Genomic DNA, 72,089 nt, shown 5'->3' with positions numbered 1-72,089 from the left:
GGGGGATAAATAGTGAGGCTAGTGGCTGGGAGGGACGGCAACATAGCATGACAGGAATAGAGGTGAGAGAAAGGGCAAGACTACAGGCTGGGGGGAGAGAGAAACAGTGAGGTAAAGAGGTGTGGGGGAGAGTAATAGCTAGTAACAGAGGTTGGGAGTGGAGAGAAACAGCAAGATTAAGGGGCGAGTGGGAGAGAAAGAGCAAGGCCAGGGGCTAAGAAGGGAGAGAAAGAAGGAGGCTGGGGACAGGGAAGTGAAAGAAATAGAGAGGAAAGAGACGGGGAGAGAGAAATAGCAGGGCTAGAGGCTGGGAGAGCGAGAGAGAGAGAGAGCAAAGGGGAAAAGTCTGTGTGGAAAGAAGAAGATTGCGTGGGGCCAGGGAGCAACTTTTTCCTTCTCTTCCTGCCCAATGAACAGCTGTTCAGCAGCAGGTTCAGGAATAGGAAGGAGAAACTGGCGCCCTAATGTTTTTCAAGTTTGTTATTAAAAATACATTTTGAAGGGGGCAGAGAGTGGAGAACTTTGTGGGCACCATTGGAGGTGCCTGTGGGCGCCATGGCACCTTCAGGCACCATGCTGGGAACCCCTGCATTAGGTTTTTCAGAGTTCTCTTTAAAAAACTCAAAGTGTTGTTGTTTTTCCCAAGCAGTCTCCAGGAAAGATCAAGAAAAGCCAAAGGGATTGAGTTGACACAAGTTGAGTTTGCCCATCACTTGTGACGGACTTGCTAGTATGTATATCTGTAACACAAGCTATGTAGAATAGCTGGGTTCACAATGATGATGGGAAAGGATTTATTTTCTCTATTTGTCACTTTGGTTCCACTAAGAACAGAGTTAGCAGCAGCAATCAGGTCTGATTACAGTCTGCAGGTCCGGCTCTACCATTAAGCAAAGTGAGGCAGTTGCCTCAGGCAGCAAATGCTGGGAGGCAGCAGCAAGGTGTTGGAGGAGAGAATTGTGTGCCATGTGGCCTGCCCTGTACCTTCAGGTGGGGTGGAGGAAGCTGTCCCATTGTCAATGTTGAAGAAAGATTCACCTGCCAGTCCATCTCATTTTTATACATGGAACAGGAGGGGGTGCCATCTTGTTCTTCGCCTCAGGCAGCAAAATGTCTTGGGCCAGCCCTGGCAGTCTGTCTGCATAAGTTCTGTTATCGAGCCCTTTTAAAATTCCTACCAGACAACATGTCCCATAACCCTGGGAACTAAGGACAGCAGTTCTAAATGTTGGTGAAATGAGCTTCTTAACAGCACATGGATTAATTAATAATAGGTGGAGAAGATGCTCTTCATTCCTGCACTTCAAATCCCATGGGCTGCTCACAATTAGGTTTCTTTTTCTTGCTGTGTGTCAGGGTTAGGATTGCCAAGAAGATTATAGGAGTTGTAGTCCAACACATCTGGAGGGTGGCAGGTTGGGGAAGTCTGCCATAAAATATTTGTCACTCAAGAATGTAATCAAGTACATCCTAGTTTTGTCTTCCCAGTTCTTTCTTCATGCTTCATAAACACCTTTCTCATGAGAGAGAGACTCATCCCCCTTCAAGGGCTTTCCTTTAACAATATGTTATGTGACTAGCAACAGGCAGATAAGATATGAGGGTAGGTTGAATCTCCTAATGTGACACTGGCCTTCTAGGTGTGAATGAGGTGCTGGATTTGGGGGAAGAGAAATAATCAGCAGTGGACTATAGCATAGTGGCAAATCCAGAAGTGCAGGGTCCCTTCGTGACAGTTACAACCATGCCCCTCACAGCCACGCCCCCTTCTAAGACTGTACAACCTTGTAAGATATACAGCCTTCAACTGGGATCCAAAAACAGTGCAGCTGAGAGTGAGGCAGGGGTATTTCCATTGGACATCTGAGAAAAAATGCAGGGTTGTTAAAATCTTTTTCACCCACTCAAACACAAACATTGTAGGATTTCAAAATATGATACTCTATGGAAGCTTCACCCTCTCAACTCAGCCCTCATGGACAGATTCCTTTGCATTTAAACAGCCCCCTGGCACACTCTCTTAGTGCCCCAACACTAAGCTTTCAGCTTCTTCTCCTTCTCTCATTAGCCTTCCCTAAGCTCCTTCGTTATATCTCTCCCATCCCGCAACAGAAACGTCCACACACCCAGCTGGATTGAACCACACACACACACACACACACACACACCTATCTGCTTTCTCCTCTCCCCCCAACTGATTTTTTCTTCCCTTCCCTCCAGCAGGGTTTGTTTGCCCAGATACATGCCAACCTTATACCAAAAAATGTAGCTGACAGAGCAGGTTGCATTTGGCAATTGATGTTCAAGAATTAACAGTGCAATCCAATGAGTGTTTATTTCAAATTAAATGTACAGAGATCTTGGGAAGGCAGCCAAGGCTGCAGTCCTACGCACACTTACCTGAGAGAAAGCCCAATTGGTAATTGAACATAGTGGGACTGACTTCTGAGTAAACATGCTTTGATTAGACGGACCTTTTGTCCGTCTACGATTGTGTGATAAATCCTAAAAACTGGCACAAACCAGCCACCTGCCCAGCCCCAGAAGTAAATAATGGTGGCAGCACCCCCACCCCACTCTCCTGCTCCTGCAGCAGCAGCCTTGAACATGTGGCTGGAGTTGCAGGAGACGAGGGCAGTGCCAGCGCACAGGCACAGAGCAGGCATGGGCACAGAAGCCAAGAGCTGAGGAGGAGAATGGGGGGGGGGAGGCAGAGGAGGCTGCAGAGCTCCCTCATTATGACCATTATATCTACTATAAAGACCTACAACACCTTCTAGAACTAACACCAAAAAAATATGTCCTTTTCATCATAGGGGATTGGAATGCCAAAGTAGGAAGTCAAGAAATAACTGGGATAACAGGCAAGCATGGCCTTGGTGTACAAAATGAAGCAGGACAAAGGCTAATAGAGTTTTGCCAAGAGAACATGCTGATCATAGCAAATGCTCTTTTCCAACAGCACAAGAGGCGACTCTACACATGAACATCACCAGATGGTCAATATCGAAATCAGATTGAATATGTACTTTGCAGCCAAAGATGGAGAAGCTTTATACAGTCAGTAAAAACAAGACCTGGAGCTGACTGTTGTTCAGATCATGAGCTGCTTGTTGCAAGATTTCAGCTTAAATTGAAGAACATAGGGAAAACCACTAAACCATTCAGGTATGACCTAAATCATATCCCTGATGAATATACAGTGGAGGTGAGGAATAGATTTCAGGGTTTAGACCTGATAGACAGAGTGCCTGAGGAACTATGGACGGAGGTCCCTAACATTGTTCAGGAGGCAGCAACTCAATCGATCCCAAAGAAAAAGAAATGCAAGAAAGCAAAGTGGCTGTCTGATGAGGCTTTACAAGTAGCTGAGGAAAGAAGGGAAGCGAAAAGCAAGGGAGAAAAGGGAAGATATACCCAACTGAATACATAGTTCCAAAGAATAGCAAGGAGAGACAAGAAGGCCTTCTTAAATGAATAATGCAAAGAAATCGAGGAAAACAATAGAATGGGAAAGACTAGAGATCTCTTCAAGAAAAACGGAGATCTCAAGGGAACGTTTTGTGCAAAGACGGGCATGATAAAGGACAAAGAAGGCAGGGACCTAACAGAAGCAGATGAGATTAAGAAGAGGTGGAAAGAATACACAGAAGAACTATACAGGAAATATCTGAATGTCCCTGATAGCCATGAGAGTGCGGTCAATGAATTCGAGCTGGACATCCTAGAGGGAAGTCAAGTGGGCCTTAGGAAGCATTACTAACAACAAAGCAGGTGGAGATGACAGTATTCCAACTGAGCTATTTAAAATCCTAAAAGATGATGCTGTTAAAGTGCTGCACTCAATATGCCAACAAATTTGGAACACTCAACAGTGGCCACAAGACTGGAAAAGGTCAGTTTACATTCCAATTCCAAAGAAGGGCAACGCCAAAGAGTGTTCAAACTACCGTACAATTGTGCTCATTTCACATGCCAGCAAGGTTATGCTCAAAATCCTACAAGCTAGGCTTCAGCAGCATGTGAACCGAGAACTACCGGAAGTACAAGCTGGGTTTCGAAGAGGCAGAGGAACTAGAGATGAAATCGCCAACATTTGCTGGATCATGGAGAAAGCAAGAGAATTCCAGAAAAACGTCTATTTCTGCTTCATTGACTACGCTAAAGCCTTTGATTGTGTGGATCACAACAAACTGTGGCAAATTTTTAAAGAGATGGGAGTACCAGACCACCTTACCTGTCTCCTGAGAAACCTGTACGAGGGTCAAGAAGCAACAGTAAGAACCAGACATGGAACAACCAATTGGTTCAAAACTGGGAAAGGAGTACGACAAGGCTGCATATTGTTGCCCTGCTTATTTAACTTATATGCAGAGTACATCATGAGAAACGCTGGGTTGGAAGAATCACAGGTCGGAATTAAGATTGCTGGGGGAATTATCAACAACCTCAGATGCGCAGATGACCTTAATGGCAGAAAGCGAAGAGGATCTAAAGAGCCTCTTGTTGAGGGTGAAAGAGGAGAGTGCAAAAGCTGGTTTGAAACTCAACATTGAAAAAACTAAGATGGTGGCATCTGGCCCCATCACTTCCTGGCATATAGAAGGGGAAGAAATGGAAGCAGTGACAGATTTTATTTTCTTGGGCTCCAAGATCACCGCAGATGGTGACTGTAGCCATGAAATTAAAAGATGCTTGCTCCTTGGGAGGAAAGCTATGGCAAACCTAGACAGCATAGTAAGAAGCAGAGACATCACCTTGCCGACAAAGGTTTGTATAATCAAAGCTATGGTTTTCCCAGTAGTAATGTATGGCTGTGAGAGCTGGACTATAAGGAAGGCTGAGCACTGAAGAACGATGCTTTCGAACTGTGGTGCTGGAGAAGACTCTTACGAGTCCCCTGGACTGCAAGGAGGTCAAATCAGTCCATCCTAAAGAAAATCAATCCTGAGTGCTCATTGGAAGGACAGATACTGAAGCTGAAGCTCAAATATTTTGGCCACCTAATGCGAAGAGAAAACTCACTGGAAAAGACCCTGATGCTGGGAAAGATTGAAGGCAAAAGGAGACGGGATGAGATGGCTAGATAGCATCACCGATGCAATGAATATGAACTTGAGCACGCTCCGGGAGAGAGCGGAGGACAGGAAGGCCTGGCGTGCTATGGTCCATTGGGTCACGAAGAGTTGGACACGACTTAACGACTGAACAACAACACTGCCTAGCTCAGAATGCAGCTGTAAACCTTTGGTAGCCAGCATCAGCATAAATTGGGTAGCCAGCATCAGGGTCTTGTCTTCATCACTGCAGAGAAAAATATGGCTCTGTTTGCTCCATAACCGTGATGCCCTTTCCTGTTAGGCGATGTCAGTTTTGTAATTCATGAAGCCTGACCTCTCATGTGAAGGTGTCAGTTTGTATGATAAAATCGAATTCCAGTCCCTGGACCACTGTTTGTTGGGGAGATAAGGCCTCCCCGAGAATACATGATGCGAACAGCACATCCAATTCCTGCCGTCCAGCAGGGTCAATTTCAGTCCTCTCCAGTCCTACACGAATCTATGCAGTCGATGGAGATTAGTGCAGCAGCTTTGTAACCCACACAGTTCGCCTCCTGTAGGGTGCAGAGTGCCTAGGGAATGTGAGTGGCTTTTCCAGAAGCTGTTCCCACACTCCTAGTTGTATTCTACAGAGCCTCTCTATCACACACGCACACACACCCTTTTGCAGCAGCATAAGCCAGAAATGTCTAGGTGAAATTATGTTGGGGGCGGGGAGAGAGAGAGAGAGAGAGATGGGGAGGGAGGGAGAGAAAGAGATTGGATTTTCAAGTTATCAGATTCTCTTTACTAATTTAATAAGGGTGTGTTTCTAAGGACACCCCCCCCCCAAGTGGTATTGAGCTGCTATGGACAGTGAACCTTTGTACAGCTCCATGGCCATTTCTCTGCATATTTATTGCATATGCATGCACACACACCAGTGTTTCGTGTGTCTTATTCTTCCTCCATTTCAAGTCACAGCAGACAAAAACCCAACCCCAAATCAGGCAAATATCTGAACACATACTCAGAATTTATTCTAATTTTGGAATTTGAGTTTTATGCTCATGGAACATGGGAATGAAATAATTTGTTAGTCTAAGGCTGATGGTATCTCAAAATGGGTGGTAAGAATTTTCCAGAGTACTGTCTTCTATCACTGTCTTGCAGTAATGGATTGAATCTGATTTTTGTATGTTGTGTTAATTTTAGACACCTAAAAGGGACAAACAGCCTAACTCATCTGGTGTATGGTTATCATCAGTATCCTGGATCAGTGGTAGATAATGTGGTGCCCCCAAATATCTATCTTGGTGCCCCCTCAAGGTGCCCTGTTCTCCCACTATCTATATCTATATCTGTATCTGTATCTATCTACACACACACACACACACACACACAAAGCTTATTACTGGCAGCTGGGATTGCTTCAAAGCAAAGTGAGAACCTCCAGCTGCTGCCATCTTCATTTCCCATGAATGCCTCTGGGTCATACATGGGGCTCAGATACATTTTGAGGAAATGAAGATAGCGGGTGGTTGCAGGCCTATGGTTACCTCTGCAACTTGCCAACCCACCAGGAAATAGAAGGGAGGAAAGATAAAGAGGCCCTGTCAGTGCTGTCTGGTAAACTGAGGGGCGGAGGCTAAAGAGAGGTGTGGGGGGAGAGCAGGGAGGCTAGGTAGGGAAGCTTGCAGGAAGCCAGCAGGGAGGGGAGAAGGAGAAGAAGCTGAAAGCTAGTGTGGTGTGTGGAAGCTGGTTGTGTGTGTGTGTGCACGTGCATGTATGTATGCATGTAAGTATATGCATGCATTTGTGTGTGAGTGAGTGTGTGTGTGAGAGAGAGAGAGGATGGATGGATGGATAATGGATTTTAGAATAGCCAGAAACAGAGACAGAATTTGCCTTCTGTGAAATTAGTTTCTATTGGTGCTGAAAACTGTGGCTTCAAAGGAGTTGTTTATTGTACTGAGGCTAAGACCTCACCTCTGCCTTGTACTCAATCTTTTCGGCAGGTTACTTGTCCTTTGCAACTAGCCGTGCCTCCCATGGAGGCCATTTTGAGGTGGTGCACAGGACAGTTCCTCAAATTGCCAAATGTGCCTACAGCCCCCAAACATTGCCTATTCCGACCTAGATTATTGCCCTACCACAGGGGTAGCTCTGTGCAACTTGTGGCCCTTTGTGTGTTTGTGTGTGTGTGTGTTTTGCCTACAACTCCCATGATCCCTTATCATTGGCTATGCTGGCTAGGACTGATGGGAGTTGTAGGCCAAAATGACTGGAGAGACATAAGTTGCCTACCTGTGCCCTAGCAGCTGATCTTATAAACATATTAGGAGCAACAGTACCAGAATCTAGCTCCTTATCCAAGCATTTTATCTGACCAACTGCAGAGGGAGTGACAAAACTGCAGTGCTCAGGTAACAAGTAAAATGTGACTAGTCCTCCTAGTTGCAAAGCTGAATTTGGCAATAAGCAAGCAGTGTCTAATGTTCACAAGGTGCAGCTTTGCGTTCTGCCCGCCTCCACTCAAGGGAATATGACAGCTGAAATACACATTCCATGCACTCCTCATCCTCGACCACCACTGTTTGTTTTTGTTTGTTTGTTTAAATTTAACACAACCAATTGAAGCTGCAATTAGGAACAATTAGAGAAAAGGCAGGTGGAAAGGGAGTGCTTAACTCTCTTCCCTTGAGTCTCTTTCCTCTCAAATAGTCCCCCTTTTAAGGTGCTTTTTTTTCTGATGGGGAAACATACAGGAACCTTTTCCTCCCTGCAGGAGGGAAAAAGCAGCTGGAGGAGAGTCAAAGTGAAAAACATTTTTAAAAATATGTGTCTGTAAGTATGTCATAGAATAAACAATAAATATTGAACAAATACTAGATAGATCAATTTATGTTCCTCCAGGCTACATCAGATGTAATAGTGTGTCCATGAAGAGCTAACAGAATAGTTGCCTCAAATATCAGGTAAGTATATCATTCCAAAAAGACGTGTGATACTGGGGGATGTTTTTGAGATATTCCTTAATCGATATATGCGAATAATGGAAATCATGTTTCCAGAAAGCGGCTTTGCTTGGTCAGTCTGTGCAGATATGATAATTGTTTTTCGTCTTCTGATGTTATATGCCTCCCTTAACAAGATGCTGTTATATCCAACAGGTGGCAGTGTATCTTTGACAATTTAATGTAACCTATTGAATTGCTTGGGTATCCTACAGTAAAGAATGAATGTATGAAAAAGTGAAGTTGATTTCCACATTTGCTAGATACTTCTGCTGAGTTTCCAACCACAGCCTTCAACAGTCAGTCTTTAGATCCACGTTTTGAAATGCATATACTATTTGTTCAGTGCTTTAGAGTGTTCAGAGCCCATAAATACAAACATCTCATAACAGTCCTGTAAGTTAGTTCGATATTATGAACCCTATGTTATAGCTGGGGATCTGAAGGCCAAGCCAGACAAGACATATGGAACTATGTTTGCTCACCTGTCTCCCTTCATGTCAAAAATGGGGGGGTCTGCCTTTAATATCCAGAAAGGCATACAGGTGAGGGGAGGGGAGCCCTCCTCCTTCTTACATCCCCGTGATCAAAATCGCCAATCAAAGCTAGCCAGGGAGAAAAGTGCCTGGAGTAACAGACTGTTAACTACTCGAAAAGTCAGAACCAGGCTGACACTTGGGTGTCAGTGGTTTGGACTTTTGCACACCTACTTTCCCCAGCCTCAAATTCTGTTGGCAACTCTGCCCGTAATCAACATGTGCTCGGTCTTGGATGCTCTATCTACAAATGTGGAGAAGCACACAAAGATTTGGCCAGAGCTTCCCACATCTGAGAGCCCATAGGGATAACCAAATCACCCCAGGTTGAGATGGCTGACCCTGGGGTATGGCATCCTGCTAAGTGCTGGGGCGGATTTCATGACACATTGGGTGCAGATGTGTGTCAGGATGTGTGATAAAATGATAATCTGTGTGCACCCGGTTCTTATTCACACCACTTGTTTGGGAACAGGGAAGTCGCTGATGATGACTTCCCTCATGTGCATCTAAACTAAGCAGCCTTCCCCAGCCTGGTGCCCTCCAGATGTGTTGGACTACAACTCCCATGCTGCCTGGGGATGATGAGGGTTTTATTCCAACACATCTGGAAGGCACCAGGTTGGGGATGGCTGCTCTAAAGTGTAATCTGGGGTCATGGGTGAGAAAAAAAACAAGCAGACATTGCATGGATTAAGAACGTTGTGACCCGGGAGTTGTTGGGGGGGCGGAATGAAGATGAATGTATGAACAAGCCTTGCATTTTTGGATAAACATGTTTACTTTTCTCTCTCTCTCTTCTTCCCAGTACTGGAAAAATTTTAAATCTTCTCTTGCGCATTTCATTTATGAAAATAGTCAATTCTAATCTTAGGCAACCATGTTTTACAAATGCTGCAGTCAATTTGTCTAGACTGTCTAATACCGTGGGCTGAGATGGCCTCATATTATGTTTTAATACTGACAATTTGTTCTAGAAATTGCTTTCTTCGCATGCACTGACAATGTTCCTTTTTCATAGGGTTGGTTTTTTTTTTGTATATGTGTGATGGAAAAGAGAGTTTGTTCCCCTACCAGAATAATTGCTCTATAAACCAATTTCTCTGTTCTTTTTAGTCCAAAGCAAGGAAAACACATAGGAAGCTAATAGAATGCAGCGGCCCTGTTTGTGGACAGTAGCATCAAGAGGTGGGGGAATGTCTAGAAATGTACTTAATATTTAGATGTTGGTTCCCCACACAGATAGTTCTCACTCAAACACTGTAGGCCTCTACAGATCCTCAAAGCTAATATGGGAACCTACCATGTATTTCTGCAATGTAAAAATCCCATAATTTGTGAGAAGAAAACGCACTACTTTGGATTGTGTGCATGCACATGTGTGTCATTACTTTTATTTATTTAAAATATTTATATCCCGCCTCTTAACCACAGGGCTTCATGACACAGCTCATGGGTCATAGTTATTTGCTTTAGCTGCATACAGTGTGTACATGAGTCATAAAACAGGAGCTGTTGTTCCATCTCATACATTACAGGGGTATATCATGTGTAGGTGGTGAACCCATGAACTTTACAATGTATAAAGCAGCCATTCCCTCAGTTTATACATTCCCAAATATTACATGATTACTTTATCTAGGGGATGCCTGTGCAAATGACTGTTCACACTGTGGGCATCACTACACCAGCCTAAAATCCTGCATTTAAAACAGGGCTTTCTACTTCTGTTTTAAATGCAGGATCACAATGACTCTCTTTTTCACCCATTTCCTTTCCCCCCTCCCCTTCCCCCCTCCTTCTCCCCATATCTGAATCTTCCATTATCTTTCATTGATCTCACTCCTCTTCTTGCCGCTTTCCCTCTTTTCATGGAGGAAACTCAAGTGGAACACAACGGCGTAATTTGATAGCTCATTATCTGCAATCTATTTAAAAATGGAACAAAGGGCACTTAGTGCAGGAGACGCCTTGGAGGTTCACGGCATCATGTAAAGAGCCCGCAAACGTCTAAGAGAGAGCCATCTCAATCGCAGGATAAAAGCTCCGTGTGAAGAAGCCCTGTGTCTTTCTTGATCCATGTATTCTTAGTGTGAAATGCCACTGTGCCTACATTTTTAATGCATCCCTGAATCAGTAAACATATCCTTTTGACATAAGCAAAATGAAACGGGACACTAGGATACAAAATAATGGTGTGTCAATATTAAAACCCTGATTATTTTCTATTCCATGTCTATTAATGTGAGGATTAGGTGTAAGAAGAAATGGCAATGAGCAATACAAAATAATGGTGTGGTCATATTTTTTCATTTTAATAAACATGTTCTGAAAGAATACTGCACTACCAGAGAAAGAGAAACAAGTCAGATGTCCTCCCATGTCAGCTACTAAGACGTATCATAGTGTCCTTAACCCCACTTACCCCATAATATATTCCCTCCCCTCCTATGTCCGTCCGTCCTTCCTTCCTTCCTTCCTTCCTTCCTTCAGTACAGTTGGCTTGAATTCTGCAAGTTTAATAAATCAGTAGGGATGTACGAAAGTCACTTACCTTTTCAAAGGGTGACATTCACGGGGGGGGAGGTGCTCTGTACCTCCCCCCGAAATCCTACCCTGGCCGGCTCCGCTCTGCGGCGACTCCGCAGAGCCGCCGGCCGGGTGCATCCACACAGCAGGTCTGCGGACACAAATGGCAGCCGGTGTAGTGGCCGCCATTTGCATCCCTTCGCCGAGCCGTGATAGGCTATGTAAATATGTACGTAGCCTATCACAGCAAAAGCGGGGATGCAAATGTCGGCTGTTACGTCATTTGCGTCCCTGCTCTGAGCCGTGATAGGCTACATAGATACTTACGTAGCCTATCACGGCTTGCCAGGGATGCAAATGGTGGCCGACGTAGCGGCCGCAGCCCAGCAGTAGCTGGAGTCACTGCTGCCGCCAGAGCCACTGCCGGAGCTGCTGCCGGAGCTGCCAGGTAGGCTCTGTTTTGCGGGGCTTTCACGGGGTGGTGGGGTGGGTTGCTCCATTCCTCCACGGATTCCGGGGGGCCGAATTCACTGGATCTGTGAATTTGCCTCCCTGGGATCCGTGGCGGAATTCTCTATCACTAAATAAATGTCCCTGGCTATGACTGGAAATCCCTTTCCCTCACCCAGGGCCCCAGTCCAAGCCAGCTCAGTTATGTGAAAGGCCAATGAAAACCCAACCCGGCGCCACCCATTTGTTTTGGTCTACAGCTCCCATCATATCTGACTATCAGCCATGCTGGCTGGGTCTCATGGGAGTTGTAGTGCAAAGCATCAGGTTGGGGAACACTGGTGTAAAGTGTTAGCCTTTGTTCTGAGGTGAACACATTATAAGATTTCTACTGTGTAGCTAATGTTAAAATACCGTAACCATTTGGGGCACAGTTCAAGTCCCTGATTTCAGTATTCCAGTAATCAGGATGCTTTTCTGTATCTAAATTTCATAGTTCTAACTCATGAGAGTTTGCTCACAAAGGTTACAGTTTGGATGCCTCTTAAGTGAATCAGCGAGTCAATTTGTCTGTCCGTCAGCACCAGTTGTCTTACTTGTGTGTTTATGTCTGGTTGCTCTGAGGGCTGGGATCCTATGCTGATAATGGTGAGCATGATTATAAGAATCCAGGGCTTTCTGCCACTGCACCACAATATACCGAGGAATAGAGAGGGAGCTACACAGGGCCAGCCCTATGCTTAGGCAGAATGAGGAAGCCACCACTCCAGGCGGTATTTGCTGCGGATGGTAGCAGGGGCAGCAAGGTGTTGGAGGACAAAGCTGTGTAAGCTACCTGGCCTGCTCTGAGCCCTGTAAGCTGATCTTCTGCCCTTGGTAGAGTGGAGGACGCTGTCCTGTCACTGCTGTTGGACGTAATATTTAACTACCTGTCTGGTCAGATACTGTATATGGAATTGGGGGTAGGGTGGGGGGATGTTTCACCATCCCATCCTTCACCTGAGACAGCAAAATGTCTTGGGTTGGCCCTGGAGCTACACAAGCATATGCCTCCCACCACCCAGGTGTGGGGATGTCGTCTCTCTCTCTCTCTCTCCATCCATACTCCTTTTTCCAGGAAAGAGTTCACCTCCACAGGTTTATGTCTTATCCTGAGATAAGCAACCTGCATTACAAGATTGTGTTTAAAACAGCCACTAAAACACACCAGAAAGGAGGGGAGGGGGGACTTCTGCAGTCTATGAGACCTCTGATGGAATAAAAGCTTAAGTAATAAATTTCCAGTTGCATATTTTAAATTGTAAATCCATGATGCATTTCAAGTAAGTATACCCTTTTTCAAGGGTAGGCAATGGCAAAAAATAAAACATAATGGCACCATACCAAAAGAGTACATAATTTCAACTCTAAGAAAGCCTAGCTCATTCCAAGTGATGAAAATGTGTGTGAGTACAAATGCAGATGACATTGGTGAATAACAGCTTGAATTCTGTCCAGGTAGATATGTTCCTGGCTGCCAGTGCAAACCCCCCACCCCTTTCCCAATCTGAGGATTATTAAACCATGTCCCATGCATGTGCAGCTTGCCTGATTTCCTGGCTGCCACTGCAAATTTCTCCCCAACCCTAAGGAGATAGTGGTTTGGATCCCACGTAGTCCGGTATTGCAACTGATCTGTGTATTGAATGGATCTGTGATCTGTTGTCAGTCTGCTCCAGGGATGTTTGCAAAGAGGGACCATGCAGGTCACCATGTTATGGAGCCCCTTCCAACACTAGTGTTGCTCTCCCAGTGATGCTGGCATAGAAACAAAATCATTTACCCAACCAAACGATCTCTCTGCTTCTCTTTCTATCATGTCATGTATCCTATCCATCCACCAAGGTACTCAGGGTGAGGTTATCCCACTTTATCCTCAGAACAACCCTGAAAGGTAGGTTAGGTGGAAAGAATGTGACTGTCCCAAGGCCATCCAGTTTGCTTCATGGTTGGCAGCAGTTTGAACCCAGGCCTTCCTGGTCTACGTCCAATACTTTAACCACTGCCCAACTTTGCTGTCATGTATGAATTTTGACTGTGTGATACCTGCCACCCCTCCCCTTTTCACAAATCAGTTTAATGTTCCCTTCACACAGGCGGCATGAACTTGCAGAAACCCACAAGCAAGGGAACATAGTTGAGACAATTGCCTGCAGCAGTAGCCTGTGCTGAGTTGCATCAGTGTATGTCCCCTTCTCTATGCACACTGTCTAGGTGTAGTTCCCATTCATCTCAGTGGAGCTTGCAGAGAACTTCCTGATCCATTTATTCATTCATTCATTCATTCGTTCATTCATTCATTTATTACATTTATATCCCGCCTTTTTTCCTCCTTAAGGAACTCAAGGCGGTGTACATAGTCCCCCTCCTCCTCCATTTTATCCTCACAACAACAACCCTGTGAGGTGGGTTGGGCTGAGAGTCTGTGACTGGCCCAAGTCCCCCAGTGAGCTTCCATGGCTGAGTGGGGACTAGAACCCAGATCTCCTGGCTCCCAGTCCAACACTCTAGCCACTACGCCACACTGGCACAATTATGCCCTATGGATCAGATTGGCTAGCCTGCCCACCCTCCTGTCTTGAAAGGCATTCCAGTGGAAGCTGTTGCCTCATCCTGACTTCATAAGCGAGCCACTTGCTGGTTTAGAGGAAAATGCAAGGCAAGGCAATTCTAGCTGAACTGATGTGTACGGCTCTGGTGGGGCTGTGAGTCCCAGTCTTTGGAACAGGGGTGCGAATGAGCTGCTGTCCCTTCTGTCACTCCACAACTGGGAGACGTTTGCAAGCTCTGGTCCCCCTTTCCTTGTGCTCCTTTTGCCATGTCTAGTGACAATGCCATGTCTAGATAATGCAGCAGGTGAAGGAAGAGGGTAGGTTACTGTATAGCCCTTCTTTGGTGCCATGGAACCTAGATCTGCCAAATTTCCCCTGCCGCACAATTGTTAAAGGAAGAGGCCGAGATCCGGCAACCAGATACTGGGAGCAGGCATGTAGTACTTCCTCTCTTCAGGTACTGTATGCCAGATCTCATTATGAAGAGTGGATAGACTACATATAAAACAAACCAAAATAAGAAATCATAGAAATATATCAAAGGAGGTTGGAAAGATTATTCTCTTTCCTATAACTGCTGGAATCTTACGTAATAAAATCCCGTAACTGCCCCGACCTCTCTGTTTGGCCATCTGCCTTCTTGTCCTGAACCACTTTGCCACCAGTCTGGGTAAGCGAGAGATTGGTGGAAACCTGAGAGGGAGAGGCAGGTAGCTTCAGTGTAGAGAGGAGCTACATAAATGCCCCTTCCCCCTTATTATAGATGTCCCTGCATTAGGGAATATAAATGCTTTAAGGAATCTTTAGTATCTTAGTGGTGACAGTAGCCATAATACTAGTCCTTATCCTCATCTCAGACCTATTTGCATGCCTAGCAACCAAGGGGCAAAGACAGCCATGCTTAACAGGCTTGGAAGCACAGGGTAAAAAATGAATGTGAGCATACAGAGCTGAACAATAACTAGCAGGCATCCACCCTTATCTTTACACCTTTAGATACAACCTTAAAGATAAGAGACCTTATGTAACACGGTCACATGTATAATGGAGGCAGAAGCCTGAAGGGAAATATAGATATGCCAACTTACCAGTGTGGGTGGAATTGCCTTCCAGAAGATACAGAAAAGTTATATCAATAGAAGAACAAAGAATCCTTCTTTAACACTGGCTGAGAGAGAAATCATCAAGCTAATCCATGCATTTATGGATTCAATACATTTCTAATTCATTTTTCTACTGTTTGCTACTGTTTGGTGGATAAATATTTAGCTTGCATATTTCAGTTTGAAGCATCTTTTGTTGTAGGAATTAACTCAAATGCAAGCCTCTTTGCTTGTGTTGTTTAATATCTCTATTTACCCCTGAATATAACTGAATTTAAAATTATGCTGCTAGTCGACATGCAATGTTTATGTCTTGTCCATCATTGTAGCATTTCAGTATATTAAGATTATGGATGCTACGTATACTTTCACTTTCAAAAAGTCCATTACACCTTGCTTGTTGCTTTATGCTATACCTGGCAATTGTAGCAATTGTGTTACACTTGTGTTACATTTGTGTTTCATAGTTAAAATGTGAAGGGCGGATACACAGTCCTTCTCCTGAACACTCAAAAACACAGGCCTAGAAGCCCTGATTGATAAAAGAGGCTTGATTCATCACTGGTATATTCACAAAAAGAAGAAAAGTCAGTGGTTAAATTCTGACCAAGCTTTCCTGGAAACTATGCCTACTGACCCAGAACATTTGATCTCTAATCATAGTGATGGGGGAAGTCACTTTGGTCGCTCGGTAGGGACAGCACTCTGTACATTCTCAAAGGCACTGTATTTATTGGGCTGAATCCAGACTTAGTCATTCTTAGAATATTGAAATCAATGAGGCGTAGTCATGACTAACTTAAGTCCCATTAATTTCAATGGATCTACTCTTAAGTATGACTAAGTTTGGATCCAAATCATTGTTTCTTAACCTATAACATCCTGAATATGGAATTAAACATCCCTTCTGAAGAAAATCATGCTCGCATTTTTCATCCTATTTAGTGTTTTGTTTCTTATTGGACTTGATTTAATATAATTTAATTAAAATTTACTCCACTTCTCATCTGTAGTTACCAAGGCAATTTTGTTGTGTTGATGAATGAGGCTGCAATCCTATATCCACTTAACTGGGAGTGAGCCTCATTAAAATCAGTGGGACTTCTGAGTACACACATATAGGATTCCACTGTGAGCCATTAATCCTAGAAATAGTAGTAGCCCCACAGGAGTACAGAGGGATTACCTATATGAACCTGTAGTGCCTTTATAAGGCATGTGTTTGCTTATTTGAGCTTTGGCTTGTATTTCTGTGTCTAAAACCAGGACTTCAGTATAACCAGACATGTATCAAATATGTCAATATAACGAGACAAATTGATTATCTTCTACAGGTTAAATCTGACAAGTGTGTATTTTTTTTAAAGCCCTCTTATTTGCAAAAGAAAAACTGAAAATATTCTGTTCATTTCTGGAACCAGAGAAGGGAAGTACATTAGAAAGGTTCAAGCCCCCGCCCCACACACACACACACCGCCTTTAAGCTCATGCTGCATATAAGATCATGCAGCACCATTTTAGACCTTTATTAAACATTTCTGTCTCTAAATCAGCAGTGCAGCTAGGTAATTGGACACACTGGACTTAATGATCTTACAGGGACCTCTCTTTATATGGCCATATGTATTACTTCGGTAGCAAAGCACACAGCTAACATTTTCTCTTCTCTCCTGCCGCGCCGACCGCCCTGTCGTTCCACACTGTATAACTGCTGCAATATCCCTGATATGTTAGAGCAAGCAAACAAGCAAGAAGCTGTTTGCCAACCTTGATTTAAGAAGGAATACTGTTCCACATTTTAAATTCAGCTAAATCATGACATCATCATGACTATAATAATAAAATGCATGACTACTGGAATGAAAAGGAGTTTGCTTCTGCTGCCCTGATCCTGATCATATTTATTTGGAAATGAGCACCACGATGCCAGGCCTGTCTGCTGCTGACCCCATCACCTGTGGCACTCCCGGGGGGGGGGGAATGACGCATTTGGGCAGTTGCTGGGCTGGGGAGCCCTGGATTGCTCTAAATTGAGGCCCACTTCAAAGAGCCCCCCTGAGGCCTGACGTAACCCTTTTGCCTGGTGATATCAATACTCTATAATATAGAAACAGAACTAAAATACTTTTTCTGTGTAAATCCTGTAAATGTGCTTTAGTGAACGGAGCTAGATTATTTTACTCTGCGGGGGGGGGGGGGGGTTTGATGTCTTTGTCTTCTCCCAACATTTGCTTTAATTGTCTTCTCTTTCCTCAGATCTTTTGCTGCTTTTGATAACTTCTAAGAAGTCAAAGTTTATCCATGCAGCATCTTAAATCATTCATTTTCTCATTTGCTGAGTGCTGACTAGAGATTTCCCCTGTGCAGTCAGTCAGAGTGTTATGTGTTCGTAATGTCGCTGTTTTCTACTAAGCAAATATAAGGACTTCAAAATAAAATCATTTCTTCTGTTCTCTGGATAGAACAGTTAGCAGCATACCGAAAACTTTTACTCTCTTAAATGAGCTCCAATCAAATGTATATTCTGAGATGTGATCAGAATCTGATGAGAAACAGAACAGATAGAAAATAATAAGAACTCCATATGTTGGATCAGACCAAAGGTCCGTGTAGGCCAGCATTTTCTCTCCAGCCATGGCCAGTCAGGTGCCACTGGGAAGTTGACAGTGAGAGGCAGATGGAAATAGCCATCCCCTCTTTCTTTTCCCTAGCATTTGGTAATCAGCTGAATATGGAGGTTTGTTCCTTTAGCTATTATGTCTAATAACTGCTGATGGATCTGTTCTGTCCTTCAGGAATTTGTCTTCATCTAAACAGTGTTTAAAACCATCTAAAGCTGTGTAGACTTTTATTCTGCAAACAAATGAATATGCAGAGGGGAGATCTCCCAAAGCCCATGCATTCAAGGTCCTGTTTGCCCAGGGCCCTGTTTGCCTACATTCATCTACCCCAATGCACATTGGTTCTGGTTACATGATTGGTACCCTGCAAAAATGGAGTGTATGGAGTGCACATTATTCACATGTACAGTAGGTAGAAACATGTACGTAGGACCTTTTGCAAACGCATGGAGGTCAGAAGCAGAGACAGCAGGCACAATCCAAATCTCCCCCCACCCCATACATTTTTTTGGATGTGGAATGGCAATCTGTGTAAGATGGAAGCCTACCATGACTCCTTGTGTTAGTTTTAATTTTGAATATTTACTATGCCTTTACTGCCATCAAAAGTCATCATCATATAGAAGATGATGTCATTTATCAGGCCAGACTGACCATGGAACTACCAATGCAGTCAACATCCAGATGCAAAACACATTGCGTAAACACAATCAAACAATAATCTATTAAGAGTAAAGGTGCTTCTAGGCGAGGATTTTATTGTGCAATTGCCCTGCCTCATTCACAAAATTCAAAAGTGGTGCAAATGATGTTGTCTTTCATTTGTATCCCACACACCCCAATGTTATCTTACCACTTCTTCCATCTTTTGTCATACCAGGAAAAAAACTGCTAATAGCTGCACAATACCTTTTGATTGTTGGCTCATGACAAAGACTTGTACCCAAAGAAAGCATGGGGTTGGATGAGATTAATTCAATGCCATTTCATGAAGGATGCTCTCCAGGATGTGTGGGTGTAGGATACGGTGTGGCTCAAAGTTTATTGTGGGGTGCACACCCCCAGTTCCTTCCTTTTTTCTACATATTTTGGCTATTATTGGCAGGATACATGCACTTGACAGTGCCTACCACCCAAAGGAAGGGTTTGGTCATACACAGTTCAATGCCACCTCAAAGAGCACACTCCTGGAGGTGTATCATTTGGATGGCTAAAATGTATGGTGGGGGTCATATCCCGAGCTATTTACTTGTCATCTGGGATCATCACACATTGATCAGTTTTGTGCAAAGTGGACAGTTTTGACTGGAGATCTTGATGGGGATGGTACCCTAGTCATGGAGATATAAGATACAGGGTAGCCCAAAGCTTATTTTGGGGTGCAAAGGCATATAAATGTAGCTCTTGATTAAGTTTACTGATCAAGCTCTGTTTCAAACTTTCATGCAAATAAGGAACTGGGAGCTAGTAACCAACTTCAGCAGCATCCAATGACAGGTGGCAGGAGGTCAGGGTATAGATCCTTTGGGATGGGGAGGTTGCCTTTTCAGCATTTTCAAATGTTGGTCTGAAATGCTTCCATGTAACCTATTTAGGATTAGGGTTAAATGAGCTTTCAAGTCACCAATTTGTATTCACCATGAAGTAGTGAGAGCAAAATGGAAAGCTACTTAAAAAAAAAAAAAAGTAACGAAGCAAGGATGAACTGTTTAACTGGCTTGGCTAGTTAGCACTTCAAAAACATTGGAAAACAAAGGAAGTTCATTTGTTGAGACATTTAGATGCTAATGTAATTAGAAACAATGTTCTACTCTTGCCTTTGTTCTGGAATATCATGTTGTTACATTAGATGCTTCTCTCATTACTGTTTGTATCTGAACTACACACAGTCTATGTCTATAATCTCATCTTCTCAGTCAACCAGCTTCCTTTATTTCTCTCTTGTGTTTTTTTTCTTGTATTAATAAACAGCCTGATTCATAAACTGATCCAGGTATTTGGACTGTGGTTAACGTAGCACCAATGAAGTAAATATGAACAGTTAGGATTCAGTCCAGGTACTTTGGTTCAACTGGCTCACATATGAATCAGATTGTAAAATGCCCAATTTAGCACTGCCCATTTTTATATTTATTTTTGACCAGTTCAGTCCAAAGTATCACGGTAGGACATGCAAAACGTGTCATTCTTGTTGTTGAGAAATTGGCCAATATCCAAAGAGCTACTTCAGAAACATCCAAGGCCTTGGAGGTTCACAATGGCATTGTTGATAACCTGTTCCCATTGAATAGAAGGTGCCCCAAGGCCATATCAAAAACTATATATGAAGTTTCACTCTGTTTTGACAGAGGTTTGCCATTTGGAATGGGAAGCTGCTGTTCTGGAAGCACCGTACCAAACTTCCCTTGGGCTGGTGGAACTCATCAAGTTTGGATCTAGGTCCTAGTATTTCTACTTGTTTCATCCTTCTCTTTCTAGCACCTAAATAATGCTCCATTGATTCTGTTTTTTGAGATAAATGTACTGTAAGGGAGTGAAATGATCAAACGATGTATCTTTTTTTTATTTAGTTATTTCCATTCATTTTTAAGGATCACCTCAGGAATCACTGGTGAGGTCTTACAAATATGCCATCCACAATGTAAGTTAGTGAATCCAGCCTTTGTTTTCATTTTACCCTTTTTGTATCTTTGTAGACTGTCATTGCCTACATTTTAAATGTTACTATTGCATTTTTATGAGCTGACTTGTTTTAATACTTTGTTAATACTTTGAGAACTAAAATATTTGAAAAACAAGCTGTGCATTTAAAAACAGATAATAGCACAATGAAAGTTTGTTCAGAAGCAGTGATGGTTGGTGACTCCGTCACTGCCCCTCCGGAGGGGCAGTGATTCCATTCAGGGTTTTAGTTACTGCCAACCAAAATTCTAAAGGTGCTATCCAAGGGGCTGAATCCATTTTGGAGATAAGGTTCAGCACCTTAGATAGCACCTTTAGAGTTTGGGCTGGTGGCAACTAAAACCCAGAATGGAATCATTACCCCTCCAGAACTGGAGTCAACAGCCGCCACTGCTCAGAAGTGTCTTCAACAGGGCTTACTCCCAAGTATGTGTGCATAGACTGAAGCCTAACAGCACAATCCTATACATGTCTGCTCAGAAGTAAGTTCCACTGAGTTTAGTGGGATTACTTCCAAATAAATAGGTATAGGATTGCAACTGAAATGTTTTTTAAAATTGTCATCACCACAATGCTCTAATAATTCATTTGGTATAGCAGCTTGATTGATAACTGGCAAACAGAGTGAGAAAACGTGGAGGCAGTGACAGACTTTATATTTCTAGGCACAAAGATTACTGCAGACGCTGACTGCAGCCAGGAAATCAGAAGACATTTACTTCTTGGGAGGACAGCAATGAGAAATCTTGATAAAATAGTTAAGAGCAGAGACATCACACTGACTATTTATTTATTTATTTCATTTCTATACTGCCCAATAGCCGAAGCTCTCTGGGCTGTTCACAAAAATTAAAACCAAACAGCACACAATAAAACAATTTAAAATATATAGAACATTAAAACCACAATATAACAATACAACCACAATAAAACCTAGCAGCAGTGCAGGAGTTTAAAATACAGATTTAAAACAACAAAGCTAAAAGTTTAGAAAGCTAAAATGCTAAAATGCCTGGAAAAATTAAAAGGTCTTCACCTGGTGCCAAAAGGAATACAATGTAGGTCCGCATAGTTAAAGCAATGGTATTCTCTGTAGTAACCTATGGCTGCGAGAGCTGGACCATAAGGAAGGCTGAGTGAAGGAAGATAGATGCTTTTGAACTGTGGTGTTGGAGGAAAATTCTGAGAGTGTCTTGGACTGCAAGAAGATCACACCAGTTCATACTCCAGGAAATAAAGTCAGACTGCTCACTTGAGGGAATGATGTTAAAGGCAAAACTGAAGTACTCTGGCCACATAATGAGAAGACAGGATACCCTGGAGAAGATGCTGATACTAGGGAAAGTGGAAGGCAAAAGGAAGAGGGGCCGACCAAGGGCAAGGTGGATGGATGATATTCTGGAAGTGATGGACTCGACCTTGGGGGAGCTGGGGGTGGCGACGGCCGACAGGAAGCTCTGGCGTGGGCTGGTCCATGAAGTCACAAAGAGTCGGAAGCGACTGACCGAATAAACAACAAATATATCATATGCGTGCCATTTATAGTGGACTTGTTTTTGCTTTGCATTCCCTTGAACTTCCACTAGTACAGCATTATCTTTTGCAACCTTCTCCTTATATAAGGTCCTGGGTAGGTAAGGCTGTAACAGCCTTACAAACTGTTACCTCCAGTAGCTTAGTGGCAAATCCAGAAGTGCAGGGTCCCTTCATGACAGCCACAGCCACCACCCCCTCATAACCACGCCCCTTCTAAGATTGTACAGCCTTGTAAGATATACAGCTTTCAACTGGGAACCAGAAACAGGGCAGCTGAGAGTAAGGCAGGGGTATTTCAATTGGATGTTGGAGAAAAAATACAGGGGTGTTAATCTTTTCCACTCACTCCCTCCCTCCCTCCCTCCCTCACACACACACAAACATTTTAGGTTTTCAAAATATGATACTCTGTGGAAGCTTCACCCTCAACTCAGCCCTCATGGACAGATCCCTTCTCATTTAAACAGCCCCCTTGCACACTCCCTTAGCACCCCAATGTTACCCATTAGCCTACCCTAAGCTCCTTCATCTCCCCCCTCCCTCTCTAACAGAAACGTCCACACACCCAGCTCACACACACACACACACACACACAGAGTGGTGTAGTGGTAAATTTGGAAATGCAGGAGCTCACTGTGACAGTCTCCAAGGGGAGTCCAAAAATTTCAGGCAGCTGTGTCAATCCATATTATCAAACCAGTACCAGGAGTTTTTAGCTCCATCAGGAGCAAGTCTTTGGTAAAACGAATAGATCAGTCCCTGGGAAAATTTTGGAGCAGATTATAAAGTAATCCATCTGTAAGCACCTTGAAAACAATGCAGTGATTACTCGAAGCCAACATGGATTTGTCAAGAACAAATCCTTCCAGATGAAGCTGATCTCATTTTTTGATCAGGTAACCTCCCTTGTGGACTGTGGGAATGCTGTGGAACATAATATACCTTGACTTCAGGAAAGCTTTCGACAAAGTGTCCCATGATATCCTGATGAGCAAACTAGCTCAAAGTGGGCTAGATGAAACAACTATCAGGTGGAGCCACAGTTGGCTACAGAATCGGACACAAAGAGTGCTTACCAGTGGGATTTTCTCAAACTGGGGAGAGGTAACAAGCGGGGTACCACAGGGCTCAGTCCTGGGCCCAGTGCTCTTCGACATTTTTATTAATGACTTGGAGGAGGAGGAGGTGCAGGGAATGCTGATCAGATTTGCAGATGACACAAAATTTGGAGGGATAGCTAATACCCTGGAAGACAGAAACAGAATTCAAAGGGATCTTCATAGACTGGAGCGCTGGGCAGAAAACAACAGAATGACATTTAATAGGGATAAATGCCAAGTTCTGCACCTAGGATAAAGAAACCAAATGCACAGTTACAAGATGGGGGATATGTGGCTCAACAACACTACAAGTGAGAAGGATCTTGGAATTGTTGTAGATCACAAACTGAACATGAGCTAACAATGCGATGTGGCTGCAAAAAAGGCAAATGCTGTTTGGGGCTACATTAACAGAAGTATAGCTTCCAAATCCTGGGAAGTACTAGTTCCCCTCTACTCAGCAGTGCTTAGGTCTCATCTGGAGTACTGTGTCCAATTCTGGGCACTGCACTTTAAGAAGGATGCAGACAAGCTGGACAGTGTTCAGAGGAGGGCAACAGAAATGATCAGGGGAATGGAAACAAAGCCCTATGCGGAGAGACTGAAAGAACTGGGCATGTTTAGCCTTGAGAAGAGAAGACTGAGGGGAGATATGATAGCGCTCTTCAAGTACTTGAAAGGTTGTCAGAGAGAGGAAGGCCAGGATCTCTTCTTGATCATCCCAGAATGCAGAACACAGAATAATGGGCTCAAGTTACAGGAAGCCAGATTCCAGCTGAACATGAGAAACTTCCTGACTGTTAGAGCAATGTGACAATGGAACCAATTACCTAGGGAGGTGGTGGGCTCTCCCATGCTGGAGGCATTCAAGATGAGGCTGGACAGCCATCTGTTGGGAATGCTCTGACTTGGATTCCTGCATTGAGTAGTGGGGTGGACTTGATGGTCTTGTAGGCCCCTTCCAACCCTACTATTCTATGATTCTATGACCTTAATTGCCCATTCCAGACCAAGTAATCCCAAATACATTGCATTCCAACATGGAACAATATATTGTTGCTTGGAAAATTAATTCCCTCCACAGCTACAGTGAGGATCACAGCTAAGCTCAGAGGGAACAGGGAATTCTGAGGAGGGTGGTAGGTGACATTAGAGTCCCTGCTAATGAAAAAGTGCTGGTGCTGTGTCCCTGCGAGCCCTGTCTCCACTACACCACTGGTTACTACACAACATCCTTGTTCACACCTGTTCCAGTGGTGCGGCGCACACTCAGCAGACTATGCACTGCACTTCAATAGAGTGGGGAAATCACTGTGTGAAGTGATCAAATTAGCTTGAGAACAAGTGCTCAGCATACAGCTCTCTATTCAGTGCTCTGTCTACGCTGGCATGTATCTGTAGTTCCATGGGGGCAACTCCTTTTCTTTGAATCAGTGGCACACATAATGGCCCTCTCATTCCTGGCAGGCTCCAAGCTTCTCACTCTTGCTGCCTTTTCCAGAACGAAATGCATCCTTTCCTGGCATCATCATCATGCCAGGCTGATGTTGCCAATAGAGTATCAAACAGACAAACCACACCTGTACAAAAAGCTACAATAGCTGAATTTCTCTGTAACAAAGCTCCCTCACCGTTGCTGTGCACACCAACACAAACGGTAATTCTGCTGTTTTCTTTAGGATCTGCTCACGTCATAAAAATGATCCTGTGTCTGAAAAAGTAAGAATCAGATGTGACATTCAGATCATTTGTATTCCCTTTTGCCTATTCCCTTTAGAGCAAAAGACAAGAACCATATGCGGATGGCCACAATGAATAGCACTGGTGTGTGGGACAAGACTGGGCCTGTTGGACCCATCCCCTCACCATGCCTGATCTCCACACATATCTACTCAAAGTACATACGTAGGCTCTGAATCCACAGTCCATGCTCTGGCAATGGGGAGGGTGCAGATCGTGGATCCAGAGCCCACAGACATTAGGATCTATCATGCGCGTAGGTCCATATGCAGACAGGACCTTGAATGTGCAGCAGTCAGGCATGGTGAGGGGGTGAGCCGATGGACATGATCCCAAACCTCATCACCACGATGAGTACAGGCTACACACTTGGATCATCTACACTGAGATAATGTGCAAGCTACTGCCAAGGGCCCTCTATGCTGGCCAGCCTGTTTTTTTTACCCTTTGTTGGGTTTTCCCCTCCCTCTCACCACTGCCATGCTTTTCTTCTTCTTTGTAGTGGCAGGGGTGTTCTCCGTTCTCCGTGGCAGGCTGCGAAGACTGCTGGAGCATGCAAATGGCAGATTTTGAAGCTGCAGCCACACAACCTCCAGCAAAGGAGATCGTTACCTTGTCGTGGTGCTGGAGCTTGAGCGCCTCAATGATGCCATGAACTAAACCATGAAGGGACACCCAAGACGGGAAGGTCATGGCAGAGAGGTCAGACAAAATACGATCCCTAGGGAAGGAAACGGCAGCCCACCCCAGTATTCTTGCCATGAAGGATCAGTAGAACCAGAGATATGTCAGTATACCATCAGAAGATGGGACTCCCGGGTCGGAAGATGGTCAAAATGCTACTGGGGAGGAACAGACGATAAGTTCAACTAGCCCCAGATGTGATGACGCAGCTAGCTCAAACCTGAAAGGACGGCTAGAGGCCGACGGTGCGGGTGGTGAACGACAAATCCGCTGTTCTAAAGATCAACACACCATAGGAACCTGGAATGTAAGATCTATGAGCCAGGGCAAATTGGATGTGGTTACTGGGGAGATGTCAAGATTAAAGATAGACATTTTGGGTGTCAGTGAACTGAAATGGACTGGAATGAGCCACTTCACATCAGATGACCACCAGATCTACTACTGTGGACAAGAGGACCACAGAAGAAATGGAGTAGCCCTCATAATCAATAATAAAGTAGCTAAAGCAGTGCTTGGATACAATCCAAAAAATGATAGAATGATCTCAATTCAAATTCAGGGTAAGCCATCTGCAGCACCTACTGGATAATACGCCAAAAAGAGACATTATTTTCATTACAGGAGACTGGAATGCTAAGGTGGGTAGTCAAACGACACCTGGAATTACAGGCAAGCATGGTCTGGGACCCCTTCACGGATCACTGCCTTGTTGTGGTGAAGGGGCTTGCGTAACTCAATGAAGCCATAAGCTATGCCGTGCAGAGCCACCCAAGACGGACAGGTCATGGCAGAGAGTTCTGACAAAATGTGGTCCACTGGAGAAGGAAATGGCAACCCACTCCAGTATTCTCGCCAAGAAAACCCCATGGAACGTATGACAAGGCTAAAAGAGATGATGCCGGAAGATGAGCCCCTCAGGTCGGAAGGTGTGCAATATACTACTGGGGAAGAGCAGAGGGTATTTCCAAGTAGCGCCAGAAAGAGTGAAGCGGCTGGGCCAAAGCCGAAAGGACACTCAGCTGCGGAGTGGTGGTGAAAAGAAAATCTGATGCTGTAAAGAACAATATTGTTTAGGAACCTGGAATGTCAGATCAATGAATCAAGGTAAGCTGGAGGTGGTCAAACAGGAGATGGCAAGATTGAACATCGACATCTTGGGAATGAGCGAACTAAAATGGATAGGCATGGGCGAATTTAATTCAGGTGACCATGATATCTACTATTGTGGGCAAGAATCCCTTAGAAGAAATGGAGTAGCACTCATAGTCAACAAAAGGTTGGGAAAAGCAGTACTGGGGTACAATCTTAAAAAAGATAGAATGATCTCAGTACGAATCCAAGGCAAACCATTCAACATCATAGTAATTCAAGTCTATGCCCCAACCACTGAGGCCGAAGAAGCTGAGGTTGATGGGTTCTATGAAGACCTACAACACCTTCTAGAACTAACACCAAAAAAAGATGTCCTCTTCATCATAGGGGATTGGAATGCCAAAGTAGGAAGTCAAGAAATCACCGGGATAACAGGCAGGCATGGCCTTGGTGTACAAAATGAAGCAGGACAAAAGCTAATAGAGTTTTGCCAAGAGAACACGCTGATCATAGCAAACACTCTTTTCCAACAGCACAAGAGGCGACTCTACACATGGACATCACCAGATGGTCAATATCGAAATCAGATTGATTATGTACTTTGCAGCTAAAGATGGAGAAGCTCCATACAGTCAGTAAAAACAAGACCTGGAGCAGACTGTGGCTCAGATCATGAGCTGCTTCTTGCAAAATTTCGGCTTAAATTGAAGAACGTAAGGAAAACCACTAAACCATTCAGGTATGACCTAAATCATATCCCTTATGAATATACAGTGGAGGTGAGGAATAGATTTCAGGGATTAGACCTGATAGACAGAGTGCCTGAGGAACTATGGACGGAGGTCCGTAACATTGTTCAGGAGGCAGCAATGAAATCCCTCCCAAAGAAAAAGAAATGCAAGAAAGCCAAGTGGCTGTCTGATGAGGCTTTACAAGTAGCTGAGGAAAGAAGGGAGGTGAAAAGCAAGGCAGAAAGGGGAAGATATATCCAATTGAATGCAGAGTTCCAGAGAACAGCAAGGAGAGAGAAGAAGGCCTTCTTAAATGAACAATGCAAAGAAATCGAGGAAAACAACAGAATGGGAAAGACTAGAGATCTCTTCAAGAAAATTGGAGATCTCAAGGGAACGTTTTGTGCAAAGACGGGCATGATAAAGGACAAAGAAGGCAGGGACCTAACAGAAGCAGATGAGATTAAGAAGAGGTGGAAAGAATACACAGAAGAACTATACAGGAAAGATCTGAATGTCCCTGATAGCCATGAGAGTGCGGTCACTGAACTAGAGCCGGACATCCTCGAGAGTGAAGTCAAGTGGGCCTTAGGAAGCATTAGTAACAACAAAGCTAGCGAAGATGACAGTATTCCAGCTGAGCGATTTAAAATCCTAAAAGATGATGCTGTTAAAGTGCTGCATTCAATATGCCAACAAATTTGGAACACTCAGTCCGCAAGACTGGAAAAGGTCAGTTTACATTCCAATTCCAAAGAAGGGCAACACCAAAGAGTATTCAAATTAGCACAATTGCGCTCATTTCACATGCCAGCAAGGTGATGCTCAAAATCCTACAAGCTAGGCTTCAGCACTATGTGAACCGAGAACTACCGGAAGTACAAGCTGGGTTTCGAAGAGGCAGAGGAACTAGAGATCAAATCACCAACATTCGCTGGATCATGGAGAAAGCAAGAGAATTCCAGAAAAATGTCTACCTCTGCTTCATTGACTACGCTAAAGCCTTTGACTGTGTGGATCACAACGAACTGTGGTAAACTCTTAAAGAGATGGGAGTACCAGACCACCTTACCTGTCTCCTGAGAAACCTGTACGAGTGTCAAGAAGCAACAGTAAGAACTGGACATGGAACAACTGATTGGTTCAAAACTGGGAAAGGAGTACGACAAGGCTGCATATTGTCACCCTGCTTATTTAACTTATATGCAGAATACATCATGAGAAACGCTGGGTTGGATGAATCACAGGTCGGAATTAAGATTGCTGGGGGAATTATCAACAACCTCAGATATGCAGACGATACCACCTTAATGGCAGAAAGCGAAGAGGATCTAAAGAGCCTCTTGTTGAGGGTGAAAGTGGAGAGTGCAAAAGCTGGTTTGAAACTCAACATTAAAAAAACAAAGATCATGGCATCTGGCCCCATCACTTCCTGGCATATAGAAGATGCTTTCAAACTGTGGTGCTGGAGAAGACTCTTACGAGTCCCCTGGACTGCAAGGAGGTCAAATCAGTCCATCCTAAAGGAAATCAACCCTGACTGCTCATTGGAAGGACAGATACTGAAGCTGAAGCTCCAATATTTTGGCCACCTAATGCAAAGAGAAAACTCTCTGGAAAAGACCCTGATGCTGGGAAAGACTGAAGGCAAAAGGAGAAGGGGACGGCAGAGGATGAGATGGCTAGATAGCATCACCAATGCAATGAATATGAACTTGAGCACACTCCGGGAGAGAGCGCAGGACAGGAAGGCCTGGCGTGCTATGGTCCATGGGGTCACGAAGAGTCGGACACGACTGAACGACTGAACAACAACAACAACAATGGTCTGGGAGAACAAAATGAAGTGGGACATAGGCTGATAGAATTTTGCCAAGACAACTCACTGTGCATAACAAACACTCTCTTCCAACAACCTAAAAGACGACTTTATACATGGACTTCACCATGGGATGTTACACAGAGAGTAGAGCAGAAGCGTACATTAGTTGTTACCTAAAACTGAAAGGCAGTTTAACTCACATGATTTTCCAACACAGGGAAAACCTGTGCCAACTTAGGTTTGATTTGTGGAGGTTTTCATTGTGGTAACCACTGAAGGCAAGTTGTGCACAAAGGCAACATATAAATTAGACCCAGCTATGTTCTCCCAAGTATAGGAGAAGGATTTTAAACCACAGGCAGGAATGGAAGGGTGAGTGTACTAAGACTGATGGCACAGTGATAGCTAGGCCATATTCCGCCTCACACTACTGGCAGAAATAGACTCTCCTGAACGATGTCCTAGACCTACCCAGGTTTTGGCAAGGACTTCACTAGGTCAACATTAAATTAGATCCAGGACCTGCCTTCCATGGGCAGAAGGGCTCCGCTCATGAGAGGTGTCCTCACCCTGTCTCCCCTGCACCATAGTTCCCCACATTCAGTAGGGTTCCCTAACCCTCTGTGTAGATTTCCAGGTGGCTGGAGGGGATGCCATGGGGAAGAGCGGGTACCTCCACCAGCCCAGTTTCATGTGCCTAAATCCAATCCAACCCTAGATGTATTGGGACCTGAAAAAGAACTAAGGACCAAGAAGCCAAGAAACATGGGGCAAATGAGGGAAGGAACTGAGGTCATATAACAGGCTAAGAAATGTGGTCCAAGAAGGACCACAGAAAGTGAGAAGAAGGAGTTGAGCTCTGGAATGAGGCAGACCAAGTCCAGAAATATCCACCTGTTTCCTTTTATAGGGTGTTTCCACCTGTTTCCTTTTATAGGGTGTTTTTTGGGGGGGAGGGGGTGGAAACTGGATGCTATTGTTACCAGAGCAGCCATATTATTTCTCTGATGACCAATCTCTTGAAAAGTTTTGTAGCACAACCTTGTGAAAACAGCAAAGCTTTGCTTTGAGGAAGAAGGAAAGTGACACACAATTAGTAGATATGGACTTGGCCGTAATGATGCGGCTGGGACAGCAATAAAAGGGAGATGACTCCTGGAGGCTAACTGTAACATATGCCTGTTTTATTAATGTATGTGTTTTCATTGTTAAATGTAACCCAGGTAAGCGAGGATTAACTGTTTGGTAGCGAGTGAGTGAAAGGTGGGAGGGGCCTATATGTGTGTGAAGATTCAGAGGTTTTACGAGGAATGAACTGACTGTTAGAAGTCAGATAGGGTTTAGAGACTACAGAAGCAACATCTAGTTAGTGGAGTTTGTGTATAGGATTTTAGAAGGGGTAGAGTAGGTAGGGAAGTTAGGAACAAGTATTGATTACTAATAATGGCATACAACTTCTCGTTTTAAATAAATCTTTCCTGTTTTTAAAAATCCAAATTTCCATGTGTTGTTTGATTTTACGCTACCTTTATTATATGTATGCCCTTGTTCCTTCTCCTGTAGTGGGTTGAGAGAGCAAATTGAGTTTCTCTGGAACCCAGAGGGTAAAAGAGCTGAGGCTTGTCTGACGGTGAGTGCAGCTGTCCCAAAGTGAAAGCAGGCTTTCTTGAGGGGTTTGGTTCTGTTTCAGAGGTGGAGGCTGGAGAAGAGGTGAAACCTGGTAGGAACGCCACACTAACCCTTTCCTTGAGCAGCTTTAGCCTCTAGGATGGTCTAATATCAGGGTTTGAGATGTTGGGAGCATTCGCACATAGCGCTAAACCAGAATTGTTCTATTATCCTAGTTTACTGTGAATGAGTAGTATGCTCCTGCATGCCACTCAGCAGCACCCACTTCATAGAAGTGGGTAAATGGACTACAAGGAAAGCAGGAATCATGACTGAAAACAAGGGGCAAAATTTTCCAGAAATACATCACTTGCCAAAGAACAAAGGGTGAAAGGTTTGACCAGTCACTCATAAATGAAATCTTAATTTTATTTGCATTTGCAATATTCTTCATTTGATATTTTAAAACTTGGAAGTGGGAATTAATTGAAAGGAGACAGAGTCAAACTTAATAACAATTTTCATACACATCATTTTAATGCAGTACATTTTAATATGGACTAATATGTACGAAATCCCATATAATGTCTATGTTACATTCAGATTGGAGTTACTTTAAGCACTCTGTATTACACTGCCACTCAAGAGTGCTCACTTCATATTTGCTCCTTTCTACAACATCGTGTCCTTGTTACCCACATCTTTATTAAGTAATCTGATTACAAATTACAAATGAAATACAGAGATCCTTGCTCATGCAAATTCTCACAGGGAATTTGGTATAGGAGGCATTTCCATAAGAATGACTGTTTTCATTTAATTTCAACATGTTTCTAGCCCTTATACTTATGTATAGGTTTGAAAGCACTCAGACAGCAGGTGAAAAAAAAGCACTGTTTAGTGATCAGAACTTTCTTTTTTCTTGGTTGTTGCCAGTTTCTCCATCTGTGCCTCTGGTCAGGCTTCCCTACTTATGTATATGTGCTTATTCTCCTTCATTTATCCTCTCTCTCTCCTTGTATCACACTCATACTTGCCAAAAATATAAATTTTTCCTCCGTGCCTCCAAACGGCAAATTCCGTAAGATTTCAAATATCTGCTTCCATATAAAGTATGTAAAATTAAGGAAAATCTGAGCACTTTTTTTTTCTTAAACAAACAGAACATGCATTTTTTTTAAAGCAGGAAGAGCCATCCAGCCTCCTTTGTAAGCACCTAGCCTGACTTCTGGATGTGCTCATTGCATCTTGCAAAGTAGGATAGATGGAAAATCAGGCTAAGCGTCCAATTCTCACAGATGAAGCAAAGTGACTCATTCTTTTTTTCCACCAAGTGTGAGTCCTCGCTGGTTTCTTTGATTCATATTTAATTACAGAGCCCCAGCTGTGCCTTCCTGTAGTCTGCCTTCAAGGGGGGTGGGGCTGTTCTCAGCCTTGACCCTCTGTAGGATTCTGAATCTTTCAGGTAGGAGGCATAATACTCAACTTGCTGCTTTGTGATGAGCCCTTAAAACGTTTTCAAAGGGGTCAAGGATTGTCAGATGCACACATATTCACATAAATATACCAGGGTGATAGTGGTGGTGAGACTGATGTGTTATTTTAATAGCCCATTGCTACTGTGGACTGCAAAGAAAAAGCATCTAGGACAGCCGAACAACTGGTATAGTGTCATCGCATTAGTCAGCATGAGCAGGAAAGGCCATAAAAGTTGATGGAATGAAAAGGGCTCCCTGCCATGCATGGATGGTGGAGTTAGAAAATAACAACAGTAATTGCAAGAGGAGTTTGTGCTGGCAGCCGTTATCCTGTGGCGATGTGACATGGTTTTCTATGATTGCAGGAGTGAAAGATGAGACAGACCTACTTTCTGCTTCCTTAATTGTGAGATGAACATTTCCCTCTCTGTTTTCTTTTAGTTCTGGCTCTTTCTCTCTAATTTAGAGAAACAAGCACCCTGACTTAGGATGTATCCTGAAGAGTGACAGGACTGTTTTCCAAAGTGTTGGACAAGTAAACTGTCTCTTTAAGAAGGACAGTTCATAGAACTAGGAGAAAGTAAGGCTAGTTTACGGCAGATAGCTATCTTGTAAACTTGTAATAAAGCCAGTTTTAAATTGAAGGCTGCGACCAATTTAATCAATCAGACTTCAGCAGGACACAAAACAGAAAATGCCTTATCACTTCCCAAAATAATTACATCCAATGTCACCCTCCATGCTAACTGCTTCTGTTTTGTCCATGCAGTGTCATTACTCATGTGGGGCAGTCAAGGCCAACAACAAGGTTTTCTGGGGCCTGTACATGATTTGTATCCAGGCCAACCACCATAAAAGACTGTAGCTGAGTGGTACAGCACCTGCAGTTTGCATGCAGAAAGGCCCAGGTTCAATCCCTGGCTCTCTTCTGGTAGAGCAGGGAAGGCTCCTGCCTGAAATCTTGGAGTGCTGCTGGCTGTCAGTGTAGACAATACTGAGCTAGGTGTACCAATAATCTGATTAATTATAAGGAAGCTTCCCATGTTCCTCCATTTTTCACTTATGAATAGTAAGAAGCATATAGAAACTGTGCTAAATAATTCATTTGTTTTACAGATGAGAATCTGAAGCTGGAATGTTAGTAACTTAAGGCTATTCTATACATCAAACCCAACCCCCCTCCAACACCCCTGTGTCGGGTTCCCCTTATGATCTGGACCCCCTGAGCAACTCCTTAAGGATCTCTTGCCTCCTTATGAGTCCCACCTTCCTTCTTTTAATCTTCCCCATCCTAGTAATGTGGGGTTTAGGCTGTAGACATGGGGCGACTGATACTCTAGATACAGGGTTTAACCGCAACCGTTTACTTGTAGATTTAAAGCTAGCAAATCACAACTAAAGGTATTTACACAATAGAGATGAGAGATACAAAAGGCCTTAAAAGAAAATAAAAGTTGCAAAATGCAAGTTCTTTTACCCTAGCTGTCCTTAGACTTTTCTAGGCTGCTTCTCCCTGCTCACTCTTCAGACTCTGCTCTTACTGGCTCTCTCACTCTCTTTATAAACCCTCCTCCCTCAAAACTGAAAGTACTGCTTCAAACATGAAGGAATGAAACTTAAGTGGAGAAATGAAACTGACAGGTAACCAGAGAAATGAAACGACTCTTCTCAGGATTACCTCCTTCCAACAGAAAACTCCAGGCCTCTAAGCCTGACTCCCCTCCCCCCCTTTGCCTCTAGGCCTCAAATCTTCAAAAACTGCATTCAAACTGCACTTCTGTGCCCACATCTCATGCTATATCCCCTGTAGTAAGTGCACACGAACAGAGGAAGCGGCTTTATCTCAAGTCAGTCCATTAGTCCATCTCGCTCAATATTGTCTACACCGACAGGTTTCAGATAGGAGTCTTCCTAGCTGGAAGTGCCAGAGATTGAACCTGGGACTTTTTTTGCATGAAAAACATGTGCAGTATCACAGAGTGAAAACACGAAAGGTACAATCCTATGCACGTTTAGATGGGGGGGGGAGTTGTAGGACCTTATGCCCAAAATTGATTATGAAAAGTCTGGGCAGAACAATTTATTATAGATCACAGATGTGATCATCACATTGTCCCTGTAATGCTAATCCTTCATCTCAAGGTGTTTCCGCCTTGCTGGTCCTCGTACAAAGGCTTCCTGTCCCAAGTCTTAAAGTCTAGACTGTGGAATATACATGGAGGAAAGCCTTCCATGCAGTGGAGGCTGGTGGCTCCAACTTGGGAGGGGGGAGCTGTGCATCTATTCTGGCTTTCAGTCAGAACCAGTCAGAACACTGGTTCTGACTGAAACCCAGAATGGATTCACAGCCCCACTGAAATTGGAGCCACCAGCTGCCACTACTCCCATGTTCCATGTATCTGGGAGAAGTATGATGGTTTGATACTTTTTAATGGCAGTTGTGAGAGCTAAACATTTATTCTAAGGCATTTATCTTTCAGCTGTATTTGTGTGTGTTTGTATCATTTCTGTGGATAGGAGCTGAAGACAAACTGCACAGTGGATGAATACAGCATAAATAATGCCAGACCCACATCATTTCACTGCCTGTTGTTCCCATTGCCCCTGCTGAGAATGGCAAAGCTTCTTGGCTGAAGGCTGTGTGAACTCTGCCTATAAACCACCGTGTGCTCCAGCTGTGTGTCTGATGTACCTTCATGGCCCATAAACCTCGCCTCATAATCCCCTCAAGTCTCTGGCTTTTCTCTGCTGCTCTCCAATTTCTCTGGGCTGCTGATGCAAGTAGCTGCATTGGCTGACACTCACCCAGCATGTTCTGAAGCTGGAGATTGATCACATACTGTCGGTACAACATTTCCCTCGGTGCTTTGCTGTCATATATTCTCATAATGCTGTAAAAGTAGCGTTTTTGGCCTCTCTTCAAATCCTGTCAGAACAAGGCCTGGGCTAGTTATAGATGGCCAGTGGGCAAACATCACCCCAAATCACCCACCCACCAAAACAAGGCAAATTGAAAATGTCTGAGTTTGGGGTGGTCCCAGATATTCTTTGCTCCCCCTTTCATCATTGAAAAAGGCAAATAAATAACAAAGGCAGAAATATGCAGAGATGTAAAATAACCAAGGCTACGAGCATTCATCAGCTTCAGTGAGAGATTAAGCAACTAAAGGTTTAGCTGGCTCATTAGTTGGGGGCAATTTTCAGTGAAGGCAAATTTTAACTAGTGAAGCTGTTACTTAGGCACACTTGTTAATTTTTTTAGTCTGTTTTGGTTCTACTGTGTGTTACTGTAATAGCGAGTGAAAAAAAGAAAGTAAAGACTGGCTATCCTTCAAACAGCAAATGGTAGCTTATGTTTGTGAAACTGTATGTTATCTCACACATGCTTTAATATAACAAAAGGGCACCTGTACTGAGGTTTTGGTAAATTTTAATTAAAACATCTATTAAAAGGGAAATGATCAACTCCTTAATCCTCTGACATCCATAAAAATAACCATTTCCACTACCTGGGAGAGCACCTCCGTGGGTCAGGGTGAAAGGGAGCAATGGGACACAGAACTGATGTTTTATCACTTCTTTTATTGTGTTATGATGGACAGTGTTGGCATTCTCTTGTAGAATTATTTTAACTGTACATGGCTCCAGGAGCTTTAGCTGGGAAGCAGCATAAATTCCTAAAATAAAATAAAAGTAAATCAAACAAGCCAGGCACCATCCCCCAGTCCTGCTGACTCCATTACTGAGGATGAGGATGACTGCAGGTCTGCTTACTCTCCTTGCTAAGAAAGTAGTTGGTAAATTTCCCCACATCTTGAAAGTCCATCACTGCTCTCACATTATATAAGACAGGGGTGTTGTTGTGGTTTATTCGGTCAGTCGCTTCCGACTCTTCGTGACTTCATGGACCAGCCCACGCCAGAGCTTCCTGTCGGCTGTCGCCACCCCCAGCTCCCCCAAGGTCGAGTCTGTCACCTCCAGAATATCATCCATCCATCTTGCCCTTGGTCAGCACCTCTTCCTTTTGCCTTCCACTTTCCCTAGCATCAGCATCTTCTCCAGGGTATCCTGTCTTCTCATGATGTGGCCAAAGTACTTCAGTTTTGCCTTTAATATCATTCCCTCAAGTGAGCAGTCTGGCTTTATTTCCTGGAGTATGGACTGGTTTGATCTTCTTGCAGTCCAATGCACTCTCAGAATTTTCCTCCAGCACCACAGTTCAAAAGCATCTATTTTCCTTCGCTCAGCTTTCCTTATGGTCCAGCTCTCGCAGCCATAGGTTACTACGGGGAATACCATTGCTTTCACTATGCAGACCTTTGTTGTCAGTGTGATGTCACTGCTCTTCACTATTTTATCAAGATTTGTCATTGCTCTCCTCCCAAGAAGTAAACGTCTTCTGATTTCCTGGCTGCAGTCAGCATCTGCAGTAATCTTTGCACCTAGAAAGACAAAGTCTGTCACTGCCTCCACGTTTTCTCCCTCTATTTGCCAGTTATCAATCAAGCTGGTTGCCATAATCTTGGTTTTTTTGAGGTTTAACTGCAACTCCGCTTTTGCACTTTCTTCTTTCACCTTCATCATGAGGTTCCTCAGCTCCTCCTCGCTTTCAGCCATCAAAGTGGTATCATCTGCATATCTGAGATTGTTAATGTTTCTTCCAGCGATTTTAACTCCAGCCTTGGCTTCATCAAGCCCAGCACGTCGCATGATGTGTTCTGCATACAGGTTGAATAGGTAGGGTGAGAGTATACACCCCTGCCGTACTCCTTTCCCAATCTTAAAGCAGTCCGTTGTTCCGTGGTCTGTTCTTACCGTTGCTACTTGGTCGTTATACAGATTCCTCAGGAGGCAGACAAGATGACTTGGTATCCCCATACCACCAAGAACTTGCCACAATTTGTGATGATCCACACAGTCAAAGGCATTAGAATAGTCAATAAAACAGAAACAGATGTTTTTCTGAAACTCCCTGGCTTTCTCCATTATCCAGCGGATATTGGCAATTTGGTCTCTAGTTCCTCTGCCTTTTCTAAACGCAGCTTGTACACCTGGCAATTCTCGTTCCATGAATTGCTGGAGTCTACCTTGCAAGATCTTGAGCATTACCTTACTGGCATGTGAAATAAGTGCCAACGTTCGATAGTTTGAACATTCTTTGGTGCTTCCCTTTTTTGGTATGGGGATATAAGTTGATCTTTTCCAATCTGTTGGCCATTCTTGTGTTTTCCAAATTTGCTGGCATACGGCATGCATCACCTTGACAGCATCAACTTGCAAGATTTTAAACAGTTCAGCTGGGATACCGACATCTCCTGCTGCTTTGTTATTAGCAATGCTTCTTAAGGCCCATTCAACTTCACTCTTCAGGATGTCTGGTTCTAGCTCACTAACCACACCGTCAAATCTATCCCCGATATTATTATCCTTCCTATACAGATCTTCTGTATATTCTTGCCACCTTTTCTTGATCTCTTCTGCTTCTGTTAGGTCCTTGCCATCTTTGTTTTTGATCATACCCATTTTTGCCTGGAATTTATGTCCGATGTTTCTAATTTTCTGGAAGAGGTCTCTTGTCCTTCCTATTCTATTATCTTCTTCCGCTTCCGCGCATTGCTTGTTTAAAAATAATTCCTTATCTCTTCTGGCTAACCTCTGGAATTTTGCATTTAATTGGGCATATCTCCCCCTATCACTGTTGCCTTTTGCTTTCCTTCTTTCTTGGGCAGCTTCCAGTGTCTCAGCAGACAGCCATCTTGCCTTCTTGATTTTCTTTTTCTTTGGGACGTTTTTTGTTGCCGCCTCCTGAACAATGTTGCGAACTTCTGTCCATAGTTCTTCCGGGACCCTATCTACTCAATCTAGTCCCTTAAATCTATTCTTCACCTCCACTGCATATTCATGAGGAATATTCGTGAGCTCATATATAACTGATCTGTGGGTCTTCCCTATTCTCTTTAGTCCAATTCTAAATTGTGCAATAAGAAGTTCATGATCTGAACTACAATCAGCTCCAGGTCTTGTTTTTAACAACTGCATAGATGTCCGCCACCTTTGGCTACAAAGGATGTAGTCAATCTGATTTCGGTGTCGACCGTCTGGTGAAGTCCATGTATAAAGTCGTCTCTTAGGTTGTTGGAAGAAAGTGTTTGTTATGCACAGTGAGTTGTCTTGGCAAAATTCTATCAGCCTATGTCCTGCTTCATTTTGTTCTCCCAGACCATGCTTGCCTGTAATTCCAGGTGTCGTTTGACTACCCACCGTAGCATTCCAGTCTCCTGTAAGGAAAATAACATCTTTTTTTGGCGTACTATCCAGTAGGTGCTGCAGATCCTCATAGAACTGATCTACTTCTGCTTCTTCAGCATCTGTGGTTGGGGCATATATTTGGATCACTGTGATGTTAAATGGCTTACCCTGAATTCGAATTGAGATCATTCTATCATTTTTTGGATTGTATCCAAACACTGCTTTAGCCACTTTATTATTAATTATGAAGGCTACTCCATTTCTTCTGTGGTCCTCTTGTGGTCATTGTCTGATCTGGTGGTCATTTGATGTGAAGTGGCCCATTCCAGTCCATTTCAGTTCACTGACACCCAAAATGTCTATCTTTAATCTTGACATCTCCCCAATAACCACATCCAATTTGCCCTGGCTCATAGATCTTACATTCCAGGTTCCTATGGTACGTTGATCTTTAGAACATCGGATTCGTCGTTCACCACCAGCACCATCGGCTGCTAGCCGTCCTTTCGGCTTTGAGCTAGCTGCGTCATCACATCTGGGGCTAGTTGAACTTATCCTCTGTTCCTCCCCAGTAGCATTTTGACCATCTTCCGACCCGGGAGTCCCATCTTCCGATGGTATACCGACATATCTCTGGTTGTACCGATCCATTTAGTTTTCATGGCAAGAATACTGGGGTGGGTTGCCGTTTCCTTCCCCAGGGATCGTATTTAGTCTGACCTCTCTGCCATGACCTTCCCGTCTTGGGTGTCCCTTCACGGTTTAGCTCATGACGTCAGTGAGGTGCTCAAGCTCCAGCACCACGACAAGGTAACGATCTCCTTTGCTGAAGAAGACAGGGGTACAGAACCTCTTTCACTCCAAAGGTCCAGCTCCATTTTGGATAAGTTACTGGGGGCTTTTCCAGTAGAGGGTGGGGCCAAAGGGGCGAAGCCAAAAACACCAGCGTATTTGAGCTTTTACACTCTTCCTGCCAGTAACTAAATGTTAGGAAAGGCATTTCAAACTTTTAGAAGAGGGAAACAACTGCATAAAAGCCAGGAAACCACCAAACAAGAGGTGGCTGGAGGGGAAGGGTGGAGCCAGGGGAGGGGCGTGACCTCCTTGGGACTCCTTGAAGGGCTGGATTTGGCCCCTGGGCCTGGGGTTCTACACTCCTGATATAAGAGAATATCAACCATGTTGGAGCCTCGCTCTGTAATGTACTCATGATAACAGTTAACTGAACTCTGTGAGTCAAGGCTGGAGACCCATGTCAGGCTCTTCTAAGCACTGGGAAATGTCTCTTTAACTTCATAAAGTCATAATCAGAGAAAGGGCTTGGTAATGCGATTGTCACAAGCAGTAAAGTGACCAGTCTCACTCAGATACCTTCATGAAGGGGGAGTCCTGGGCAGAAAAAGGAACTCGTATGCATGGAAGCTTAGAATAATGGCAGATGCTGGGATTTCTTTCCCGGGCCTCTCCCATTCTCTTATCCTGTTTCCAAGATGCAAGAGGTAAAGCAGCCTGTGATGGCAAAAGAAAAGCAAGTCAGTTTTGCTCTGCACTGGGAAAGGATCATGGATTCATTTTCTGAAAACAATGATGTAACTGAGATGAAACTGAATCATCATCATCATTTTACTTTGCACAAGAAATGTCATCAAGGAAGGTTGTATATTTCAGACCCCGTGTGTTTGTTCTTCAGGAAAACCTATAACTTTGGGCAGATCATTGTAGATCAACACAGAGTGATTATTGCTATAACGCATTAAGGGTGCAATCTTATGCATGTTTAGTCAGAAAAAAGTCCTACAGCTCCCTGCATCCTCCCAATCCAGCCAGCAGGATTGTACCTTAAATGGGCTTATGTACTAGGTGTGCATACTAAAGACACAAAACAGTTTGCTTTTGAAGAAGCGATTGTTTGTCCTCTATTGACACTTTGCTTTAGTACCAATTATGAGATTGTTTTTTTAAAAAAAAAACACCCTTTGTTTCACCCTTCTTCCAATGACCTCAGAAAGGTGAACATGGTCTTTCTTCCTCCCAATTTTACCTAAAGCAGTCCTACATGGCAGGTCATCTTCCAGACAGTGAGTTTACTGCTGACCAAGGATATGAACCCACATCTCCCTAGCCATTATTACACCACAATAAATGTTCTTACATAGCATTGCTTTTTTCTTGAATATCTTAAAGGGAAGGCCCTTTATGCTAAAATGGATTTGAGGTTCAGATTTAAGGTGCCTCTGAGCATCAGTAGTGGAGAGCAACTACTGGGGCCCGTCTACATAGGAGGTTTTCTCTGATGCTGCTGTGGCTTAAAGTCATCAAGGACACATGACGTTATGGCCACTCTGCAGCAAAGCTGTTGTTTCCAGCCTGAAGTTTTTTCAGCTCCAGCCGGAGTTTTTTCAGAGGTGTTTTCTGCCGCATTTTCCCTTTAAGCTGGCTTCTGTCCACTTCCAGTGCAGTCTGCCCCATATCCCTGAATGACATGTGACTTCTTACCTGTGTGTGTGTGTGGGGGGGTGTTCTGCTGTTGCATCACTGTAGGTGGGCTGCCCCGTTTGTGTGTGTTTTTCCTCACTGCATCCCTGCTTTGTGGAATGGCGGCCGTGGGGGTTTGGGGAACTAATTACCCTCAAGTGCTCTTGAACAAAGAGCAGAACTCTCACCAAAGGGTAAACACAAGCTCAGCATCCCTACTCAGAAGTAAGGGAACAGCTGATTGCCCCCATTTAATTTCTAATTTAATTTACTCCACAACACTTTTTTTTCCCCCAAGGGCACCAGGTTGGGGAAGTAACTGGTTGTCTCTTCGCATATCACTGAGCACGGAAAGGGGGACTGCGAAGAGAAATGAGCCTGTTGTTCCTAATGGGTGCTGCTTCTCTCCTGCTGCTGCTGCCTCTGCTGGCACCTTCTCTCCTCCATCTCCTGCATTCTTTAGTTTTCACTGTATCACCCCATTCATACAGCAAAACACCAGGGCTGCAGACTGCCGCTCCTGGTTGCTACCTCTCTCTAGATGGCTAGTATCTGAAACAGCACTGCTCTGATTTTCTCAATGGGAAAAAGAAGCTACAGATTCTCAGTGGGGGAAAGCAGGCAACAGAGGCTCCAGACTGAGAATGGGTGAAGCAGCTAGATTGCTGTATTTACTCCCTGGAAGTGCACAACTGGGGTTTTATGACTGGGCAACACAGGCTGTAGACTGTCAATGGGTGAAGCACCTAGACCCTGCATTGACTCCCTGGAAAAGGAGAAAAGGGTTGGGAGCTCTTACTCCCTGACTGTGGGTTGGAATGGGGAGAAATTGCACTGGTGGGGTGGTCTCATGGGGAGCCTTCAGATGCTGTTGGGGATAATAACATGGTAGCCAGGGGGAGCCTGGACCAGGGTGGGAAACAAGCTGCTCTCACTGGTTGAGGAGCACCTGCCTGGTTGATGATGTTCAGTTCTACTCCCCCCCCAAGCCGGAAGTATGTTGCTTTCAAGTGCTGTGTGACCTGTGAAACACAGATTTTTAAGGTACGGTACACTCGGCTTTTCTTGCTTTGTGTGTCCTTGATGGCCAAAAACCAATGCCATGAAAATCTGGATAATACTCGAACGCGCTTCTCATTCTGTTGTCGTGAAGATCCCCCTGTTGTAGGCTTCCCATAGGCATCTGGTTGGCCGTGGTGGGAAACAGGAGGCTGGACTTGATGGACCTTTATTCTGATCCAGCTAGGGATGTATGGAAACCCTACCTTTCATTCCGGGGGGGGGGTCCGCGGGGGGGGGAGGTGATCCATCTCCCCCCAGAATCCTCCGGAGAGGCTCCGTGTCTGCTGGATTCTGCACAGCCGCACTCCAGCTCCGTACCACAGCTGATATGGCAATGGTGGCTGTCATTATCATTTCACTTGGAGAAAGACAGCCGCAAATGGCATAGTGGATGCCACTTGTGGCTGTAAAGCCCTGAGTTTTATGCAAATAGAGCCGTAAACAGCTGCAATTAGGTAAAACTCAGGGCTTTACGGCCGCAAGTGGTGTCCACTATGCCATTTGCGGCTGCCTTTCTCCAAGCGAAATGGTAATGGCATTTCTGGATCATCGCTGAGGATCCAGAGCAGAAGTGCCAGTCCACAGGGGATCCTCAGGAGGCAGAGGTGAGTGGTGCCATTCCGCCGCAGATTCTGGAGGCCAGATTCCAAAGAATCTGGCCTCATTTGAGTCCACGGCAGAATTCTCCGCCATCCCTAGATCCAGCTTATGTTCTTATATTGTGAGTGAATCAGGCCTCCATCTGAACTGCTTTGTTCCTTCCTACTGAAGTCTAAAGGTGTGTGTCTCCACTTTATATAGACTTGCTGTATAACCCAAATGGAGCCAAAATGACAATTCTCTTTGCACAGCTATTCCACAAATAGCGATTATGAACAATATCATTTTGTATTCATCGATTTAAAATGGGTTCTACCTATGCAGAGTGACATACTCAAAGGCCTTTAAAAACTGCACCATCTTCTTTTATGTTAGAATTCAGAGAAGTAAGACATAAACAGGAGTTTATTTTATTAAAAATAGCTTAGTTTAGTGGAGGAATATACTTTGTACAGTTTTATCCATGCCTTCCATGGCGCTGGTGGTCCCATGGAAGGCTTAAAGAACATCAGTTAGAAGGGTGGCTATGCTTATTGTCTTAAAGAACAGGAACCACATAGCAAGAAGCTACCTCCAGTCCAAACTCCAACAGCAAGTGCAACACTGGATAGTCTGTCAGGCTGAGCATGGGGAAAAGTGGGTTCAAATCCCCAGTCAGCCATGAAGTTCCCTGAGTGACCATGGGCCATTCACACTGTCACAGCCCAATCTGTTTTACTGGGAGGTTGTGGGAATACAATGGAGGTGGTGCCTGTGAACTGCCCTTGGACAACTTGGAGGAAGGGTGGAAAAACAATAATTAACTAATGATCATATCACCTTGTCACTAAACCGTATAATGACATTTTCGGTTTCCACAGATGGGTAAAACAATACCAGAAACTTCAAGACACATTTCAAATATTGCTTGCTGAGCACAGTACTATACTGTACAATACCCCTCCACCACCAATTCAAATTGTTTCCAATATGTGTGACAGTCCATGCTAAAATATACATCAATAACACAGGTATTGAATTGCAAATATTTAGCCACTACCTCCACATAGCTGGAATTTGAAAGATTCAATATAAAATAAAATTCATCCATCACTGACTCACCCCGGGAATGCAGAGGCACTGTTTCTTCACCAGACAATTATTAATATTAGATTCAGTATCTCCCAGGAACCATGGTACTTCCTGTTCTGTTGACAAATATCCTAGCAACAGAGAGAGAGAGAGAGAGAATACACTCTGAACTTGGCTGAGTGCCTGAAGTAACTTTTGACTGCCTGTCAACTTGCTGATTTGGTTTATTCATTTTGTTAAAGTGTTACTCACAAGCACAGACCTGACCATTATTGATTCAGTTTTCTCCAAGCAGCTAAACTGAACAATTACCAGGCCTTTCTTTGCCCAAGCTAATCTGTGCTCAGAAGACCAGAACATTTCAGAAGAAAGATGCATGCCCATCATCTGATGACTCAGTTGAACATGTGATCTGCCTCCAATCAAATGTATTCTGCTTGAAAAGGAGGGTCTCAAGTAATATGAACACTCTTGTCCATGGCATCTGATCTGACATTACTAATTCACACATGGAAGTCATCACTTGATGTTGTGGTCATAAAGTGGTGGGCATTCATGTGCAAACATTAGGAAGTACATGTGTAGGTATTATACTGTAGTACTCTCACCCAATATCTGTCCTGCTCTCTCAAGAAAATAACTTTTAAAAAATGCTGCCCACAAAAGGGTATTTTGATTTGTGCTGGGCCTTGGGAAGCATTACTAACAACAAAACTAGTGGAGATGACAGTATTCCAGCTGAGCTATTTAAAATCCTAAAAGATGATGCTGTTAAAGTGCTGCACTCAATATGCCAACAAATTTGGAACACTCAACAGTGGCCACAAGCCTGGAAAAGGTCAGTTTACATTCCAATTCCAAAGAAGGGCAACGCCAAAGAGTGTTCAAACTACCGCACAATTGCGCTCATTTCACATGCCAGCAAGGTGATGCTCAAAATCCTACAAGCTAGACTTCTGCCAACCTAGCAGTTCGAAAGCAAGAAATTGCAAATAGATAAATAGGTACCGCCTTGGCGGGAAAGGTAACAGCGTTCCGTGCACCTCAGTGTTCAGTCATGCCGGCCACATGACCACGGAAGTGTCTTCGGACAGCGCTGGCTGGCTCTTCGGCTTAGAAACGAGGATGAGCACCGCACCCTAGAGTCGGACATGACTGGTTGGGGACACCTTTACCTTTTACCTTTTAGGCTTCAGCAGTATGTGAACCGAGAACTACCGGAAGTACAAGCTGGGTTTCGAAGAGGCAGAGGAACTAGAGATCAAATTGCCAACATTCGCTGGATCATGGAGAAAGCAAGAGAATTCCAGAAAAATGTCTACCTCTGTTTCATTGACTACGCTAAAGCCTTTGACTGTGTGGATCACAACGAACTGTGGTAAACTCTTAAAGAGATGGGAGTACCAGACCACCTTACCTGTCTCCTGAGAAACCTGTACGAGGGTCAAGAAGCAACAGTAAGAACAACTAATTGGTTCAAAATTGGGAAAGGAGTACGACAAGGCTGCATATTGTCACCCTGCTTATTTAACTTATATGCAGAGTACATCATGAGAAACGCCGGGTTGGATGAATCACAGGTCAGAATTAAGATTGCTGGGGGAATTATCAACAACCTCAGATACGCAGACGATACCACCTTAATGGCAGAAAGCGAAGAGGATCTAAAGAGCCTCTTGTTGAGGGTGAAAGTGGAGAGTGCAAAAGCTGGTTTGAAACTCAACATTAAAAAAACGAAGATCATGGCATCTGGCCCCATCACTTCCTGGCATATAGAAGGGGAAGAAATGGAAGCAGTGACAGATTTTATTTTCTTGGGCTCCAAGATCACCGCAGACAGTGACTGTAGCCATGAAATTAAAAGATGCTTGCTCCTTGGGAGGAAAGCTATGGCAAACCTAGACAGCATAGTAAGAAGCAGAGACATCACCTTCCCAACAAAGGTTCGTATAATCAAAGCTATGGTTTTCCCAGTAGCAACGTATGGCTGTGAGAGCTGGACTATAAGGAAGGCTGAGCGCCGAAGAATCGATGCTTTCGAACTGTGGTGCTGGAGAAGACTCTTACAAGTCCCCTGGACTGCAAGGAGGTCAAATCAGTCAATCCTAAAGGAAATCAACCCTGACTGCTCATTGGAAGGACAGATACTGAAGCTGAAGCTCAAATATTTTGGCTACCTAATGCAAAGAGAAAACTCCCTGGAAAAGACCCTGATGCTGGGAAAGATTGAAGGCAAAAGGAGAAGGGGACAGCAGAGGATGAGATGGCTAGATAGCATCACCGATGCAATGAATATGAACTTGAGCACACTCCGGGAGAGAGCGGAGGACAGGAAGGCCTGGCGTGCTATGGTTCATGGGGTCATGAAGAGTCGGACACGACTTAACGACTGAACAACAACAACAAAAGAACATGGAAGCAGTGGGTAGTATCCAACATTAGTCCTATGTAGAGTGTTGTTGTTAAGTCGTGTCCGACTCTTTGTGACCCCATGGACCATAGCACACCAGGCCTTCCTGTCTTCCGCTCTCTCCCACTGAAATGAATGAGACTGACATCAGTCACAACTTACTTCAGTCCCAGTCATTTCAATAGCCTGACTCTACATAGGATTAACAGCTACCCAGTGAGTACCAGAGATACAATTAGTGGTGTGTTTCGGATTTAGACAAATCCCAAACTGATTTGGGCTGATTCAGATAGATTTGGGAGATGTCCGAATCAAAGCGGAGCCCCTCCAAAATCTGAAAACTTGTGACAGTACGGGATTCAGAGGGACACAGAGATACAGACGGTGTCTCCTCCAAAATGGATGCATTTCTCCCCAAGCTATCCATATCAGGAGAACACTAGGGTGGGGAGAAGGGGCAGGGAGAGGAGGTGATGCAGTTTTGTGTCTGGCAGCTCTAGCTTCTAATCACAGCGAATCGTTTCACCAGGGCTCTTTGATCCCAGTGTTCTGTGGGAGGGACACTGAAGTCATATATTGCAGGACTGGTGCAGTATTCAGTGCTGTTTGCTAGTTCTCTCTCTCAGGTGTAGAAACATTAAAAGAGGCTTTGTAGAGTCCATGAGACCTGGGAGAGTATAGAATTGGGTGCATGCTTCGAAAATGCTGGATGTTCACCGTATGCTCCACATCCATCATCTAACCCGGTTCTATTGCGCTTTCTGTGACTTTGATGACAATTGAGAGGAAAGCAAACAAACAACACTCTTAGATTGTTTTTCATTCATCATAACTCCTTAGCCCCTGCAGGTGTCTTGCTTAGGGACACCTCTATGGCATATGCCATTTTCATACAATTTTAAAAACACACACACACGAAAGGGAATAAACAGAAGTGAATTATTTACCCCTCCACTTCAAAATTTGAACACTCTACTTCATATGTCATTTTCATAACCATAGGAAAGGGTTATAAAAAAGGGGGGGAGGGGGGATAGACATATTTTTTGGAAACTCCCAAAGTGTAAAGGCTGCTGTTTGCACAAAGCTCCCTGAACCTATTCATCTGAAACTTGGCAGACTTGATCCCCTCAGAAGGGGGAAATATTCCTGCAAATTTCATCCAATTCTGCCAAGAAATTTTAAAAGGTATTGACAGCTCCCTTGTTTAAAAAAAATACCAAAGTTTAAAGGCACGTAGCACAACCACTCTACACTTATTTATCTGAAATTTTGTAGATCTAATTCCTTCATAAGGTATTACTATGCCTGCAAATGTCATCCAGTTCTGCCAAACAAAAAACAAAAAATAGCCATGTGTTGACTTCCAATGATAGTCAATGGGAAGCATTCAAGATTTGAAGTCAGAGCCAAAACGAAGCTGGCAGCCTTCGAATTGGTCTGAGCTCAGTCAGGCTGTTTTCTGAACTGCTGAATTGGGGTCCATATTGAATCTTGTGAATGGTGTGCACACCTGATGCAAACTATGCCTTGCAGGGGTAATTTAGGAGATTTAGCAGATTGACTATGTCACTCTTGTACCACCTTCAAGTCTCTTTAAAGCTATTGTCTGTTTTACCCAACAGTAGAGGTGTCTGTATCAGAAAGCACAGTCATTGATCTGTTGCAATTCTGTTCATGATTATGTTCGCTTTGAGGCCGAGACGAATGGGATTCCTGCCAGCCTTACATAGCATCATGATTCTTAAATAGTGGTCACAGCTGCTTTCTAGAAAAGCAGGCATAGCTGGAGACTATGCAAACATACAAGTCTAAGCAAGGAAGAAAGAGAATCATGAAAGAGCCAAAGAAACAAAATGCTCATTTTGAAGATGTCAGTGCCTCAGCTTCTCGCCATGTCATTTGATCCTGAGCGTACATGTAGCACTGGCCCACGTAACTCATCCAGCCCACCACTGTGTTCAAGCACTGATCTAGGTCATCCACAGCCTCTCCTGATTCAGATATAACAGAAAAATAGAGCTGGGTGTCGTCAGCATACTCACCCCAAATCCCCTAATGACTGCCACCTACGACTTAACGACTGAACAACAACAACAAAAAGTGGCTTTATATAGATATTAACAGCATTGGAGACAAGATGGGTGGTGCTAGGTGAGAGGTGGAGTTAAACCTTTCTCCCACACTATTCTCCTTATTAAAATCTCCCCCACAGCTGCTATTCTGTTTTCCCACAGACATGAAGCTTAGGACGCAATCCTATGGCCTCTAGTCAGTGGCTAGACAGCCATAGGATACGTCGCTTTCCGGGAACCAACCTTGGAGTCCGCACTCTGAGGTCGGTTCCCTGAGAACCAACCTTGCCCCCACTGGCGCGCTGCTTCATAGGCAGCGCGGAATGGCCCCATGCTAGCTCCATGCTTGGAAGAGGAGCACGGAGCTGCAAAAACAGGGTGTTCCAGGGTGGGGAAGACAAAAATGCCAGTACAACACACCCTACATGTTGTCTGGCTGCCACTTCCCCCACTCTGACTTTCTGCAGCTAGACAGCTGAAATCAGCTGTCTAGCCGCAAATGCAGGGCAGCTGAAGCATGGAGGGGACAATCCCCTCCACGCTTCTCCAGCCCTGCATTGGATAGGTGGTCAGAGGCAGCCGCCTATCCCGGTAAGATTGCTCCCTCTGATTATCTTTTAAGCCTATCTCACACTGACCAGGTTTGCACAATCACTAGCCCACTGTGGCTCATTGCCTGAAGAACATGTCCAGAATTGCCCCGGGCAGTACAAAAACTATGTTGTTTAGTCCACACTTGACTCTGCAGAGCAATGTTTCATCCTTGACTTGTGATGTCCAGCAACAAAATAGCATACAGCCTAGTTGCTTATGAGCTCTCAGGCTGTATCACAATACTGTCCTTCCAGTTAGTATTGGAAGAGCTTTCATTCTTTGGAAGTGCTATCATTATTTCATAGGGCAAAGGAATGAGGAGGTATTCTCTCTCCTTCTGATCATTTCTATCAATCTTAATGAAATCTCAGTTTTAATGAAAACTCAATGGGAATGTTAATGGCTTCCTTTACTTATGGCTGTTGATAGTGGGCTTTTCTACACAAGGCATTTATTGTGTACTCATCATTCCCTACTCACAGTTGTTTACAGATTCTTTAGACAGCGACATGACCCTCAGGTTTTGCTTCTGGAGCTAATGAGCACTTTCGGCAAGTTTTTTAGGGCAAGGAAAATGCAGCATTTAATAGTGGAAGCAAAAGAAAGAGCGATTTCCTTTTGTGTATTTGCACTATTGCACATACCACATTGCCACCTAGAGGTGATGTAGTGGAACTTCAGGAAAGGAAACGCTCTTTCTGTATTTCTCGGATCTCAATTCTGAGACAAACCAAAGGCAGATACAGTGGATTAACAGCCAATTAACAGCCTCATGTAGAAAAGTTTCTTGTCTATTTGCTATCGTTTTAGTAATTCAGGTCAATGGGTTGGATCCAGATTCTGTCCAATGTGAGTGGAAGGCATGTTGTGCAACCTTTTTTTCTCTCCTGTTGCACGATGTTGTTTTACTAATATTAGGATCCTGATCCAGCATACTGGATTCTGCAAGTGCGAATATAGTGCACTCTTATTTCTAGGCCAGATTTCAATTTGTGTATGTTATGCTATCACATGCACAACTTTTTCACAGGACTGGGCTGCCGCTACAAGCCTTCTGTGAGTGCATATCTGGTTTAAATCCAATGTCCAGAACATGCAGGGATTGGGGGGGGGGGCTTTGAAACTCTGTCAACCTAAATTATCAGGGAAAGACTACAAACTAGTTCTCACTGAGGTGGTAAACTGGTGACTATGGCCGTATCTAGGCTGTACCACTCACATGATGAATGCTTCTCAATAGAAAAACAATCCTTGTCCATGGAAAACTAGCATGTTAGAGAGAAGGCTAGGTTTTCCTGACATACTATTTCTCTACACAGAGGGTGTTTTCTTGAATAAGGAGCAGTTATGTGAGTTTCTAGCTAAAATCTGAAGTAGTACAGCCAAGACACAGTTCTGCCATCTCCGTGTGAGAAATAGGCCCAAAGAAAGAAGATCAGATGAACATTTACTCTTGCATTCTTAAACAACTGTTCTTTCAAGATCTTGAAGAATGGTGAGCAGTGATCAGATCTAATTCCATTAAACACACACAATCTTTTCTTTCTTATGCTTCTTTGCAGAATTTTGTTCTAATATTATGGTCATTAAATACTCTTGGGTGGCATCCATTAACCACACAAAATGCATTACACCTTTTGATCACGTTTGAGCCAATGGATTTGTTTGTGAGATAAATATTTATCAAGAAGGATGGAACAAATCTTATTCTCCTCCTGTCTTTACAGTCACACAGAATTTGTCTCCCACCAATTTCTAGAAAAAGCCAAACATTTAAAAAATGATTCTAAAGGATCCCAGGGCCAATTAAAACTTTGCACTGAAAATTGTCTGTATGTGGGGATGTGTTCCGCATGGGACCATAATGGCTGAAATGTGTTTAATGTGTGGATGGTCCTTGTGACATAGAGTCTCCACATCACTGCTATAGTAGCTGCCAGGAATAATTACAAACTCAGCTATTATTACAGAACAATCTTCAAATTAGACATGCTGATACGATCTTCACTGAGCTCATTGAGGGCCAAACTACATGGGATGCTCAGGTGTGTAACTCTTTCATTGTTCTGGTGTGCTTCATCATCAATCATCATCATGATCAAAAGCATTTTTCAGAGCTATGATCGAGAAAGCAGCAGTTTGCTTACAGTTTTATGCTGGGAGTCTTAGGCCTTTTCTCTGTCTAAACATGCCTAGGATTGTGCCCTTAATGAAGTAGCTTCCTTTTCAAAGCACATTCTTCGTACCCTGCACCCCACCCTGAAATCTCCAGGGTATGTCAACCCCTCTACTACCCTTAAGTGCCCTAAGGGGAAAGATAGAAGGAGCAGAGAACTTTATTAATATAGAAATGCTTTGAAAAGCCTATTGCCAGAGACAGGATTCTAGGCTGGATGGACCTGGGTATGTTGGATATTATTTGCTACAGCCCTATACATGCATGCACCCTTCCATGATTACCATTGCTTAAGAGGGGAAAACAGGACCCCACTCCTGGTCCCAGCCCCCACTGCCACATCCTTGCTGACCCTCCCTGCCGTCTAAGCATTGTGGGGGTGGTCTGAAGCAGAGACCCTGCTCTATGTGTGTAGGCTTCCCACATGATCAGGTTTCCAGGGCCAGGACAGATGTTACTTTAAATCCATATCTAGCAGCTATTTTTCTATTTTTACTCTAGAGTAGGCACAGGGCCCCAATCTGGATTGGGACTCTCATTGGGGGGGGGGCTTTTAAGAGCCTGATCCCCTGCACCTGTAAATTTTAATTTTTTAAAGAAGAGGCAGCTGCTACATATGGATTTAAAGTAATAACTGTTTTGGTCCTAAATCACAATGGGAGCATACATGTGTACAGCCCCACTTCAGCCTCCCCCACCCCCACCCTGATGTGCAGGGGCAATGGGGATGCAACACAATGGGCAGGACCACATGTGCAGCCCCGCTCTTCCCCTTGCGCAATAATAATTGTGCGAGGGTGAACACCCGAATAGAGCTATCAGGGAAACCCAGCTTGTACTTGCGGTGTTCTCGGTTCACGTGCTGCTGAAGCCTAGCTTGTAGGATTTTGAGCATCACCTTGCTGGCATGTGAAAGGAGCGCAATTGTACGGTAGTTTGAACACTCTTTGGCATTGCCCTTCTTTGGAACTGGAATGTAAACTGACCTTTTCCAGTCTTGTGGCCGCTGTTGAGTGTTCCAAATTTGTTGGCATATTGAGTGCAGCACTTTAACAGCATCATCTTTTAGGATCTTAAATAGCTCAGCTGGAATACTGTCATCTCTGCTAGCTTTGTTGTTAGTAATGCTTCCTAAGGCCCACTTGACTTCACACTCTAGGATGTCCGGCTCAAGTTCAGTGACCGCACTATCATGGCTATCAGGGATATTCAGATCTTTCCTGTATAGTTCTTCTGTGTATTCTTTCCACCTCTTCTTAATCTCATCTGCTTCTGTTAGGTCCCTGCCTTCTTTGTCCTTTATCATGCCCGTCTTTGCACAAAACATTCCCTCAAGATCTCCGATTTTCTGGAAAAGATCTCTAGTCTTTCCCATTCTGTTGTTTTCCTCGATTTCTTTGCATTGTTCATTTAAGAAGGCCTTCTTGTCTCTCCTTGCTATTCTCTGGAACTCGGCATTCAGTTGGGTATATCTTCCCCTTTCTCCCTTGCTTTTCGCTTCCCTTCTTTCCTCAGCTACTTGTAAAGCCTCATCAGACAGCCACTTTGCTTTCTTGCATTTCTTTTTCTTTGGGATGGATTGAGTTGCTGCCTCCTGAGCAATGTTACGCACCTCCGTCCATAGTTCCTCAGGTACTCTGTCTATCAGGTCTAATCCCTGAAATCTATTCCTCACCTCCACTGTATATTCATAAGGGATATGATTTAGGTCATACCTGAATGGTTTAGTGGTTTTCCCGACGTTCTTCAATTTAAGCCGAAGATTTGCAAGAAGCAGCTCATGATCTGAGCCACAGTCAGCTCCAAGTCTTGTTTTTACTGACTGTATGGAGCTTCTCCATCTTTGGCTGCAAAGTACATAATCAATCTGATTTCGATATTGACTATCTGGTGATGTCCATGTGTAGAGTCACCTCTTGTGCTGTTGGAAAAAAGTGTTTGCTATGATCAGCATGTTCTCTTGGCAAAACTCTATTAGCCTTTGTCCTGCTTCATTTTGTACACCAAGGCCATGCTTGCCTGTTATCCTGGTGATTTCTTGACTTCCTCCTTTAGCATTCCAATCCCCTATGATGAAGAGGACATATTTTTTTGGTGTTAGTTCTAGAAGGTGTTGTAGGTCTTCATAGAACCGATCAACCTCAGCTTCTTCAGCCTCAGTGGGTGGGGCATAGACTTGAATTACTGTGATGTTGAATGGTTTGCCTCGGATTCGTACTGAGATCATTCTGTCGTTTTTGAGATTGTACCCCAGTACTGCTTTTCCCACCCTTTTGTTGACTATGAGTGCTACTCCATTTCTTCTAAGGGATTCTTGCCCACAGTAGTAGATATGATGGTCAACTGAATTAAATTTGCCCATGCCTGTCCATTTTAATTTGCTGATTCCCAAGATGTCGATGTTCAGTCTTGCCATCTCATGTTTGACCACCTCCAGCTTACCTTGATTCATTGATCTTACATTCCAGGTTCCTAAATAATATTGTTCTTTACAGCATTGAACTTTATTTTCACCACCAGACACATCCACAGCTGAGTGTCCTTTCAGCTTTGGCCCAGCCGCTTCACTGTTTCCGGCGCTACTTGAAAATCCCTCTGCTCTTCCCCAGTAGTATATTGGACACCTTCCGGCCTGAGGGGCTCATCTTCCGGCATCATATCTTTTAGCCTTGTCATACGTTCCATGGGGTTTTCTTGGCAAGAATACTGGAGTGGGTTGTCATTTCCTTCTCCAGTGGACCACATTTTGTCAGAACTCTCTGCCATGACCTGTCCATCTTGGGTGGCCCTGCACGGCATAGCTTATGGCATCACTGCAAGCCCCTTTGCCACAACAAGGCAGTGATCCATGAAGGGGTCCATGTTCTTTTACATTTTGGCAATTCTATCTTGAGTAAGATGGCAGGCATTAGGAACAGAGGACCTCACTCTAATTCTGGAACGCCAGTCAAGCAACAGCAGTAGCACATTTTGGAGGTTTGGGGGCAGACTGGTAGACCAAGACTCAAATCCTACATCAGTCAACCCAAACCTTCTGTGAAATGCTCATGTAAGCATAATTCCTCTATGGAAGGGAGCTTCCCGTTGCCCTTAAGAAAAGCAGGGAACTTCCACCTCAACAAGTGGGGATGCAACAATATCTTCCTCTTTGCCTAGTATTCAGAGTTCTCATTTTGGGATGGCAAGACATATTATGCATGTAGCTCTGCCACAGGCAATGCAATATAGCTCCATCTGACAGTCTGGCCATTCCCTGATTGATTGTATGTCACTTTATTTAATATTTCCATTTTTCTCCCCTGCTATTTAATTCTCTCTCTGTGCTGCTTGACTGCACTCCTTTATGTCTTCCCTTCTTTCATTCACCCTACATTTGTATTACTTTTTTCGGTCTGCTGTATTTTCTTCCTTTTTTGTTAATTTACTATTCTTCTCTTTAAACCTTTTATTCCCCTATTTGACTCCTATTTTGTTGGTCAAAATATTTTACACACTTTATCTCCTCCTCAATCATGCGCGCACACATACACACCTTTTCTGAGTCACTCTCTCTTTTCTCAACTGCTTTGGCTGCCTTCTCATTTCTAACTTATTTTATTTTCCAGAGGAGTTAGAATCATAGAATCATAGAATAGTAGGGTTGGAAGGTGCCTGTAAGACTACTGAGTCCAACCCCATGCTCAGTGCAGGAATTAAGTCAAAGCATCCCTGACATTGGCTGTCCAGCCTCACCTTGAATGCCTCCAGCGTGGGAGAGCCTGCTACCTCCCTAGGAAATTGGTTCCATTGTCATATTGCTCTAACAGTGAAGAAGTTTTTTCCTGATGTTCAGCTGGAATTTGGCTTCCTGTCACTTGAGCCCATTATTCTATGTCCTGCACTCTGGGATGATTGAGAAGGGATCCTGGCCTTCCTCTCTCTGACAACCTTTCAAGTACTTGAAGAGCGCTATCATATCTTCCCTTAGTCTTCTCTTCTCATCTCAAGGCTAAACATGCCCTGTTCTTTCAGTCTCTCCTCATAGGGCTTTGTTTCCAGTCCCCTGATCATCTTTGTTGCCCTCCTCTGAACCCTCTCCAGTTTGTCTGCATCCTTCTTAAAGTGTGGCGCCCAGAACTGTACACAGTACTTCAGATGAGGCCTAAGCACTGCTGAGTAGAAGGGAACTAGTACTTCCCACGATTTGGAAGCTATATCTCTATTAATGCAGCCCAAAAGAGCATTTGCCTTTTTTGCAGCCACATCACATTGTTGGCTCATATTCAGCTTGTGAGCTACAGCAATTCCAAGATCCTTCTCGCTTGTAGTATTGTTGAACCAAGTATCCCCCATCTTGTAACTGTGCATTTGGTTTCTTTTTCCTAGGTGCAGAACTTGACATTTATCCCTATTAAATTTCATTCTGTTGTTTTCTGCCCAGCGCTCCAGCCTATCAAGATCCCTTTGAATTTTGTTTCTGCCTGCCAAAGTATTAGCTATGCTACCCACTTTTGTGTCATCTGCAAATCTGATCAGCATTCCCTGCACCTCCTCCTTCTCCAAGTCATTAATAAAAATGTTGAAGAGCACTGGGCCCAGGACTGAGGCCGCAGTACCCCGCTCGTTACCTCTCCCCAGTTGGAGAAGGTCCCATTGAGAAGCACTCTTTGAGTCTGATTCTGTAGCCAACTGTGGTTCCACCCGATTATTGTTTCATCTATCCCACTTTGAGCTAGTTTGCTCATCAAGATATCATGGAGCACTTTGTCAAAAGCGAGCCACAGGTGGACATCTGGCTAGCATCTCAAGCGCAGAGCCACAGGTGGACATCTGGCTAGCATCTCAAGCGCAGAACAGTTTCTTGCAAAACTGGCCACTTATCAAGGACAACCAAGAGCCCAGTTGTGGACAGGAGGAAGCCACTGAAAGTTGAGTCCAACCAGTGCAACACTAAAGATTGAGTTTTAGATGGACAGCTTTAAGGCACTATCAATCAAAAGGCATTGTGTCGCTCTTCCGTCTTTCTCTCCTTAACAGGATTTTTTTTTTTGTGATAAGGAAAAGGCAGAGGCAGGGGCAACTGCACAATAAAGACGTCATCTGAATGCACCCTAGCAGGCAGCTGTGAGTTTCATTCCCAACAGAACCCCCCCCCCCATCATTTTAGAGTTCCACTACCAATTAAGTAATGGTGATACTATATACAAAAGCAAAACATGTGACTAGGGCTGCAGTTCTATGCACATGTAACCCTTACTGAACTCAGTGGAACTTACTTCTGAGTAACAGGATTGCACTGTTAAATATTTTCCAGATACAATTAAGTTACAATTTTAACTCCACAAGTCTTCCCAGTGCTGACACAGGGAATCTTTAAGTCAGCCCAGGTGGCGGCTGATTTCCCAGCATCATCATTGTCCCTGTTCCATGGGCAATGGTCCTTCTCTCTCAACAAGGGGAAGAAGAGTATGCAAATTCAGTGAATGCACATGCAGCTGTATGCCCATAGTGTTCCCAGCCCACGTCTTCTTTTTCACACAGTAGGGAGTACACAAAGGATCCCAGGTTGGATGAATGTGGGAACCAACCCTTGGACTGCATCCTCACACTTCAGTGTTTAGTTTTTCAGCTCAAACAACAGTATGCTCGGCGGGGGTTGGGTGGATCAAACTTGCTGTCATTAATATTTGAAGGGAAGGTTGGCTAACACACTCAATAATGGACCAAAGTGTTATTCTACATCTAATTAAAATGCTCAATTTAGATTCTTGGAATAAGCGATGCCCAAGGAACAACACTGAGTAACAGATTCCAGAAAACCTCAGTCTGTTTGCAGACAATCCCATCCTTCTAATAAATTATGTACCACACATTATCCATGCCATTCTAAAGTACAAAAACCTTACTGCAGGCAATAGACTTCTGTGTACATCCCCATGAATTCGCCCCTTGCTCATTCAGTTTCAATCCTATTTGAATATGAAAATACCTGAACAGTTTACCATGTGGTACGATGGTCTTCATTAAATTCCTGCTTTATTTTTCTGCAGGGGTCTCCTCTAAAATAGACAGAGGGCTCAGGGCCAATTTCATTCACCGTCCGCTGAGCTCACTTATTCATGCAGCCGGGGAAACAACTGAGAGTATCCTGAGCATCCCTATCTGCTTGAAGTTAAATATAAATATAGGAGGCTCCACATATAAAATCTCTGCTCCTACCCAGTATTTTCTTAATTTATCCCAAACCTAGAAGGGTCTGTCCACCCCTTAAAAGTTCTAACTATTAAATGTTGCTGTGTATTCCGGTCACTTTCCAAGCAACTGATGGTTTGGTTAAAGGGATAATTAGCTCCAGCATTTTATCTTGTTTACTTTGTGACATTGAAATAGACTTAGAATACAGCAGGTGGAGGAGGTTCATTTTAGTACTTTCTTAATGTAATTTGCATCCTGAAGTAGCGCTGTAGAATAAAGCAGTAGGCACCCAAAGAAAGACATTTAGTCCAGATTCACACAATGTTTGAGCTTATTGAGCATTTGAGCTTATTTGAAATAAGCTCAAAGTAGATAATTTTTAATTTTTATTTTTTAAATCAAGCTTCTTTTTAAATCAAGCTAGTTCAAATCAGAGTGGAATGGCCAGCTGAACAAAATGTCATCTGTTTGACTCTCCCACAGCACCATGACATATATCTGGCAAGCAACTGCGTGATACAGATGGAAAAAGCAGTAAATGTTGGCTGAATCTGCAGAGCACAGTGCAACAGAAATGCACCGAAGAAATGCACAAGAGATGTTGTGTTAGTCTTGTCAGAACTGTTTTATCTTCCCTGGAAATCAGATATATTTCAGCTGTTTTGCTCTGGGATGAACCTCCACATTTGCCCTGAATTTCACTTTAGACAATTTGGTAGCATCCGTACCTTGAGAAATGTTTGCAAATATTATCCCAAAATATTTTGACTCCCCTTGAAATCGTTCACGGTTGTATCCAATGTTACAATCTAAGTCCTACTTAGAGTAGACCTATTGAAAATAATGGGACTTAAGTCAGACTAACGTTGGATACAACCCACATTTTCCAACAACAACAAAAACTAAGGTAGAATCCCCACATTTCCTTTGACGTTTACTTAAGGTAGCATTTTGGTCAGAACTCTAATTGCAAGTTCCCATTCTCCAGACCATACGGTACCTGGTACTTTAAAAAATGATGGTGGGGTGGAGCTCGTTAAAACAAACCCACTTCATTTCGCATGCTCCAGCACGGCTTATACAAGAACACAAAAATTTATCAGGAAGAAATTCCAGAGGAGTAGCTATGTTAATCTTGCTGTAGCAAGAGCAGCAAAAAGTCCTGTAAGATGTAACAAGACAGGTGTGGCTGAAGTGGTCTGAACTGCCCAGGAGAAGGACAGTGTGTTCAAAACACTTCCACCATACTTGAAATGTAACACCTGCTATTCCCTTTAAAGCTTAAGGGTGCATCCAGACATACATGACTTGAGTGGTGCACTCAGTGTGGAACATCACTCAGCCCATTGGGATCAGATGTACAACCTCCTCTTAAGCACAGAACTGAGGGGAAACCAGGGGCTACATTGCATCTGCTAGCACATCGAATTCGGTAGACTGGCGAGGTAAATGCCATCGCATTAAAACGTATCCACACTCACCCTGTTTCCCTGTTGCAGTACTTCATCGAATGCACAAGTTCATACTCAAGCGCTGTGCTGTTTTCCTGCTCTTAAAGATGGCAGCTCTCATTGGAGGAGCAGAAACTCTTCCTGTTTCTGCTGATTCCCCGCCCACCGTCCCTCTCTTCCTCTATCCCTGTGTGTGTGTAGGGATTGCGCGAGCATCCTATTGGGGCTCAAAGCCCTGTGAGAAGTTGCCACTCCCCCCCCTCGCACACCAGTTCCCTCAGCAAGAAGAGGGGAAGAAGGCAGTGCCTCTCATCTTCCCCCCATCCTTGCTACAGCGGCAGTGGCTCAGGAGATGCTGGTCATTTTCCACAGGTTTTCCTGCCGTTAGGGAAAATGACCAGCTTGTCTCTTGCTGCTGCCGCTGTAGCAGGTGGGAGTGGAGGGAAGAAGTAGGCACCTATCCTCTTCTCCCCCCCCACCTGCTTGAGGCCAGGGCGAGAGGCTGGGGGGTGTCTGCTGATGCTCTTTTCCCCATGCCAGCCCTTGACAGCCAGTGTGAGGAAGAGGGGCAGCGGTGGCATCCAGCGCTCGTGTTGGGGGGGGGGGGCTGCTAGCATCTTCGAAGCTTCAAAGATTCACATCTTCGAAGACTGCCCTGAGTTTGTCCCCCACTCCTGAGATGACATTAAAATTGTCCATGGACATTTTTATTGATGTTAGTCCATGGACACTGAGGACTGTCTGCGTGGATATGTGTGTGTTTTTCTTTCCATGTAGCAAGCATGGATGGAACTGTGAAAACATTTACACTTGCCTGGGCTTGCCCGAGCAAGTTTGTGGAGCAATCGGGCTGGAGAAGCTACTATTCTTCGAAGATTTGCTTCTTTGAAGATTTGAAGATAACGCCTTAATTAAAAAAGAAAAGAAAAGCCGAAGGGGGTAAAACTTAGTCTCATTTGAAGGGATAGAACAACCCCCTGCTCAATGCAGGAAGCCTGATTCTCAGGCAGTCGCCCATCCAGCTACTGAACGGGGTCAACCCTGCTTAGCTTCCGAGATCAGACAAGCGCACGTGCATCTAGCCCTTTGCTTGTTGCTGAGGAAACACTGAGTGCTGAGGAAGCTGTGCGATCAGTAGCCAGAAGACAACATGGGGCCGTCGAGAGCTGTGATTGGACAGGAGGGAAAAGCAACCACCACCATATATGGACAGGCGTGGGATGGGACTACAACCAGATACGGTAGCGAAGGTGGAAAATCAGAAAAATCACATTAAGGGGAAATACCGGGACAGCAGGGTATTGAAAGCGGGAGCACGGAAGGGGGAAATTCCGGTTCCAACTCAAGGACGGTACTGCATAGTGTGAACGATGGGTGGTGAAACCTCATTGGAAGCGAAAAAGTCTGTAAGTGTAGATCAGCCCCAGTTCTTCCTGTTTGCACCTGGCAGGGCTGTGTACAGCACTCTTTGGCTGTGTACACTGATTTTAATTTTTTTTTTAAAAAGGGAGTGTATGAAAAAATATTTACTTGGATAAACTTTCAAGGTCCTTGACATTTAAAAACAAAACAAAAGGTAGATAGCCATCTTGAAGAAGTTGTGGGGGTGGGGAGCAAAGATGCAGCAGAAGCCAGCACTGGGTTTAGAGGCAAGTACATGTGCTAGTTAAGGAACAAAGGTATGTGGGGGAGAGAGTCCAAGCTCACCTAGCTGCAGAAAAAACAGCACATCCTGGTTTGTAGGAATGTTTGAAAACACCCTAATGAATTCATTGTAGGATACACTTTTCTAGCACAAAATTATATTCCACATTAAATCTGCTCATTTTTCAGGTGCCATGGGATCCTTTGAGGTAAAAAGAAGATTTGTCTATCAAGAGTCCTTGGATTTGATTTTGTAGTGTACTCACATTTACCTCTTTTCCTTCGAGTCCAGAAGAACTGGAATGGCTCTGACTGCAACAGAAGACTACCTCTCATCTGTAGCTACAAACCTGAACTGACACCCCCTTGATCCACAGCAGGAAGATAATCCAAAACACACACACACACACACACACACACACACACATGATCAAGTTGCTATTTTTAAAATGTGAAAGCATCATTTGCTAATGTGGGTCAGATATTGACACAGGCCATTATTCAGAGCACTATAAAGATTGTACTAGTTAAACAAAGTCTGGTTTAGTCTGAGTGCTTAATAAGATCTATGTGCTACTTAAGCCCCACAGGGATTTAAAGAATATTGATGAGAAATCTCTAATTTAAAGAAATAATTACAAATTAATGATTTAATTAATAGTGTAATTACAATTACACTTCTTAAAACATTATTTATTTCACCATTTAATGACCCTGTCATACATTTTAAAGGCTTGAAACCTGCCTCTTATGAGCGTCAGATAAATCCATGAAGAGTTAATTGAATGTTGTTATTGGGTTTTTATATATAAAAAAAAGAAAATAAAAAAAATATCACTGTAGTTTAATCATCAGTTCAAAGTAAAGTCAAGCAACCATAAAAGGAAAAAGTAAAGTCACGCAACCATAAAATCAAAAGGAAAGATCATGGATATATCATTGTATACAAAAACATACAGAAATTTGTCAATAGCATTGGTGAATGCAAACTTGTTATTATGGTTATGTATGTTGAATTGCTATGTATAATACATCAATGTCTCCTGTGTAAACAGACAACTTTCCTTCCCTGCCCCCCACCCCTTAATTACAACTTGTGTATCGCAGACTCATTTGTTAGACATAATAGAGATATGACTAGACGTGTAGGGCACAATCCACCAGGACATTCTCCTGAACAGTATCAAATAGAAAGAAATAGGAGCAATGTAAAAGCACATCCATCTCTTTATGCAACTTCCAGTCATTTTGATAATAGATCTTGCAAGGGAGAAGTTCCCAATGGAGTGTGCTTGTAATTAGCAGCTAGCAAGCATCAAAGGTGCGACTTGCAAAAAATAATTATGCTTATAAGTGGCTTGGTGGCTATCAGTGTCAGATATCTCTATGATCATGGTCCCTACACACATCATTGTAATGCCCTAGAATCGAGGTGGAGGTTCATGGGATCACTAAGGAGCAACTTATGAATATAAGCATTCACATAACCCATTTGAAGATGTATACAGTCATGGGATTCACCAAAAGAAGTCCTCCCATGTCTGGAGAGCATGTCTTATTGTTCAGGTATAGGAAATTAAGACACAGCTTACAAGGCACAGTTAATAACTTTTTATCATAGCACATATATGTACTACATACATGAAAATTGGTTTTGCAACAGTTTCTGCCATGGATTCCTCCAAATGATCCTGAGAACTGTAGTTTGATAATAGTGCTGAAAAGTCTCTGTTGAAAATCCTTGGATCTCCTCACAGAACTTTAGTGCCTGGCATCCCCTGGGGAAAGAGAATCATTATAAAAGCAGTTTAAGTCATTGATACAGTTAAGCCCAAAGTATGCCTTTCTCCATAAAGGGGGAAACCCCTCTTTGACTCCCTTCAGGGGCAACAAAGCATTGCACAAAAAAGCAAAGGTGCTGGGGATTTTTAAAATTTAAAATGCAATTGCAGTGCCAGCATGTCCAATATGGGTTAGCACATAGAGGTCATTTTGGAGAGGCAAAGGTAGTATTAGAAGGTCAATTTTCAGCGCTATTGTAATTAGTAGCATGCAGCTTCTGCCCCTGTTATTGCTTCCTGCTCAGTATGGCATCAGCATGACAGATGCATAGTCTCTTAGGTCACAGTCCTATCGGGATAGGTGGCCACCTCTGAACTCGGAGGTGACCACCTATCCAATGCAGGGCAAGAGCAGCATGGAGGAGATCATCCCCTCCGTGCTTCTGCCGCCCTGCATTCGTGGCTAGACAGCTGATTTCGGCTGTCTAGCCACAGGAAGTCGGAGTGGGGGTATGGTGGACAATGCATAGGAAGCGTCAAAACGGCAGTTCCGCTCTCCCCGCCCTACGCCCAGGAATGCCCTGTTTCCTTGGCTCCAAGCTCCTCTGATGAACGCGGAGCGCAGGGCTGATCTGCTCTGCCTACAAGGCAGTGCAGCAAGGGGTGGAGGTCGCTTCCCAGAGACCAACCTATCCTATGGCCGTCTAGCTGCTGACTACGATTGTGCCATTAATCAGTCAGTTCCCCCAGAGGGGAAGAGGGACTGACTCATTAAGGGGCAATTAGGAGGCTATTTATTAGTAATGTGTCTGCCATGCTGAGCAGGAACCTATAAAAGGGGCAAAAGCTGCAAGAAGATACTAACTGTAGGGACAAAGGGATTTTGTTGACTAAGACTGACTTCTGAATAAATATTATAGATTTTAGCCACAGCAGTGGGAATTGCTGGATAATATAGTGCTATATAAAGTACCATGTGGAACCACTGTTTTAATTTTGCTTCCAACTTATTGCAGAAAAACAATCCCTTGGCAGAATGGAAGGGCCCTAATTTGGGCGTAATCCTTCCTTCCTTCCTTCAACTTGTGGGAGTCCAAGGTCATACCAATGTCTAGATAATGGGCTGGATCCAGAATCTGCCTTCTGTTAAAGGAAGGGACCGTCTGCAACAGGAAGGACTCCATGAGAGGAAGGTCCCTCTGCCCAATTCTGCCCAATTCTTGGGGTTTCCCCACTCCCCAACATATCCCAGCTTACCCCATTCAGCAAGGTCTCCTGTGTAGCATTTTCAGGCAGCTGGAAGGGGTGCTGTGGGAAGGAGGGGGTGGGGAAGTCCACTTCCACTCACGCAGTTGATCCAGTGTAAATCTGGATCCAACCCAATATATGATAATTAAAAGGGGGTTAATGTGTGCATGTGTGCAAGAAATGTGTGCAAGAAAGCAAAGTGGCTGTCTGATGAGGCTTTACAAGTAGCTGAGGAAAGAAGGGAAGCGAAAAGCAAGGGAGAAAGGGGAAGAGATATCCAACTGAATGCAGAGTTCCAGAGAATAGCAAGGAGAGACAAGAAGGCCTTCTTAAATGAACAGTGCAAAGAAATCGAGGAAAACAGTAGAATGGGAAAGACTAGAGATCATTTCAAGAAAATTGGAGATATCAAGGGAACGTTTTGTGCAAAGATGGGCATGATAAAGGACAAAGAAGGCAGGGACCTAACAGAAGCAGATGAGATTAAGAAGAGGTGGAAAGAATACACAGAAGAACTATACAGGAAAGATCTGAATGTCCCTGATAGCCATGAGAGTGCGGTCACTGAACTTGAGCCGGACATCCTAGAGAGTGAAGTCAAGTGGGCCTTAGGAACCATTAGTAACAACAAAGCTAGCGGAGATGACAGTATTCCAGCTGAGCTATTTAAAATCCTAAAAGATTATGCTGTTAAAGTGCTGCATTCAATATGCCAACAGATTTGGAACACTCAACAATGGCCGCAAGACTGGAAAAGGTCAGTTTACATTCCAATTCCAAAGAAGGGCAACGCCAAAGAGTGTTCAAACTACTGCACAATTGCGCTCATTTCACATGCCAGCAAGGTGATGCTCAAAATCCTACAAGCTAGGCTTCAGCAGTATGTGAACCGAGAACTACCAGAAGTACAAGCGGGGTTTCGAAGAGGCAGAGGAACTAGAGATCTAATCGCCAACATTTGCTGGATCATGGAGAAAGCAAGAGAATTCCAGAAAAATGTCTATTTCTGCTTCATTGACTACGCTAAAGCCTTTGATTGTGTGGATCACAACAAACTGTGGCAAATTCTTAAAGTGATGGGAGTACCAGACCACCTTACCTGTCTTCTGAGAAACCTGTACGAGGGTCAAGAAGCAACAGTAAGAACCAGACATGGAACAACCGATTGGTTCAAAATTGGGAAAGGAGTACGACAAGGCTGCATATTGTCACCCTGCTTATTTAACTTATATGCAGAGTACATCATGAGAAACGCCGGGTTGGATGAATCAGAGGTCGGAATTAAGATTGCCGGGAGAATTATCAACAACCTCCGATATGCAGATGATACCACCCTAATGGCAGAAAGTGAAGAGGATCTAAAGAGCCTCTTGTTGAGGGTGAAAGAGGAGAGTGCAAAAGCTGGTTTGAAACTCAGCATTAAAAAAACGCAGATCATGGCATCTGTCCCCATCACTTCCTGGCATATAGAAGGGGAAGAAATGGAAGCAGTGACAGATTTTACTTTCTTGGGCTCCAAGATCACCGCAGATGGTGACTGTAGCCCTGAAATTAAAAGACGCTTGCTCCTTGGGAGGAAAGCTATGGCAAACCTAGACAGCATAGTAAGAAGCAGAGACATCACCTTGCCAACAAAGGTCCGTCTAATCAAAGCTATGGTTTTCCCAGTAGTAATGTATGGCTGTGAGAGCTGGACTATAAATAAGGAAGGCTGAGCGCCGAAGAATTGATGCTTTCGAACTGTGGTGCTGGAGAAGACTCTTACGAGTCCCCTGGACTGCAAGGAGGTCAAATCAGTCCATCCTAAAGGAAATCAACCCTGAGTGCTCATTGGAAGGACAGATACTGAAGCTGAAGCTCAAATATCAAAATATTTTGGCCACCTAATGCGAAGAGAAAACTCCCTGGAAAAGACCCTGATGCTGGGAAAGACTGAAGGCAAAAGGAGAAGGGGACGGCAGAGGATGAGATGGCTAGATAGCATCACTGATGCAATGAATATGAACTTGAGCACGCTCTGGGAGGGAGCGCAGGACAGGAAGGCCTGGCGTGCTATGGTCCATGGGGTCACGAAGAGTCGGACACGACTGAACAACAATGTGTGCATGTAGAGGATCCTGCTTTGGGGCAAAGGGCTGCATTAGATGATACTTGGGTCTAATACAGCTATACTCTGGGGAAGTTAGCTCATTTGGTCGAGCACAAGCTTTGCGTATTGAGGATCCCACTTTCCGTCCCTGTCATCTCCAGTTAAAGTACCTCATGTAGCTGGATTAGGGAAGCTCTCTGGCTGAGATGCTGGAGAGCCACTGCTACAATCAAAAATATTGGGCTAGAGTAACCAATCGTCTGATTCAATACAAGGCACTCTATATGTACTGGTTATTAAAGCTATAAACTCTGCCTTCTGGTCCAGTCGTTAACATATTGTTCTTGCAGACTTTTCCATTAATTTCAATAACAGAGGGCAGTACTCTGTGGGAATGCAACGGCCTTCTCACTTTGTTTATCCCCCAAGTGCTGCTTTTCCCCTTGCTAAAAGAATCCTAACCCAAGTACCAGATTTAGAATAAGTATCGATTCTGACCAGTGTGTTGGTTACTTTTCAAATTTGCCCAGCAGCCAGCAGCCAAGCTCCTTCAAGCTTCCCGAGCAACTGTTCAGTGGCCAAAGACCTTGGTCTACATTTTCCAGACAATAAATCCAGGCGTTTTCCATGAGTAGCAAATGTGGTGAAGGCCTTGGTTCGTTCCGTTACCATGAAAAAGAATAACTACTATGATGTCACTCATTCACGGTTTTTCTGGCAGAAAGACAGCCAGGTTAGAGAACAAGCTGCTGCCAAAGAGCTCATCTGGGTTCCCCAGCTTGAAAACACTGCAGGGAGCAGGGTGCCCCAGCAACGGCTGGCTCAGCATTTCATCCCAAATTATAGCCTGTAAAATGAGAGTGTAGGTAGTCCTCAACATAATATTTTTGGTCATATTTGGAAAAATTGAAAATAATTATTACAAGCTAAATAGAAATACAATTTACACCATAATGGGAATGACTATGACCAGGTGGCCTGCGTGCCTGCTCCGTCTGCTGCCCACATGCAAGTTCAAGGCTCCTGGGTTCTCCCTTCTTATGGTTCTTTATCTTTAAATTGGACTTGGCTTGGACAGCCCTTTTAACAGAGGACACCTTCAATGCAGGGATTGTCCTCTGACAGCCCTTCAAACGGAGGACTGTCCTCTGTGAAATACAACACATGGCCATCGTAGTTCTGTAAGGCTTTCTTTTTCAGTAAAATGAACCACATTTCTTCCTGAATAAAAGGGGAAACAAGTATATGAGCTCCAATTCAGAAGTCAAGGAGGAAAATGCTATTAAAGCCCTGGCTTCCTGCAATTACAGATTGATATCACAAACACTTTTTCATGAACTCAGTTTAAATAAGAAGGTGGGAAAGGAGGTGGAAGGGAGAAGAAATTGCAAATGAAAAATAAATAAACCCAGAGAACTACTTTAAAAGATTGAATTAGGTTCTTACTGTGGTTCTTATTGCAGATTACAGAAGAGAAAGCCACAAACGTTCATTAATGCACTCACACAACCATACTTCCCCCACCATGACAGCAAAGCCAATCAGCAAACCACTGCATATCTAGGAGCTAGACAGCACATGGCTAGGAGGTTTTCTAATTGCTTTGCCCCACAAATTCTCATGAACACAACCCAGTTTCTTACAAAATCCAAACTACAGAGTCAAACTGTGAATGCTTCAGAATTTGGCTTACAGGCTGCAGTTTTGATATTTTAAATTTTATGATGCACATTTTTCAGGTTTTTTCTTTTTAAATCTGCTCAAAGAAGTATCACTTTCAAAGTTTAGAGCCACACAAACAGCACTAGGGCTGTATCAAGCTCTAGTGATTGCTTTGAGCTGGAGCACTGGAAGCTTTTGAAGTAAAGGCTGACTAGCCAAATGAGCTATGACAGCCGCTTGTACAAAGACATGATTAACGTTTTTATTTCTGGTGAATGGTTTGAAAAGTCTAGTGCTCCTGCAATATAAAATGTCCTTGATAAAGGCCATGTTCAAAGTGATGTAATTCAGCAGCTCTATTCATTTTTTATTAACGAAATGGTGAACAAAGGCAGCCAAAAATAAATTATTTTATGAGGGGTAGTACACCCAGCTTGAGGGCAGAAAGTATAAAATTAATTGGTGGCTCACTTATTTTGATGCCAAGGATTTCTGCAGTACAGGAAGATGACTCTTGAATTTAAATTTTTTTCAACAGAACTGGATATGTATACTAATCTGAAATGCACCGGAAGATACTTTCCTTCGGTAGAACTCAGTCTCAACAAGGCCTTTTGGGGCAGGCTAATTTCCTAAGATCAGATGCATCTATTCCATATTCCAGAATAGTTGGTCCATATGTAATACACAATTCTTAATATGTAATACACATGGCTTTACATGGATAACCTCAATACTATTTTAATACTTAGGCAAGTCCAAGAACAAGCTCTGCTAAATGGAGGCCCAAAGTTCTCACTTCAGCAAAGCGTGACCAATAAACATGTGCTGAGCTCTATAGAGGTTATGAACGGTGTTGAATATAGTTCCCACGGTGACCTGAAATCCCAAGTTAACTAGATACATGGGCCCTATCTTTTGGGATTATAATGTGTGTGTGTGTGTATTAAGAAGCCTGCAAGGGTTAGTTTCTCAGTTTCTCTTTCCTTTCTGGAGAGGGCTAGCTGGGCCCTCTCTTCTATGCTTTTTGTGTAGGCCTTCAAGCCAGGGCGGTCTGGTGTGTGGCTCCTTAGGAGTTGATCTCTTCACATGTATATAGCAATAAATAATGCTATTGTGAGAGCTTCTAGGTCTGAAGTGTATTGACTGGAGAGCAAGGCTTAGGGGTGGACCACAAGTTGAGCAGGTAAGCTTACCCCCACATTAACCACCCCCAACAGCCATTACATTGACCATCCTTCTTAGAACATAAGAAAAGCCAGGTTGGATTAGACCAAGGGTCCTCTCATCCAGCATTCTGTACATATAGTGGCCAAAAAGCTGCCTGTGGAAAGCCCACAAGTAGGATTAGAGCGCAATAGCACCTTCTCTCCTCCGTCAGTCATGGTCTATGAGCTTTTCTACACCAGGCATTTATCTGTGCACTCATCATTCCCTACCAATGGTTGTTTATGGGTTCTTTAGATGACGATGTGACCCTCCAGTTTTGTTTCTGTGTCCAATGAGCACTTTCAGTGCGTTTCTTTTAGAGAAGGGAAAATGCGGCATTTAATTGTGAAAATGAAAGAAAGGGCAATTTCTTCTTGTTTATTTGTGCTATTCTGCTATACGGCAGTACCACCTAGAGGTTATGGCAATAGCGGAAAACCAGGAAAGGAAACATTCCTCATGTAGTACTGGGATCTCAATTCTGTGACGAAACCAAAAGTAGATACAGCTAATTAACAGCCTTGTGTAGAAAAACTCTTATGTCACATACATCCCTATTCAGCGGTAGATTCCATCCATCTAGTCCTGATCCATGCAGTTCTGTCCTTTCTGAGTCAACTTACAAACGCCTGCCTTGCCCACATATTTGTAGGACTCCACGGTTAGCCATTTGGCCAAACTGCTGTTATTCCCACAAACTATCCCCAGCCATTGTATGCCACACTCATTTCCCAGAGATACCAGGCCAGATATACTATAGGAAATCCTATTTCCTGTCCTATAAGGAAAAATGCAAGAGGGAGGCCTAGTTTGAACATGCTAGTTTTTACCTGCACATGTATGTGCAGGTTAAAAAAATGGCATATCTATGAAAAGGTTACCCTTCTTCCAAACATGCTAGTTTTCTATGTGCAGGATTTTGTTTTGTTTTTAAATGTAAGAATATACACTCATGCAGTTATTAGACTAGACTAGAATCTGTCTCCCTGACATGTTAGTTTGCTATGTGCAGGATTTTTTTTTAATGTAGGAAAATTAGGAAGCTGCCTTATTCAGAGTTAGACCATTAGTCCAGCTGGCTCAGTATTGTCTACACTGAGTGGCAATGGCTGTCCAGGATTTCAGACAGCAGTCTTTCCCATTCCTACCTGACGATAACGGGGATTGAATCTGGGACCTTATGCATGCAAAGCATATGCTCTACCATTGAGCTATGTATGCCCACATCAGCAGTCTGAGGTGGTGTAGTCCAGACATAGTTACCACCTTAGTGAGAAGTAGGCCAAAGAGACAATTTCATGTTAGAAATAGTGGGCAAGCTTTTTAAGTGGCTAGAGTGTTGGACTGGGAGCCAGGAGATCTGGGTTCTAGTCCCCACTCAGCCATGGAAGCTCACTGGGTGACTTTGGGCCAGTCACAGACTCTCAGCCCATCCTACCTCACAGGGCTGTTGTTGTGAGGCTAAAATGAAGAGGAGGAGGATTATGTATGCCACCTTGGCTTCCTCAAAGAGGAAAAAAGGTGGGATATAAATGTAATAAAATAAAATTTAAAAATTCATGAACGTTCGTGAACTCTGGTTAATTTTGGTCAGCAATGAGCTTTGTAAAACCTGAACCTTATCCACTTGATCTAATCAATGCAATGACAATTGGGTTCCCATTGTTATTTTGCCAATTTTACTATCTTTGACTAATATGGCAACAAAACTCCAAATATCACACAGCTCTATAGGAAATATACATACATCTTTGTATCATAAGTATAAAAATACTGGTCTGAGTCATAGGAAACTTAGATTTGGTGTGGTGTAGAAGATTTTCTAGCCATCAGATTTAATATAGGAAGTGTCTTGTGCATCCTGCTTTCTCTGACCCTCGCAAAGAGGAGCTATTCCCTTCCCTAGTTTAAAACAAGAAGACCAATTTAAATCTGGCAACTGTTGGAAAGTAAGCAAACCAAGTGGGCAAACTCAGTTGGATGCTGGTTTTATTAAACTTACCAAACTCAGACAAGAGTCTCCAAAATATTTACCAAAAACATTCACTAACTTATGGGCAAGCCAGAACTGTGGTTAGAGTGAGCAGGACAATGAGTTTGAATTATAAGGCATACAGAGATGATTTGAGGTGGAAGGCCAATGGTTTCATATGGCTTTGCATCTGGAACTAAGCAAAACTTGGTTTTTAGTTGATTTGCATCTCAGAGTGGTTTTTGGTGATGGATACGGGAGTTACTCATAATGAAACCATAAGCAAATATAAGGCAAGAGCTCTCCTAAATGAATCTTGCAGAAGGTTCATGCATAGGTCATAAAACAAACCACTAAATGCTTCACATCCTTTAATGGAGCCAATGTGATCCAGTAGCCGTGTTGGACAGAGACCTGGGTTCAAAGTGCTGCTCGACTTTGGACTCGCCTTGGGCTAGTGTAGTATCAAGTGTGCTAGCCCCTGCCACAGTGTTTTTCCCACTCTACGACCGCAGTGGTTTGGCACGCTCCCAGGTACTGAAGAGAGCAGTACTTTGGGGAGAGTGGTGCCTTTGTTTTTATTCCGTCCCAGAGCAGTTTCCTGATTGGACCCAGCAAAGGAGAACATACAGAAGATAATCAACAGTGACAGTCAGTGTCGAAGACAAGAGATACAGCAGGTGTGACCATGGACTTAGCCCCTCCTGTAGTGCCCCCCCCACTCCACTAGAGCAATTTAAGATGGAATCCTATGCATGTTTAGACAGAAAAATGTCCTACAATTCCCAGCATTCCCCAGCCAGCATGACTAGCCAAGGAATGCTGGGAGTTGTAGGATTTTTTTTCTGTCCAAACATGCATAGGATTATGCCCTTAATGTATGTATAATTCATACCCCATAAGCATTTCTGTGAGTCTTTTTTAATTAACACACTCTGAAAACCCAGTTTGCACCACAAGGTGTCACGAAAGTTCAGAACATTTAGGCAATACTTATGCAATTAATTTAACAGAAGTTGCTTAAGGGGGGCGCTTAAGGTCTAAGGTCTCCCTAGTCTCCCTTAGCACTCAGCTGCTGGCCCAAACTCTACCCATCTACTGTGCAACATCAGAGGAGCTAAACCACCTTGGCATCAGGACTAATCAGCCATCTGTTGCTGGATAACACTCCCACTCCCATTGGGATATTTAGTTATTTATGTTAGAAATTTAAACGCTACCCTTCAATATAAATATTTCCAGGGTGCTTACAAAGACAGAGAGGATGCCCCAAAATAAGAACATAGCACTCTGTTGTGATTATGGGCCTTGAGTACCGAAGCAGAAAAGTCATCCATCATTTAATTAATTAAGGGCACAATCCTATGCACGTTTAGACAGAAAAAAGTCCTACAAACTCCCAGCATTCTCCAGACAGCAGTTGTAGGATTTTTTCTGTCTAAGCATGCATAGGATTGTACCCTAAATTAATACGCCCCACAGAAGCTGAAAACCAAGCAAGCCAGTGTGTCCCTGGTAACATAATTGCAGAAGATGAGCCCTGAAGTGTGCAGTGAGTGGACAATGCTTCGTGGTTTTTTCCATGCTGCATTTGTGATTAGCTCACTGTATTTTCACAGCTCTCTGGGCTTTTCTACACAAGGCTGTTAATCCATTGCATCCATTGCATCGCAGACTTTTCTGCCACATAACCTCTAGGTGGCACTGTGTTATAGCAGAATAGCACAATTACGCAAGTGGAGACAGCTTTTTCTTTTGCTTTCAGAAATAATATCCCATTTTCCC

General features: G+C 43.7%; 2 protein-coding genes across 2 annotated transcripts; one reads left to right on the top strand and one right to left on the bottom strand.

Moving 5' to 3' along the window:
• Positions 1-32,250: 32,250 nt before the first annotated feature.
• FAM216B (family with sequence similarity 216 member B) lies at positions 32,251-50,991 on the bottom strand. Its single transcript, XM_084845547.1, is given in 8 exon segments — positions 32,251-32,390; positions 35,168-35,288; positions 39,983-40,087; positions 40,090-40,120; positions 40,206-40,221; positions 43,854-43,950; positions 44,072-44,156; positions 50,867-50,991. Coding segments are annotated over 8 exon segments (720 nt in total).
• An 820-nt stretch (positions 50,992-51,811) lies between these two features.
• LOC146350421 (C-type lectin 9a-like) lies at positions 51,812-60,713 on the top strand. The gene is made up of 4 exons (XM_084845545.1): positions 51,812-51,871; positions 55,854-55,971; positions 57,104-57,244; positions 60,631-60,713. Exons 1-4 carry the CDS (start codon positions 51,812-51,814, stop codon positions 60,711-60,713), a joined length of 402 nt encoding a protein of 133 aa, XP_084701671.1.
• The last annotated feature ends 11,376 nt before the right edge of the window (positions 60,714-72,089 follow it).

Source organism: Heloderma suspectum, chromosome 3 (assembly GCF_057233095.1).
Source record: "Heloderma suspectum isolate Gila_16-S chromosome 3, 16-S_ref, whole genome shotgun sequence".
Classification (NCBI taxonomy): Eukaryota; Metazoa; Chordata; class Lepidosauria; order Squamata; family Helodermatidae; genus Heloderma; species Heloderma suspectum.
The sequence above is the reverse complement of the archived record's forward strand: the minus strand, read 5'-3'. Positions and strand labels throughout refer to the sequence as shown.

What these genes read in the sequence shown, in the direction of transcription:
- LOC146350421 (XM_084845545.1), top strand. Translation starts at nt 51,812, where the DNA reads ATGGGCAGGACCACATGTGCAGCCCCGCTCTTCCCCTTGCGCAATAAT. An exon ending in GCAATAATAATTGTGCGAGG is followed by an intron (nt 51,872 to 55,853) that starts GTGAACACCCGA and finishes ACATCTGGCTAG; the next exon opens with CATCTCAAGCGCAGAGCCAC. An exon ending in CCAGTTGTGGACAGGAGGAA is followed by an intron (nt 55,972 to 57,103) that starts GCCACTGAAAGT and finishes ATTTTTCTGCAG; the next exon opens with GGGTCTCCTCTAAAATAGAC.